This window comes from Chelon labrosus (genome assembly GCF_963514085.1).
Source record: "Chelon labrosus genome assembly, chromosome: 6".
Lineage (NCBI taxonomy): Eukaryota > Metazoa > Chordata > Actinopteri > Mugiliformes > Mugilidae > Chelon > Chelon labrosus.
In genome coordinates, this window is record NC_140342.1 from 6,707,852 (window position 1) to 6,768,616 (window position 60,765).

The 60,765-nt window shown below is 40.9% G+C and overlaps 4 protein-coding genes across 5 annotated transcripts; 2 read left to right on the forward strand and 2 right to left on the reverse strand.

The window, feature by feature from the left end:
- Positions 1–6,688: 6,688 nt before the first annotated feature.
- xirp1 (xin actin binding repeat containing 1) lies at positions 6,689–20,085 on the reverse strand (the record flags this gene model as incomplete). Its single annotated transcript, XM_084547040.1, has 7 exons — positions 6,689–14,132; positions 14,881–14,922; positions 15,142–15,293; positions 18,325–18,403; positions 19,154–19,459; positions 19,562–19,616; positions 19,961–20,085. 7 exons carry the CDS (start codon positions 20,083–20,085, stop codon positions 7,167–7,169), a joined length of 7,725 nt encoding a protein of 2,574 aa, XP_084403166.1. The 3' UTR covers positions 6,689–7,166.
- Positions 20,086–28,521: 8,436 nt separating this feature from the next.
- Positions 28,522–36,414, forward strand: LOC311489147 (cysteine/serine-rich nuclear protein 1-like). The gene is made up of 5 exons (XM_084546095.1): positions 28,522–29,078; positions 31,452–31,681; positions 33,707–33,969; positions 34,051–34,353; positions 35,103–36,414. Exons 2-5 carry the CDS (start codon positions 31,453–31,455, stop codon positions 36,084–36,086), a joined length of 1,779 nt encoding a protein of 592 aa, XP_084402221.1. The 5' UTR covers positions 28,522–29,078; position 31,452; the 3' UTR covers positions 36,087–36,414.
- Positions 36,415–36,957: 543 nt separating this feature from the next.
- Positions 36,958–41,783, forward strand: gorasp1a (golgi reassembly stacking protein 1a). Its single transcript, XM_084547401.1, has 9 exons — positions 36,958–37,191; positions 37,932–38,012; positions 38,174–38,377; positions 38,499–38,585; positions 38,755–38,885; positions 39,140–39,272; positions 39,587–39,695; positions 39,792–39,935; positions 40,051–41,783. Exons 1-9 carry the CDS (start codon positions 37,129–37,131, stop codon positions 40,512–40,514), a joined length of 1,416 nt encoding a protein of 471 aa, XP_084403527.1. The 5' UTR covers positions 36,958–37,128; the 3' UTR covers positions 40,515–41,783.
- Positions 41,784–41,914: 131 nt separating this feature from the next.
- On the reverse strand, positions 41,915–49,867 carry LOC311490059 (WD repeat-containing protein 48). Of its 2 annotated transcripts, none has more exons than XM_084547400.1 (18): positions 49,793–49,867; positions 48,960–49,100; positions 48,766–48,841; positions 48,441–48,653; positions 48,212–48,300; positions 47,658–47,759; positions 47,355–47,579; positions 46,867–46,941; positions 46,506–46,608; positions 46,320–46,417; positions 45,744–45,851; positions 45,527–45,623; positions 45,345–45,440; positions 45,003–45,108; positions 44,760–44,847; positions 44,003–44,079; positions 43,717–43,909; positions 41,915–43,608 (listed from the first exon to the last, which is right to left on the reverse strand). In XM_084547400.1, exons 1-18 carry the CDS (start codon positions 49,838–49,840, stop codon positions 43,513–43,515), a joined length of 2,031 nt encoding a protein of 676 aa, XP_084403526.1. In that variant the 5' UTR covers positions 49,841–49,867; the 3' UTR covers positions 41,915–43,512. The 2 variants fall into 2 exon arrangements, with proteins under 2 accessions (XP_084403526.1, XP_084403525.1); XM_084547399.1 differs by having other exon boundaries at positions 48,766–48,844.
- Between the last annotated feature and the right edge of the window lie 10,898 nt (positions 49,868–60,765).

Sequence of the window (60,765 nt, forward strand, 5' to 3'; positions counted from 1 at the left end):
CACACTGATTTTGCAGCTTGATATGTATGATAAAAGTTAACATTAGAATTAGAAATGGTGAACAATAAATGAGTGCATATAATTGTTTTAAAGTAAAATAGTTTAGTTATATATTAATATAGTATTTATTTTAAGATTCTGGGGAAATTTGGGAAGCATTTTGGGCTGAATGTTATAAAACAGTATTTGTTACAGTTTGTTATAAAGTTGATTGCAGAGAGAAATATATAACAGAAAAAATATCTTTAAACTTTAATGTTTTGAAGATTTTAAATACAACGTAATGAAAATGAAATGCTATGTTTTTATCCCATCTTTGCCTTTGAGTAAGCCTTTTCTTTTTTTTTTATAACAGTATAACGTTATTAAAATGCAACTCTGCTGTCACCCAAGCAAATCATCCATCCAGCTATTACTCTCTGTTTTTTGCTCTGTACTGATCTTTTCAGACACAAATACATTCACATCACTTGGCTCAGACACGGGCAGCAGTTGTGCTTCTGTTGCAAAGATGTCAGCAGCAAAAAGGTCTATCTGAGCCGAAGGAGCAGCACTAGAAAATGGATCGGAACCGAGTAAATCATTCGTTGAATGAGGAGTGACTGAACTGCTTGGTAACGCTGTAAACACATCTGCACTGCTTGAGACATCAGTCAATCCAAAGATGTCATCGGGGAAGGCTGAAGGCTGATCTATGGTAGCCCCAGCTACTCCTTGATCGGGCACATTAACAGTCAGACTCTGAACTAGCAGACTGTCATTTGAACTGAACATGTCAAAGTCCTGCTGACCTGACTGGTTGTCTGTACCAAAAGGATCTGAGCTTTGACTCTTGTCATGTTTTACAGGTTCTGAGTCCGAGATGATAAATTTCTGAAAATCATCAGGTAAGGCAGAAGGCTGATCTGTGGTAGCCAAAGCTGGTCCTTGATCGGTCACCTTAACAGTCAGACTCTGAGCTAACAGACTGTCATTTGAACTGAACATGTCAAAGTCCTGCTGACCTGTCTGGTTGTCTGTACCAAAAGGATCTGCGCTTTGATTCTTGTTGTGGTTTGCAGGTTCTGAGTCCGAGCCGATAAGTTTCTGAAAATCATCAGGTAAGGCTGAAGGCTGATCTGTGGTAGCCCCAGCTGCTCCTTGAAGGGGCACATTAACAGTCAGACTCTGAGCTAACAGACTGTCATTTGAACTGAACATGTCAAAGTCCTGTTGACCTGTCTGGTTGTCTGTACCAAAAGGATCTGAGCTTTGACTCCCGTCATGTTTTACAGGTTCTGAGTCCGAGATGATACATTTCTGAAAATCATCAGGTAAGGCAGAAGGCTGATCTGTGGTAGCCTCAGCTGGTCCTTCATTGGGCACATTAACAGTCAGACTCTGAGCTAACAGACTGTCATTTGAACTGAACATGTCAAAGTCCTGCTGACCTGTCTGGTTGTCTGTACCAAAAGGATCTGAGCTTTGACTCTTGTCGTGGTTTGCAGGTTCTGAGTCGGAGCTGATAAGTTTCTGAAAATCATCGGGTAAGGCCGAAGGCTGATCTGTGGTAGACCCAGCTGCTCCTTGATGGGGCACATTAACAGTCAGACTCTGAGCTAACAGACTGTCATTTGAACTGAACATGTCAAAGTCCTGTTGACCTGTCTGGTTGTCTGTACCAAAAGGATCTGAGCTTTGACTCTTGTCGTGTTTTGCAGGTTCTGAGTCCGAGACAATAAGTTTCTGAGAATCATCAGGTAAGGCTGAAGTCTGATCTGTGGTAGCCAAAGCTGGTCCTTGATCGGTCACATTAACAGTCAGACTCTGAGCTAACAGACTGTCATTTGAACTGAACATGTCAAAGTCCTGCTGACCTGTCTGGTTGTCTGTACCAAAAGGATCTGTGCTTTGACTCTTGTCGTGTTTTACAGGTTCTGAGTCCGAGATGATAAGTTTATGAGAATCATCAGGTAAGGCTGAAGGCTGATCTGTGGTAGCCTCAGCTGGTCCTTCATTGGGCACATTAACAGTCAGACTCTGAGCTAACAGACTGTCATTTGAACTGAACATGTCAAAGTCCTGTTGACCTGTCTGGTTGTCTGTACCAAAAGGATCTGAGCTTTGACTCTTGTCGTGTTTTACAGGTTCTGAGTCTGAGACAATAAGTTTCTGAGAATCATCAGGTAAGGCTGAAGGCTGATCTGTGGTAGCCCCAGTTGGTCCTTCATCGGTCACATTAACAGTCAGACTCTGAGCTAACAGACTGTCATGTGAACTGAACATGTCAAAGTCCTGTTGACCTGTCTGGTTGTCTGTATCAAAAGGATCTGCGCTTTGACTCTTGTCGTGTTTTACAGGTTCTGAGTCCGAGATAATACATTTCTGAGAATCATCAGGTAAGACTGAAGGCTGATCTGTGGTAGCCCCAGTTGGTCCTTGATCGGTCACATTAACAGTCAGACTCTGAGCTAACAGACTGTCATTTGAACTGAACATGTCAAAGTCCTGCTGACCTGTCTGGTTGTCTGTACCAAAAGGATCTGTGCTTTGACTCTTGTCGTGTTTTACAGGTTCTGAGTCCGAGATAATAAATTTCTGAGAATCATCAGGTAAGACTGAAGGCTGATCTGTGGTAGCCCCAGTTGGTCCTTGATCGGTCACATTAACAGTCAGACTCTGAGCTAACAGACTGTCATTTGGACTGAACATGTCAAAGTCCTGTTGACCTGTCTGGTTGTCTGTACCAAAAGGATCTGAGCTTTGACTCTTGTCGTGTTTTACAGGTTCTGAGTCTGAGACAATAAGTTTCTGAGAATCATCAGGTAAGGCTGAAGGCTGATCTGTGGTAACCCCAGTTGGTCCTTCATCGGTCACATTAACAGTCAGACTCTGAGCTAACAGACTGTCATTTGAACTGAACATGTCAAAGTCTTGTTGACCTGTCTGGTTGTCTGTATCAAAAGGATCTGAGCTTTGACTCTTGTCATGTTTTACAGGTTCTGAGTCCGAGATGAAAAGTTTATGAGAATCATCAGGTAAGGCTGAAGGCTGATCTGTGGTAGCCCCAGCTGGTCCTTGATCGGTCACATTAACAGTCAGACTCTGAGCTAACAGACTGTCATTTGAACTGAACATGTCAAAGTCCTGTTGACCTGTCTGGTTGTCTGTACCAAAAGGATCTGAGCTTTGACTCTTGTCAGGGTTTACAGGTTCTGAGTCCGAAACGATAAGTTGATTTGTGCTGCCAAGGATCACTTCATTTTCAGATAATGTTGGCTGAGAGTCAGTAAGGCTAAAACCTTCAGTAGAAGCAGCAGCAGGCAAAGCTGTGCTGCTCAGAGAAGATGAAGATGGGGTTTCAGACTGACCAAAAACACTGGGGGAATCTTCATGTTCGCGGTGGACATCTAAAAGCGCTCCATTGCTCAGGGTTTCTTGTCCTTTGTCTGGTTCATTGGGTAATTTGTGTGGCTTTTGGGCAGATTCATCTGTAATCACCTCAGTGTCACATTGGCCAACAAGTGTTGAACTTACAGTGTCTCCAAAAATCTCCTTATTAAACTGATCATTTAGAATCTCATCAGTACTTTTTTTGGGTATTAACTCACTGACTGATTCCTCATGCACTGTGCCGACTGATTGCAAAGCAGAGGGAAGATCTTTGGGCTCCTTTGTTATGGGATCACTGACTGACAGACCTGTAGTCCCACTGCTCTGTAAATTTGATTCTTGATCATCTGTTGGATTGTTATCAGTTTGTACTGGAGCTGTTAGATCATCACTTATATGCGATGTTTGAGGCAGAATGGATGGCTCCTCCAGAGATGGGACTTGAGACGTGTCTTCGTCTTCTTTCATCTCCTTCATGACTCCCTCTTTTTCCTTCTCTGCATTCTTGTTATTGGTAAGCATTTTGTCATTTTTTTCTGATTTCGTGATGTCCTCAATCTTCTCTGAGGACGACTGAAATAGTCTCCCCAAGAGTCCAGCACCAGGTTTGACGTCAGGTTTCTTGGCATCTTTTTGTGTGGCCCTGTTCGTTTTGTTATTTCCACTTGACGTAAAGAGCTTTGACATAGGACTCTTTCCTGTGGACCAGGATCCCAATTTGACTTTTGTCTTTTCAGCCTGTTTAGCAGTACCTATCAGAGAATTTGCTCTCACAACAGGCTTCTTCTGATTACCACTGTTTTCTTGGTCGTTGGTTGAATCTGTTTTTTCAGACTGGTTCTCAATCTTTTCAGGACTCACGTCCTTTACACTCACATGTCCTGTAGGAGTCTCTGGAGTTTTTGGATCTTCTAATTCATTGACCAAGTTTGTTGGAATGACACCCAGCTCTTGTTGTGTCATCTTGTCTTGAGTTGAACTGAAAGTGTTGGTGAGACTTTGAGTGTCAACTGACTCATCAGTCCTCTTTACCTCTTTATTCGGAGATGTGATATCAGTCTGTGGATTACCTTGACTGCTCTCCACTCTAACATCATTCTCTGCTTTAGACTTGCTGATCGTTTCTTTGTTGCATTTATATTCGGGAATTTCAAGGTCCACCTCACGTTCTTTGTGTTCCTTGCTGAACTCTGATGTCAGACGATCTGCGTTGGTGTTGTCTCTGATATTTGTTATATCGCTGGGATTATTTACTCGAGTCAGTTCAGACTGACCTGGGAGTATTTTATTTTTGGCCTCTGAGCTCATCTGAGAAGACTGGTCATACTGGGCCACATCAACATTTTTAGAAAACCGTACAGACTTTCTAACTGTATTTTGATAAGTGTTCGGCCTGATAGACGTTTGATTGTAGTTAGCTTTTGAGCTGGGTGCCACATTTGTCTGGCGTGTTTTCTGGCTCATAACAGAAACACCATTTTCTGAGCGGGGTAAAGAATGCGCTGTCTGGGAGGTTGTGACTTTGGTTGGATCACTCACTGGGTTTGCTTTTGCTGAAGGCAACTTCTCAACTGAGTTCAAACCTGTTGTCTTAGTTGTGTGGTTGACCTTGTCACCTTTCCAATGGTCTAAAAATCTTGTGGTAAGTGTAGCAGCTTTGACAATGTCAGATTTCTTATTTTTCAGAGGTGGTGAATGTGTTCCCTGTGTTTGATTAATACCTGTTTGATTAATCTTCTTCTCTGGTGGCCAGCTCAGTTTCAGTTTACCTTTACCATCAGCAACACTTTTACATCCTGGCTCTCTTGCAGATGACTTTGTAGCAGGTACTTCAACAGAAGACACTCTTTCTCTGGCACTATCAGGGGGTTTTATGTTGGTTTTTGTCATTTTTTTTGAGGACACTGCATCTGGCTCATCTGTCCCTTTATTTTTTTGAAGCCAGTGGTCTTTGTGTTGCTTGCGCCCAAATCCCTCATCGTAATTTCCTTTTCTTTTAAAAAGCTGTTGGTAGTGAGATATGCAGTAGAACTCTCCATAAAGTGCTGAATAGTTGTGAGTACTGCAATGAAATGAAGCAAAGTCAAAATGTACAATTATGTATTGTTTAATTTGTCACATGTGATTTGTTGTTTCAGTTGTCGAATTAAATCATTCCATAAATTGTTTTACTTACAAATTCTAAATTAAGATAATTCTATTTTGCTAAATATTGCTAGTTGCTAAAAAAAAAAAAAAAAAAGATCTCACCTGAGCTTCTTCTTACAGTGTTTGCAGCAGAAACAGCTGTAGTGCAGAATAAGTTTATTGAGCACCATTTTTTCCATTGGATAGACGGGCGTCAAACAGGCAGAACACATTTCCTTGGCAGGTGACAGGAACTATGATGATGAAGACATATTCAGTTTATAGTAACTTTAGAAGATCTTTCTTTTTATTCCTACTTATTTCTGATGATTTATTACAATTTCTGTTCTGTTGTTTTGCAGCTTACAGGGACAACATAAACTGTAAGAGCAGTTTTCATTTTCAAAATAAATTCTCAATTCTGTATTTGACCTGCCAATTTTTTATTCTCATTGGCAGGTAGATGTTTGGTACAGTAAGCCGATAACCAGACACTTTAAACATTATTAAACTGTAAGCGAACACAGCAACAGTGGGGCTATTGGAGCTATTGGAGCTAGTGTTGAAGAGATATGCAGTTGTAATTTCAAATGTGTTTGAGATTTGTACAAATCTAAACAATCAAAGCAGCATCAAGGAGTAGGATAGAGATATTTAAAATGATGTGAAAAGGACACTTATATTAGCAGAAATGGTAATATAGTATCTATAATTATATTTTCTGTATAATAATAATAATAATAATAATAATTTGTTGTGGTTTTGTAAACTTGTAATAAGCCCTTCACATCTACTGTGGGAGCACAGTACACCATTTTCTACTATAATATTCTACAGTAGTGTAAAGAAACTGGGTTCTTAAAGAAGTAAACAAAATGTCTATCTAAGTTACGCTAGCCTCACCACGTCCTAAAGAATAAGGGAATCAATGCGGATGACACTGAAGCCATAGTTACCTCATAAGCAGATCAGCACATGTCACAATATTTCATTAGACAACTTAAAGAAAGTGTGTAGGACTTAGCGACATCTAGCCATATGGTTAGAGAATTTAACCAACTGAATATCCCTTCCAAGCAGGAAACGCTGGGGTGACTGATAAAAACATCAAATACCCATATCAGTCAGATATCAAGTGCAGCATGGTAGACTCTAAGTCGCTGCTGGTCTGTTCTTGATTGGTCAATATGACTATGGTGTTGATCTTCTCATCTCCCCTTCCAGATTATAATTATTTCCCAGAATGTTAAACAGTAGGTTTAAGCATTATCACTTATTTATGTTGTTGGAACCATATATGGATACAGATGTCGCTCAATGTAAATTCTGTGAATTCGACTTGTGTTTGTTCGAACAATAATGAAAGGTAAGCACAGAGAATAAAAATCACTTTTTACAATCACATCTCTTAAACTGTCCTTTATTTGACAATTTACACAACAGAACATACAGTGTTAACTATATGCTTAGTCTTAATAAAATAATTTAAAAATGATTGTGGTTACAGTATAAAATCTATAAGACAAATGTTTTGCAAGTTAAAGTTAACATTTTCAGAATTTCATAAGATCAGTTATATGACCAACAAAACTGTTTAATTAAAACATAATGGGATAGATACACAAATAGAGTAACTGCTTTCCCAAACACACTGTTAAGAGGCTTGCCTAGTGGTTTTCCTTTGGTTGGCTAAATGTTACAAATACTGTCCCTTCCTCCTTGGCATTGTTCAGCACTTTATCTTCAAAAAGGCGACCAGATCTTCGCATTAATGGGGATGTCATGACTTCATATCTGGGTGGACTGCCAACTACCTCAAACAGAGGAGATGTCTTTTTGTCTGACTGTTTGGTGACGAAAGTTGAAGTCATGGAAGAAACAAACACATTGCCAAAGCCATCAGTCTCTTCGTATGTTTCGCTGACAGTCTTAGTGCCGATTATTCCTGCAGGTTTCTCTGGAACAGTCTTCACCTCAAGCACGCTGACCTTACGTTGTGGACTGTGACAATTTTTTGTGGACTCGGCGGCAGCAGATTGCAGGTTGCTGTTAGCATCATTGCAGCCATGAGAAATACTCTCTGTTCTTGGTTTAAATGTTGACATGGTTGACTTTGGTTGTTCGGTAGGTTTTCTGGCAGCTGAATGTATGGAGATAAATGACGGTGAGGACTGAGAGGAAGACTGTCTAATAAGTGGCTTATTGTGCCCTTGTCTGGGCTCTTCTTTTCTAGAAAGACTTGAGTCCAGATCTGTTTGAAGGTTCACATCAGTTGTCTCTTTGGTTTGGCCTGATTTCGCCTTGCTCGACACAATACTGATCTTCCTGATGTTGTTGGCAGGTTGAAGGTTTTGCTCACATTTCAAAGATTCATCAAACAATCCTGACAAGCCTGCGATATCAGCTTCAGATTTTAGACTGGAGACAGAATACAATGCCTTTTTAATGGTTTCTTCAATGTCAAGAAGTTTTGCTAAAGTCTCTTCCTTCAGAGTCATTATGTCCTTGCTTGCCTTTTCCAGATCTTCAAACGCAGTCTCAACTGAGGAGATGCTTTCAAGATCATCATCCCATGTTTCTACATCAACTTTCTTTTCCTCTATTTTGCTTTTCTTGCCATGTCTATTTGGTGTAACCACCCAAGCAGGGGCATTCTGGTATAATGTCTTCAAGGCGTTAGCATCTGCAGTGCTGGTCTCTCCCTCAATCTCTTGCACTTGAGACAGGATTCCTTTAAGTTCATCTCGTTTCCTTAAATTTTCAAAGATTTCCATGGCAGCCGTCACGTTTCCTTTCATAATCTCCTCTTTGTGGACAGACAGCCTTTGGCGTCTTTCATCTTCTGTCTCCCTTACTTTCTTCTCTCTTAAAACAACTTTATTTTCAACCTTTTCTTGATTTTGGTTGAGCTCCTTTTGCTGCATTTGGCATGCAGCAACTGAACTGTTTATCTCTGACGTTTGCGCTTCCATTTTGGGTTTTCGGGGAGATTTGGGATGTGTTTTTTGAGTTGTGTTTTGGGCAGTGTCTTTAGCATTTATGACTTTTGCCTTCTTGGACAGAAAAGCTCCTCTGTCCAAAGTCCCACTTTCCCTTCTTTCAAAATTTTGCAGAGCAGCCTGCAAACTCATGTTCATTTCATGTTTACCATCATCGTCATAGCTCTCCATACACATTTTTATCTCCTTGGCTGCATTTATTTTCTGTATCACATTTCTCTCTATTTCCACTTCACTCCCGTTTAACATTGTTAGCTGGCGTTCTGGTTTGCTACACGTAAGTGTGGCTCTTTTCTTTTTCCTAATTTCCTGAGCATTTGAGTCCATTGATAGAAGTCCATTTGTTTGATTTGTGTCCTGCTCTGTTTCACCACCGCATTTTTGGTGGTATGTTTCGTGTAAGGTCCCTTTACTGGCTTTGACATGTGTTGTAGTTTCTTGTAGTTTTTCTATAGGATGTGTACTAAACTGTTGGCATTGTTTTTGAGGAATTACTGGGCTTTTTATTTTGCTTTTCATAGAGCAAGCAACTTTGGGAGAAGAAAACTTGTTTGGTTCTTCTGCAACTACAGATTGTGTCCATTGTGGCTTCGGTGGCAACGCTGGCTTCTGCTCCTGCAGTTTCTCAGTCTTTAGAGGGAGTGGAGGTGTTGTTGCACTCTCAGACCTGGGTGCTTTAGAGTTTCCATTTGCTACAGTGTTGGGAGTTGAATTCTGTGCTGTAATGGCCGGTTGTCCTTCACAGGTTACTGAAATTGAAGGAGATAAGTTTGTGTCAGACGGAGGCACAGACACCACAACACACTGCTTGTGAACAGTCTTGCTCCTCTCTGAACAAGCCTTGCCTGAATTCCTGTATAGCATTGCGGCCTTATAGTCTCCTTTGGATACATTTACACTAGACTTCTCAAGAGATTCCAGAGCCAATTGCAAATTACCTTTTATAATATTTTCTTTGTCTAGAAACTTCTGCTCTGTCGCTGCACTCTGCAGAGACCTAATAGCTGCCTTGACATCTCCTCTGATAACTTCCTCTGTCTCATCTTCTGTTGTGTGGACGTTAAACTCGCAACTTACAAAAGGGGGCAGTGATTCTGGGGCACAACTACTGACTAGAACTGCACTTTGTTGACAAGCCTCAAAGGAAACATGGTTTTCCTGATTTTTCTCTGCATCACTGACCTTTGGACAAGTCCTGACTTGCTGGCATCTGGAGGAGGATGACCGTGTAGATTGTGCCACTGTTGAAGAGCTTTCCTCTTGTGATGACACATTCAGGTTGTATATTTTTCCAGGAACTGTGACTTCCCGCTCCGTTTGCATGCTTTGCTGCTTAGCCATTTCAAGAGACCTTTTAGCAGCTTTCACATCACCAGATATAATGACCTCCTTTTGCACTTGGTTTCCTTCTATTTCAGGACCTTGAGCTGACAGATCCATGTCATAGATAGTTCCAGGTTTAATGATCTCCCGCTCCACACACAAGCTCTGTTGCTTTGCACGCTCTAATGACTGCATCATTGCCCTGATGTCCCCAGCCACAATTTCCTCTTTTTCTACAGCAATAGGTTGCTTCACTGAGAGTTGTTGCTTTGCTGATGAGACATCTCCAGGGATGATTTCTTCCTTTGGAATACAGGTATCAGCACTGACAGAGGAATCCGATGAAAACACCTTTTTGGTGTTCTTTACGTCCCCTGGCAAAACATCAGAAATGGTTCGCTCTACCTGCTCTTTTTGCTGGCAAAGGCTCCTCTTTGCTTCCTTCACGCTTCCCTGAACTGTTTCAACCTGCTCCTTAGCCAGAAGGCCATGATCAACTTCATCATCGTATGTCTCAGCATGAAGACTCTTCAGGTAATGCAGGTCTCCTTTCTCAATGCAACTTTTGTACAAATTCACATTTCCCTTCTCATTTTCATCCACTCGACACGATGCTGCAGTTCTCTGACTATTGGCCGTCGCCAACAGATTTCCAATTGTAGACTTCACATCTCCCTTCTCTGTGATGTGACTGTCAGGTTTGAGTTCATGACTGCAGATGAGTGAATAAACAGACATCTCTGCTTGTCCCTCTGCAGTCTCTTGCATTATGATTCCCTTTTTCGAATTCTTATGTGGAACAAGAAACTCATCAATCAGCTGGGCAATATTTTGTATTCTTTGATCTCTCTCAAAGTTGGTAGTGGTGGTTGGCTGGAAGACTGGAAGCTCTACTACCGTTGTGTTAACTTCGGCTTTTTCCATTTCTCTCAGAAGAGTAACTTGTGGTTTGAGAGTTGGTTTGAGTAAGAGCTGTAACATGATGTTCCTGATGTTGCCCCCAACAACCTCCTCTTTTTGAACCTGCACACCTTCAGCACTTTCAAGCACATATTTTGCCATGTTCACATTTCTGCTCTCATTTGCTTCTATTATGATGCCACTTGAGTGAACAAATTTCAATTGGGACAAATATGAAAGGGTGTCAGCAACACTACTGGCAGTGATTTTGTCCAGTGGAGTTGTCTCAAAGAGCCAGGTAGTGCACTTCACATCAGCTTTTGGTATCTCCTCAACTCCTTGCACTGAGGTATCTTCTGACTCTTTGATCTTGTCCAGTGGCTGCGATTCAAACAGCCAGGTGCAGCGTTTCACGTCTCCCTTCTGGCTATCTTCCCTGTGAACTGTTTTCAGTGGACCCTGCTCCAGAGGTTCCCCTTTCAGACTGTCAATGGTTTGATTCTCAAAGAGCCATGTGGAGGTCCTGACATCACCTTGCTGGACATCAGTGACACTAACCATTCTCACAAACTTGTTATTCAGCTCGGATTCAAACAGCTGCTTATTGAGCTGCACATTACTGCTTCCAAAGTCTTCAGTAACCCTGATATAGGACTCATCTCGGGGGGCAAGGGAGTCCAGAGGTTGTGTCTCAAACTTCCATCTGGCTGATTTGACATCCCCTTTCTTGACATCTTCTTGGGTGACAGCTCGGATAACATAAACTTCGTTCTCTGCCTTGATGGCATCAAGTGGTTTTGTCTCAAACATCCACCTTGCTCCTCTTACGTCACCACTCATTACCTCTTCTTTTTTCACAGTTGTCACCTCGTGAAACTGGCCCTCTTTGTCTCTAATGGCATACAGAGGCTGGGACTCAAACATCATGGTGCTTGACTTCACGTCCACATTGCTCACAGGTGGTTCCACAGAAGAAGACTTCTGCTCGAGGGGTTCGTCGTGGATTTTGTCCAGTGAGGATGTTTCAAATATAAACTTTTTGTTCTGTACATCACCATGCTCAAGACCATCAACTTTCTGTACATTTTCAACATCATTGTCCTTACTGATCAGGTTGATTGGACAGTTCTCAAACATCCATGTACATTTATGTACAGAGCCTTTTTCAATCTGTTCCTCTCCTTTCTGCTCACCAGATCTTCTTACTATTTCTGAACCTATTTCATCAAGCGATTGGGATTCAAACAGTTCTTTGACTCGTGAGACCTCTCCTGACTGAAAGTTGACCTGGCTGATGCATCTTGAATCTTGCTCTGAATCCTTTCTCATTCTATCCAAGGTTTCTGTTTCAAAAAGATGCTTGACTGTTTGAACGCCAATTTCTGATTTGACAGAATCCTGTATGGTGCTGCATAGCTTCAAATTATACTCCTCACCATCTTTGATGCCATCTAGAGGCTGTGACTCAAAAAGCCATGTAATCGACTTGACATCAGTGTTGTCAATGGCTTCTGTGTCTTTCGGTTTTTCTGATTTGTCATATAAAATGTCCATTGGCTGTGTCTCAAATAACCATTTACAGGTCTTGACATCACCTTTACGACTCTCCTCTTCCAAAGACAAGTCTTGCTCTGTCTGATTGAACTTGGAATGGATCCCATCGATCGTCTGAGTTTCAAAAAGCCACTTTGCCATCTTGACATCTCCCACGGTGTCCAGCTGTCTCGTGATGCCTTTGATTACTTCAACATTTCCTTTTCCTTCTGCCAGCTGGTCTAAAGGCTTGGTCTCAAACATCCACTTATAGTTATTGACTTTCCCTTTGATGAATTCTTCTCTGCTGACTATTGTAACTGTATGCAGGTTTCCAGAGCTGTCTTTTATTGCATATAAAGGAGTTGTCTCAAACATTGCTTTGTTACCTTTTACATTCCCAGCTGTGACAGCAATTTCCTTCTCAGTGATCTCATCAGAACGAGAAATTTTGCTCAAAGGAATTGTTTCAAAAAGTTGTTTGAACCCCTTCACATCGCCCCTTTCAATCTCTTGTTCTTTTATGAAGGTGCTTTTTTGATTGCTGCAGCTCTCAAAGATTAGTTTTTTGCCTTTTACTTCTCCTTGTTCTTCAGCTGAAAGAGCGATTTTCTTCAGGCTTCCAACTTCATAGCTATCATTAAGAGCTTCAATGGGCTGAGTTTCAAACAGCCACAGAGAAGTCTTGACATCTCCGCCAATTACTTCTTCCTTTTCCAAAGGTTTTTCTGGAGAGTCTCCTTTTAGTGCAGCCAAGGGTTGCATCTCAAAGAGTTTCCTTTTGTTGACAACATCAGCCTCTCCTGTGTAGTCAGCCACCGCTCCTTCAAACTTTTCTACTCCTACGACCTCTTGTATTGCGTCAAACGGCTGAGTCTCAAACATCCACCTCTTTTGGTCAACACCTCCTCTGTGACCCTCCTCCAGAGATATTCCCCGAATAATTTTCACCCCATCAGTTCCCTTATTTATCAGGTCCAGAGGCTGGGTTTCAAAAAGCCAGCGGGCAGTGCTGATGTTGCTGCTGTTGATCTCCTCCCTGCAGATGGATTTAATCTCGTGAATATTGCCGCTATTGTCTCTGATGGCACAGCAAGGCTCTGTCTGGAAGAGTTTCACAGTCTTCTGGACATCTCCTTTCTGCTCTTGGAGCTCAGATCTCAATTTTAGGAAGCTATGGTCTTCAATGGAGTTGCAGCGCCCCAAGTCGCTCAATGGTTTAGACTCAAAAAGCAACCGAGTCCCTCTTACATCACCTGGTTGAATGGGTTCTTTCAGCACTGCCTCAACCAGTTCACCCTCTTCTCGTTTTGATTCGTTTAGGGAATCTAAGGGCTGGGTCTCAAACAGCCACTTTGATGTTCTCACATCTCCTCTGACAGAAGCCTGTCTTTTTGCAGGCATTTGTTTGGTGTTATCAGTGTGCTCAAACATTGAAGAGGTGCTTCTGACATCTCCACCTTTTAACTCCTCATCATCCAGCAGCTTCTTGGTTCCATGAGGATCTCCGATATTGTCCAGATTCCAGTTCTCGAAGATCCACCTCATGGACTGCACTTCACCCTGATAAGCTGCATCCGCTGCCTGGCTGTTTTCTGACTGCACGACTTTCATTATTTCATCATCCGCCACATCATCGAGACTTGCCCGAAGGTCTGGGTGGATGTGTTTAAAGAGCCTCTTCAGCTCACTCTTCTGCCGTTGCTGGTAGAACATGGAAAAGGTTTCTTTGGGTGGAGGCACAGGGAGGCTGCTTAATTCAAAAGGCCCTTCATAGTCAAGGGGTCTAGGTGGTATAGGTGGAGGTGGGGGGAGAGGCAGGTCATCTTCATCATGAGATGATTGTGAAACTGTGATGTTCCTGGCTGCATCAGCCATCTTGAAATAATAAAAGAAAAGATAGGATTAATACTGTAAGTATTCAGTCATCATAAACATTATTAGCTGAAAATGCATGCAGATATTAGAATAACATGCATAAGTAAGAGAAGCCATACTTTACCTTCTTCTGTGTTCCCTTGATGTTTGTCATTGCAAACCATCCTCTGTCACACCGGGGTTAGCAAAACACTTCACAGCTGTTAGTAAGCAGGCGTCACACGGGCTCCTAGTGTGAGTGCAGCTAGTTGCTCTTAAAATTAAATATCTGTAGCTTTTCTCGCAACAGGAAATACGGATCATACAGTGCAGTTTGTAAGTGCACCACAGGAGAATTTTTATTGGATTTTTTAGGTGTTTAAAGAGAAAGTGTTGACTTTAATTTTAAGCCTAGATGCATTAATTTCTGGTCTCTAAAGGGCAGTGGAAGCAAAAGCTGACACAACACTGACATATTTTTATGTTTACTGGTAAAGCCCACTGATTTACATTCTCAGGTTTTAAGAAAAATCTAATTCTAGTCTGCTCGAGGTGTTTTGATTGTGATTTGAGTGCAGAAATCCCAAACCTAAAATGTTGTTTTGTTCTGAGGTTCTTTTCTCTAAATGTAAATGTCTTTTTATGTTACTCCTTAAGATCATATAAGTTAATTGCGTCTTTGTTCAAGCAAGAAAAAATTAAATACACAGCACACAATAATAAGATACCACAATCTTTGGTTAAGAATGCTAAATGAAGTGTACAGTACCTTAATGGATTTAGGCTTTTTTCCTGGAGAACTAATGAATTCCTGTTGATGGAAAAAAACATGATTTCAATACATTTGGATCACAGGTAACGCTATTTACTGTAAATGTAATTTTAGCACTGAGCTGCACACATTTAAAATATGCAGGAGCTTTATTGTAAAATGTTGAGCTGCTATTGTGACAGAGCACAGTGGCTCTGGCCTATTGAGGCCCTTGACCTCAATGTGCGGAGAGGAATGAGAAGAATTTAAGGAACTCACTGCCTGTGTTGAGCCTCCTGTGGAGTCAGTAGCTTCTGCTTTGGACTGATAGAGAGCTGATCTGTCTCTCACTGAAGAGGAAGTAGATGTCCTGTCTCTGTGTTGTCTTGGTGGGGTGGCCCCTTTGGTCAGTGATGGACTATATTTGTCATCTGAAGTAGAAAAAATAAATCAATCCATTTTTTTTTTGTTAAGATTTGGTTACATGTGCACACACACTCATGCACACACATAACGGTACAGCACAGATATGATTGTATCCCAAAATAAGCAAAGCAGAGCGTGTCCAGTGTCAGTAACAAGTTTAGTGATAACACTGTCTGCGTATTTGTAGCTCTCTTCACAGTGTGTTTATTTATAGTGATGTTTCTTATCACTGTAGCTCCATGTTAACTCGTGTCACTTGCATCAACTCATGAAACTACATATGGCTTATTTTCCTTAAAGAGAAATGTTGTAACAAACAAACAGGTTTCCACAGGAGTTCCCGGTGGCCAACAAGACAAATAGCCCCACACGCCCTGCCGGCCTCACCAAAACAGCATGCCACTGTCTGACCGTGACGCCAAAGAAGAGGAAAAAAATAGCAACTGCTAGCTCAGCTGGAGTGACACAGATTGTTGGCACATTGTTTGCATGAGCTCTCCATCAAACCGTCAACACCTGAGCAGAGGAATGCAACTGCCTGACCTCATAAAAAATGGAAGTGATCTCAGCCTATTATTTTCACCAGAAGTTGTTTTATCCTGGAGTAATACAGTAGATTAAATAAAATGTCGCCAGTTTGTCTAATCAGATGAGAAGAATTTGTTAGACATGATAAATATCAACAGGATTTCAACAATAACGTCACCATGGACAATAGAGGTCAACAGCTCAGTGTGTTGCACCGACCATCCAGCTGTAACTAATAGCCAGATTTAAACACACCTCTTCTTTTCAGACACTAAGCCCTCAGAGGACAAAAGGTTGGAGCGGCGAGCTGGCACCTCTCACGAGTCCGGACTTAATGCATTTTCATAGATGGGTGAGCAGACAGAATGAAGCCACCGAGCGCCATGCGTGTCCCGTTGAAGTCCAACTTTATCACATGTCATCACTGTGTGATGTTCACACAAACTCCAATCAATAACTGGCCAAATGAGAGTTCATGTCAAACCAAATCAAATCAAGCGTCAGTGACTTTTTTTCCAACCCCTTTTCTGTGATTTCCGCACTTTCATTTCTGCTGACATCTCTTTGATCTGGGTAAATTCTTCAGGACCGAAGAGGAGCTATTAGCAGCACAGTAATGGGAGGGCATATTGGGCTGCTGGCAGCTGTACAAATGACGGTGAAATGCAGTTGCTATTTGTTCTTCACCACCACCACCACCTTTTCATCAGCTGTTGGTGGTTGTAGCCACATTCACAGACTGTAATGAAAACCAGCATGCCAAAGCACATCTCACACTGGAGTTCCTCGGACCCCCCAAACAGCTCACAATGCTGTGTGATACACCAAACTATACTGGCCACGTTTGATTCTCCTGTTTGATTTTATGATTGAATTCTTAAAGTATAGCATCGTGTTAATGATCAAAGAAAGAAACTGACCGAGCATTTGATTTTTTTGAGTTCTCTGACCTCCCGTTCCTTGCATTTCTAAGGATAAGGGACTGAAAACTGATAGCTGTTTCAGAGGCAGTGAAGGTCTGTGACCTTTTTATCTCATATTGCTCATGAAGAAACATTAGTGTTTGTAAAAGTCTGTCATAAAAAAATTGCTAAGTAACTGTTAATAGTGGAAAAGTCTACTTCACAGCAATTTCTCATCAGCACACAGGCATATATTTTGGATACTGTTTGGCTGAACTAAAAGCAAAAAGCATCTTCATTCGTTCTTCTTTTCTTCCAGGTTGAAATCACACCAGACACAATGAAGTACTATAATATATACTGTATATTTAAGCAACTTTCTCAGTCATTATTTCACAGTAATATTGTTATTCTACACCAGCTACATGTTCACATCATTTCCTCTCATTTAAAAGTCACCATATACTTACTAAAACACCATCCAGCGCTGTTGTCCCTGTCACTCCCCCTGAGTATCTCCGCTGTGTGGAATAACTGACTATCAAGGCCCCAGTGATGTGGGATACAAACTGTCTCCTCTCTCTCTGTGCTCACTGTGACTGAGCTCTTTCTAGTCCTGTGGCCTTGGTGACAGCTGATTTTTATCAGAGCCCACTGTCCCAGTGGAAGACTTTGACTATTTTGGGATGGTGGGCTGGCTGTGGCTGAGTCAATCACCTCTGTTAGTCACTGAGGGACTGGGGCACCCCCACCACCATTCCCATAGCTACATTGTCACCCACTATAACGGGCGCCGGGTGGGACCAGGAGTATGTGTGTCAGTGGGTGCTTACAGGGCAACGTAATTAAAAAAACAAAACACACAAGAGGTCCCATATTACCATGGTAGTACACTAATAAGGTGCCTATAGATATTATACTTCAGTATGTGACATATATTCTTCTAGTACAGAATAAGTTCACGATCTTGCTGAAAAGAAAATTATCTTTATTTTGGAATGTACACAAACCCTGAAAATGTCCACTCACATTCCTGTCTGTCTCCTACTCACAACCTAAGGTTAAAAAGTCAGAAGCTGAAGCAATATCAGTTCCGAGACTCAGCGAGTCTCAGCTCAGATGGCCAAGGTCTGTGTCACGGTCAGCGCCGTCAGCGACAGCCTCACTCCTATCTTAAGCATGTGTGCTGAACACATAGTTATGCATTCACACCACTACATCCTTGTCTTTATTTAGCTTTTTTCCCCTCTCACCACTAAACAGCGCATGGGTTACTGCTCACCAAACTCTGCCAGGGTTTACATTGTGACAGGACTTGATCCTGACACATTTGCTCATAGATTCATTTCATGTGCTGGATATGTGTGGAAGTTTAAGCGCTGTTGTTTGACACACTCTGATTGATGTGCGTCCATTTAGATGTCTAAGAGCTGGCAGGAACAGATACATTCATGTGTCATTGTGCAATTGTCTTAAAGAGACCAAGGTTGATTCTGAACAGTCACCAAAATATGACCTGACTCCGTGGCTATTAAAGAACCCAGTCAACAATCTGTCCTCTGAGTAGTCAGTGATGGTAAACATGAAATTAAAAGCAACTGCTCACCGTTTGAATGTCTGGACAATTTGTCGTGACGCACCTGGAGCCCATTCACAGCCTTTGCTCCTTCCGCCTGTGTAGTTCTCTGCGGATCAACAACATATTGTGTCATGAAGTGAATTACAACACAGTGTTTTGGGTGCTGCTAGTGTCACTGCACACAGTGGGTTAATGGAACATTTTGCACTTATTTGGTGTCTACTCAAGCCTTGGATGAGAACACAGATATCATTTTCATAACCAGATAGACAACATCTCAGAAGTGAAGTGGTTCTGTACGGAGAAATGGGCTAAAATTCCTCCAAGCTGCTGTAGACAACAGATCAGCAGCTGTCTGAAACATTTAGTTGCTGTTATTATAACAAGTAAAATAATCTACTTTATGATTTTTGAATAATTTTTAAACAGAAATGTAGTTAAATTCTGAAGGGTGCAAAAGGTCAGTTAAAAATAAAATTTACGACCTCCTTACTCTAGGTGTAAAGCACGGATATGAGTTCATCTCTTCCAATAAAAAGAAAAAAAAAAAGTTTGGTGGACGTGCCGTCATTTACTAAATGTTATCAGATGAACTGTTGACTTAATTATTTGGCACCTTTGCTGCGAGGTGTTGTGTGTCAGCACCAGCACCAGGTCAAACCTATTTAGTGCCAACTGGCGAAACATAGCTTTGGCAATGAAACATAACGCTGGTGGATGCATTCAAGCATCTAGATGACCACTGTTATGCAGCGGTACATTACACGTAACCAATTTGTGTATCAAATTTGAAAAGTTGTTCACATATTGTGAATTCTCATTTGTTAAATAATGCACGTACAAGTAACTCACACACCTGCACAGGGGAGTCCTTCACTAGGGTGTTATGACTTCTCCAGTCCTGCAGAGGGTAGTCTCTCCCTGTTTTACTCGAATCAGCGGGAGGCGAATTCAGCCGAGGGCTGCTGCTGAAGCTTTGCTGCAGGGTGGCCTTGGACTCAAACAGTGCACAAAGAGCTCTGGTGCCTGAAATCTCCTTCTGATTGAGGAAGTCCACTGAGCGACTCCGGGACAGACTAGAGGTTCTTCCAGCTTCCAAGAGGTCCACATCCCTCCTGCTGTCCGGCTTTCTCCATCGGCCGTCTACACAGTCCTCTGACACCTGAGAGCAGAAGTTATTTTAATGTGTTTTTTTTTTTGTTTTTTTAAATTTTATTTTAATAGCTGCCACGTTTAATTAGTAAGACAGACATGGTTGCACTACCTCAAGGTTTTGCTCTGCTTTTTCATGACTCCTCAGGTCAGCACAGCTCTGGTAACTGTTAGAACAAGTGTAGTGACAGTTATTATCAACAATTACTGACAAATCCATTAGCAATAGAGATCAGCTGGGTTATGAAAAGTGAAAAGCTCTCAGTGCAAATGTGTGCAAATGCATGAGTTCGCAGCAGGACGTGGCAGGAGAAGGCCGAGCAATAACCTCTGCTCATATGCATGAATAATGTATGCTGTATATGTGCACGCTATATATATATATATATATATATATATATATATATATATATATATATATATAGATATAGATATAGATATATAGATAGATATATAGATACATAGATATAGATATAGATATAGATATATGTGTGTATTGTGTAGAACTTACTGTTGCACCAGCTGAGAGACAGACTTTCTTTCCCAGCGGGTGGATACTGGAGTGACCCATGACCCTTCCTGATTCCCAGAAAGATTCTTCAGGGACTGGGTCCTCCTCATGCTCAGTACCTCCATATCAGTCCTTTCCAGCAGCTGTAGTCAGTTAAGAAATACATGATTTGTGTTGCTAAAATTGCACGATTGCAAAAACTTCTCACTAAACATAGTGCATCAAATAGCATGCACTGTAATTTAGAGCAGACCAGGTCAAATCCATCTACTTCTTTAATTCATCATTGAAATCTAAATCTGAAATGGTCCAAAATTCAAACATACAGCTGAAGTTTAACATCTTTTGAGTTGTTATACAACAGCTGTGCCACTGACAGTCATATGACTCTGTTAATGTTTATGAACTCCTGCAGTCAGACAGCAAACACAAATGTATGTCTTAGAATGGCCGTGTAGTATTATTGTTATCAGTATAGGATTGAATTGTTAGTAAAAGTAATGCACAAGTAATGTACTACTTTCAAAATAAGAAAAGGTTACTCTTAACTTTGAACAGAGACATTTGTACTCAAATTAATATTCTATACTACTTGTGTTTAAGACGAGCATGTTCTACAAAGTACCATAATCACAACCATTGCAAATAACTGTTGATCTTTCTGCCAAATCATATGAATATTCAGTTCTGTACCTGATGAGAAGAAGAAGAAGTCGCGCTTACATCCCTGCCTTTCTGCCTTACTTCTGGTTTAATAACATCTCTCACAAGACACAGCAATTTGTGGCGGCCAAAGTCCCTAAACACCTTGTGATTCAGAGCTTCCGGATATGAGATTTGCCACCTTAACATCACCTGATAAATCAGTCTGATAGATTGCAGTATCTAAAGGTAACTGGCAAGTGCACAACTTAATAGCTACATTTTTCCAAATTTTTGTCCTTATTACACAAAGGATATTTAGGTATTTATCATAAAATAAATGTGCAAAAACGTCTCTTTGGTATTTAAATACCAATGACAGCGCTGACAGTGTGAGGCATTAAAAAGCCCAGAGACATCTGAGCAGACCTGTGTGTACTGTGACAGCTGGTCCAGTCAGATGTCGCGTTAAAATGCTTGGCATAGCTGCTCTGTTACTGTATCTCATGCCAAAACTCAGAGCAGCAGCATTTTATCTGCACCTCGCACGCATTCCCTATAGTCAGTTTATTACTGGAGCGGGGGTCCCATTCATTCATCACATGTGGCGTTATCCCCCAGTGTGCTTAAAGAGATGATAATGTGTTAAGTTGCTCCTGCTGTTCTGCTGATCAGAACGAAACCAAAGCATCAGGATAGCTGACAGTGCATGGAAATTGTCTAGCGCTTATTCCTGTTGATGATTAGTCCGTTGGTGCTCAAAGGGTGGAGTGACAATTCTACCAAATGGTTGGCACATCCTTTTTATACCCTGCTAAACTGTAAGAGAAAGGTATATTTTACAGGCGACATGTCATAAAAATATATATATATAAACTATAGCAGGATGTTACAAGACCTGTACTGAACTGTTTTTTGCTATGTTTGCAGGTGACAAATGTGACAAGTTGCATAAGGCCTCTTACTTTTGTAGTTACTTATTTTAAAATACACTGGCTAATTTAAGCCAACTTTCATAGTTAGTGTAGCCTGACAAAGTCAAACCTAATTCTTATCAGAATGGGAGTCATTATGGGGTGTGTGTTGCAGTTGAGACAGAGAAAAAAAATACCTCTGCATGGAATTGGGTAGTCCTGCACCCAGTCAGAGCAAGTTTGTTGTAAACAAATTCATCTCCATGGAGCTGAGATGACGTGTCAATCACCATAGAAAGGTTGACCAAACCCACTGATTGGCCTGGCAGAGCTTTGCCAGAGCATAATGATAGCAATAAAATCATAGCTGCTGTAATCTGTTTTGTGATCAAAAGACTCCAACAAAACCAATGCAAATCAATCTCCATACAGCACTATGTTGAAACATCCAACTTTACAGAAAAAAAATGGTGTTGATGGTGTCCCTGTTCATTACAATTGTTTCCCACCTGTCATTACATCAAATAAGGGTTTGTAAGTCACTAGCTGTCTGCCTACGCCTGCCTCATCCGCCTGCCTCAGCTCCACTCGCGCATCACCTCTTTGACCATTTTTAATTTAACTGGGAGTCAGGCAGTGACAGGCAGTGACGAGATAGAGACAGCCACCTACATTGAGCTTAAACCCCCAGATAGAGGGTTTATCCAACTTTAAAGTCAATGGTGAAAACAATACACAGAGCAAGCATTAAACAGCTAAATATAGCTGGATATTTCTCTCTGGAGTTAGTGCAAAGCAAATATTGTACTTAATTTCACACTTTTGACCAAAAAGCAGTGGATCAGAGAAAAATAGAAATATAAAGACATTCTGTATGTACAGCGTGGTGGTGGAAACTTTACAAAAAAATAATTGTTGAAACTATGAAACTATAATATGGTGAGGCAGTGGGTCGTGCAACATAAGGCAGTGCAAAAAGCAGATTTCTTAGTGCAAAAAATTACTGTAAAAACCAAAAATGAGGCCTAGTCTAACTATTGACACAGGCTGGTGTTGTACAGCCTGATGGCAGCTGGAATGAAGGACCTGCGGTAGCGTTTCTTCTGCTGCTGAAGGAGCTGCTTAGGTCCCTTACAGTCTGATGCAGTGCGTGAGAGGGGTCGTCCATGATTGATGTCAGCTTGGCTAACGTCCTCCTCTCACCCACCTCCTCTATGGAGTCCAGAGAGCAGTCCAGGACAGAGCCGGGCCGTCTGACCAGCTTGTTGAGTCTCTTCCTGTCTCTCTGAGCTCCCACAAAGACGACTTTGGCCCTTCTTGTACAGGGCGTGTGTCCAGTCCAGTTTATTGCTGAGGTGAACAACCAGATGTTTGTATTCCTCCACGACCACGACCTACTATTAGACAGCAGTTAGTGTAGTCTGTATCTTTAATCAGTTTCATTTTATGCTTTCTGAAAGTCTCTAAAACTACAATAAAATAAATTAGCAAGAATTAAAGTGTAACAAAACAACTAAACAGATGTAACTCTGATTCAAATGTTGCTAAATTCTGATCAGTATTGAGGTTTTTCCAAGTGAGACCTGCTCTGCACACAGCAGTCAGATGCTTAAAGAGAAAATGTGTATATATCTAAGATTACAGTAAAAGCACTTGCACAATAGCAAATGATGTCTGAATGCAGTCCAGTCACAGCAGGATGGCATTATAAAGCCTGCAGCCTCCAGTGGAGAAAGTAGCTCATTCATTGACAAAAAGTCTCCTACTATCATGTAGACACCAGGAGATGGCGCCACAGCAACGTGCCTCGTCTCATTCACAGCGAAATGGTTAAAGGGCATCTCAGCTGGTTCCTTGTTGACAGATCATTGTTGAACATTATCTGGAACATTATCTCCTTTACAGTTTGCCAAGTGCACGTGTATACATTGCTCTAAAGGATTACTGGACAGCATGTGTTCACCGACACACATCGAATACACCTTCTCCAGTACATCTTCACACGTTGTACAAAAACATCACTATGTAACAAGAAATAGTGTGGTGAGAAATCATTGAGAGAAATAAAAAGCCCACCCTGTGTCTAACAGTTGTGTTGTCAGCTTTGAATGCATGTGTTTTGCCAGCTGCAGTGGAAGAAGAGGGATTGAGCACACAGAGGAGGGAGGGGGGGAGGGAGTCAGACAGTCTCACCCACACAGTTCCACAGAACAGTTAGTACTGGCCTGAACAGCTGAGAACAGAGCAGGTCTCCTTCCTCCTTCTGCTGCTCGCTGCTGCTAAAGCCTCACATGGGGCCACATGTGACAGCCAACAGCAACAGCAGAGTACACTGTGCTGGAGCTCAGAGTGCACAGGAGCTCCCACTGCAGGGCTGACGGCCAGGCGCAATCAGCCGTGGCAACATGAGAGCAGGAACACACTCACACAACTTTCAGAGTCTTTAATTGTGCATGCACAATAAAACCGCCACAACAGGAACATGAAGAAATACATCTCTGCTTACTGATGCATTTTACTACAGCCCCCCGATGGAAAACGCCTCGTGGGTTCACGTTGCATCACACGGGAGAGTTTGTAAGAAAGGTCGCACACAGCTCTACTGTTGACAAGAGGCTCATTGTTGAAGGGGGAATGTCAAACCCAATCATACAGCTGCGTTGCTGTTACAGCTTGAGCTGCTCACATGCACCTACAGATAAGATCACTTCTGTTGAACACTGTACTTGTGTAACCTACTTTGCACTCCGGGCTGCAGCTTGACTTGCTTTGGCAACAACACTGTAATATTACAGCTGCTATGCTAATATAATGTGCGTGAAAACTGTTGAATTATACATTTGCAGCTAATCACAAACAAAGCACCAATCTCTCTCACATCAGCTTCCCAGCCTAGATGTGGCACCCAACATTTTGTCACCCCATTTGCTCTGCTACACAAATAAAGTATCACCCTTGGCCCAGCCTCAAGTTTAGGCTGTCACACTCTTGGCTTAAGGCCAAAAGCTGCTATTAGAGAGCCACAGGAAGCTCTCTGGTGTCACCCCCTGAACTGAAACCACTACGCAGACAAAAGGATGGCAGTTGACATATCACTTAAGGAGTCACAATGGTGAAATTGTACCCAAAGTCTTTATCTGATGGCATTTCCACAGTGGAGAAAGTGAGAGTTTCCTATACGTTTGCCACATCGTTTGAGGGTTTGGGTGCCTGATTTCTTTATAAACTTTTTACCAGGAACAGTCTGAAAACATTCAAGCAGGTCTCTGCCTGTGCCTGTTTGCTGCTTTGTTTAAACCAATAGTTACATAAGTGGGGTTTTACGAGGTACTTGTCTGTTGTCTGTTGTCTTATCTATTATCTAACTTTCTATCTATCTATTACTGTTGTGTACATGATCTGGTGATTTTGCTGGTGGAAAACATGCAAAAACGCAGCAAACTCTCGGTCAGTTTAATTGCACACTATATATATATATATACGTATATATATATATATATATATACTCACCTTACCATCAGACAGGTACCTGAACCATTATATTGATTATGACCAAAGCCAATCAACTCCACTTACTTTCAGATTGCTGTTGTCAGTCTACCGCTGCCTCCAACGGTTAGTTTATTTGTGCTATTGTGTCATTTTTGTGCGTAAACTAGTTCCGATCTGAATTAATCTGTTAAAATTCCAAAGTCACACAACGGCGGACCGGCTCCTGTGACCTGCAATTTCAATGGAGTGGTGGCTTTGAAATGAGCATAAATCAATATAAAGCCTACACGTTTGGAGGTCTACGCCTTTAAAAGTATTTGTAAATGGCTCCAATGGCAGATTACCGAAACCATGCACTGATCCATGTACCATTACACGTGCCCACAATGTTACACAATGTTACTAAAAATACCAAAATCAACAAAGAAGGAACTGTGGTAGACACATAGTGGGTCAGGAGCCTTACAGGCCATGGTTTCCATTGTTTGTGTGACATTCTCTGGAGCATATCTGAGTATTTGTCAATAACAAAAAAGAAGAAATTATTGATTTATAATTAGTCACACCTCAATGTATCACATTGTTACGCTTATCTATACTGATTTTATATCAGCAATCACCATCAACAAAAAAACACACACAAAAAAAACTCAAACCACAACCGCAAAGAGTTTTAAACTCTCAATACGAATAAATAAAAATGATTTTCCAAACATTAGCATGGTGCACATTTAGTTGCAAAATCACAACTTGATGTTATTGGGAATTCCTTAAAGTTTGACATTTAAGTATGTAAATGCGAGAGTTGTGATGCAGATGCTTCACGCACAAATAGCTACATTTGCAAAGATGAGCAAACCTGAAGTCAGAACCACGTAGAACATCGCTGACGTAAAAAAACAATTACAATAATAACTGCGAAGATGATGACAATGTAGACGAAGATGACGACGCGCGGCCACGCAGCTGCTGATGAAGGCGAGGATAATGATTCACCGCCTTTCCTCTGAAATAGAAACGGCTGCGCTATATTTGCCCTTGTGACCATGGTGACGATTGTCAAAATATGACATCAGTGGCTTTGTGAAAAGGAGCCACCTCATGAGTACATGTGACATTCTGTCTATCTATCTATCTATCTATCTATCTATCTATCTATCTATCTATCTATCTATCTATCTATCTATCTATCTATCTATCTATCTATTAAGGTTGACATTTCCAGGAAGACAAAACAATCTCCAGGGAGCATGTAGCCTGCACTTTACATGACTACACACAGTCTGTTACTACCTGATACTTCCTGTTGTGCCCAGGAAAGCTTAGTGTGGCCTCTAAAAGAGGGTAAATCCTTGCTATAGTAACCACACCAAGACAGGCAGAACTGGGGCAGAGTTTCACATGCCTGGAGCTTTGTCAAACTTTGTCAGTATATTTGCTGTATGTGGGCCATCGCTGGCACAGCTTGACTGAGAAAACGGGGCCACAAGAGCCAGTGGCAGCAACCTGAGAGGCTGCCATAATGTAGGTTAACTCGAAGTTATGTAACATGGACTGTGGACTGAAAGTGGAGTAATGGTTTACCCTCACTGTTGTCTCTGTTAGACGCAGAATATGACTACAGGGCAGTGTTAATGAAAGCAGCTCTGAAATAATGAGTCACCTGGGCACAATTTGTCAGCGCTTCATTGTGATTTACATGACATGTGAATGGCAATGAATCTGAAAATAAAAGGAAGGCAGTCAGGTCAGGAGTCTGGGTCGGTTTACACTTCCATGGCTGCACTGATAACGTGAATTATATAAAAAAGAAAAATGTGACAGAATAGGTTTGTGTTTACTATAGAAACTGATCCAAAAACAACCAGTTCAGTGCCGTTAGAGTGCAATATTAATTTTGCTCCATGACTCAACTCTTTCCATGTTTGGTGCTGCACTAGTTGGACTGAAAAGGATCCTGACGCATTAAAAAGCAACAAAGTCACAGTGTGCGTGGTAACAGCCTGCATGAGGAAACAGGAAACTCCAACTGTATTGCACAGATGTATTTTTGTCCAGCCAGTGTGATTGTACTATTAATAGCCTCGAAGCCTCACGTAGCACTTTGATCATGTGTTATGAATAAGCCACACCAGGAACTGAGAGAGGACACACAGATACCTTATATCAAACATCCGGCCCTAGATCAATACAGCTAGAAGTCCAGTTAGGGACAATAATAAATCTTGGTTATTTCATGTGCTGTTTCACTGTACTAATCCCCATTTTATTCTGCAGCACTGCCTCCCTGGTGTTTAGTCCCCATGCAAGTCAGTGGGGCACACACATGCTATGCTCCATAGTGATCCCAGCCAAAGTGGGTCACAGACTTATAACACACTTCCGCTGAGTGCTGAGGTCAAGACAATCCGTCTGTCCTCTGGCCAGCAGTATTTGGACCATCAGATATTTAGGCATTAGTGCTGTTTTTGTTGAAACAAATACACTGATGTGTATCAATGTGTGTGTGTGTGTGTGTGTGTGGGGGGGGGGGGGGGTCAAAGCTCAATCTCAGGAGTGTTTTGGGCCCGTCCCTCTTTCTGCTCATCTGTCTGTCCATCTGTTAACCTAACGCTCTGTTTGTCTGTCTCCCTCAGCACTGAGCTTCATTTGCCTCCCAGTTGGGCACGCAGAGTAGCCTGTGATTATCTTTAAAAGCAGAGACGCTGGAATGTTAATCCAGCCGCTTTTACTTTTTCTCGCTCACAGTCGTCTTTATGTAAAAACTCTCAATTTGGATAGTGTGTGTGTTTATGTGTACATAGATAAATTTATAATCACTGACCACATCTGTTGTTGAGGAGTGTAGCTTGACAGCAGGGAAGAGGTTTTTTTTTTTCTTGAGTAGAAGAGGCGGAGGTTTTACACCTAAATCCATAATCCCGTCCATCTACAGCATCTCTACGATGCAGCAGTGGGAGTGCCCGAATACAAAATTACAGGATTCATATTACAGTAAAATAGCATGAATGGCAAGGCGTGTGTGTCACCTATGGAGAGACTTATTAAAGGTAAGTCTCTGATCACCATTTTTACAACTTTACACAGGTTTACACAGACACACACAAAAAAAACAGACGGTCTGGAAGCAAAGGCCATGAAAGAAATAATTTAGGCACTGTCATGAAATTTGAATACTACTTCATTTTAATTTAATTTTACTTCCCATTATTTTTCCATGTCTCCAAATGTAACTGGTTGTCTGTTAAAAATAATAAACAAAAACTGACTAAAGTGCACACTACAGCTGTAAACATACGCAACTCCAAGACACATGTCCTGTCTCGTGCATAATGCTGGCTGATTGCCTTCTGACAATAATCATCAGATGAAGGTTTAAAGGTTATTTATTTTCCACCACATCTCTAGTGGTAACAGAACAGTGTGAACACAACAGACAGGAATCTGTGGGCAGTGGAGAGTCATGAGCGTGTCCCGCCTCTGCGTGTGTCACTGTCTGCGTCAAGACAGACAGGGGAGCTGCAGAGACCAGTTGTGAGAAGCAAGAGGATACAAACTCAATGACTTCCGGTTTTGTTGGTCATAGCGTTGAGATCATAGGGCCAAAATCGATATTAAGCTAAGAGCGATGCTGAATGTTTAGGTAAACGTATGGAGATATCCCAGCAGAGGATAAATATTAAAAATGTATTAATTGTTACACATGATTGGGATAAACTGATCAAAAAACGCCGTTATAACAGTTTATTTCGAGGCCAAACATCGTGATATGTATTTAAATCAGTGAAATTAAAACGCTCATGATGTTTCATGAAGCGGACTAACTGATTAGCTAGCTATGCAGACAGTTATGCGCAGGTGCGAAGTTTCTTGTAGCGCGTGTGGGGTGAACTATCTTGTCGCTACGCTTTGTGTCTTTGGGAGCTCCCAGCCAGTCCTCTCACGTTCACACTGGTACTCCTGTGTAGCTTCACATAAACACAATGCTCAGCTGGCTGGAGCACGGACAAGACCCATAACTCCGTGTCAAATTCAGCACTCTCTTTTATTATGCTGCCTTTTACTTCTTGGTGAGTAATTTAACGAATAATACGTATAATATTTACAAAGGCTTCTGTCATTAAGTTTTAGTTGTTTAACTTATACTTAATTAGAGCTTTGTGGTATTTTATGTCAACGTTTATATACTGAATATTTTAGTGAAATATAGCTATAAGTAGGGCTGTTGCTGCTAATTTTGTTGTCACTGCGTTTTAAATGTACATGTTAACACGGAGAGCTTAGAAATTGCTCAAATGTTTACACAAACTTCCCAACACAACGACTCTGACTTAGTGTGTGTATGTGAGTGTGTGAGAGAGAGTGTGTGTTTGTGTGTGCCGTGGTGCTCCGGAGCGGCGGTGGAAGTTTGCTCCGGATTAAATGAGACTGCAGCCTCAAGTGTTTCTGCCGTGCAGCGGCTAATAGTGTTGTCATTGTGGCTGACATGTTCGCCGTGTGCGCGTCTCCCTCCGCGAGAGGTGAAGAGGTCAGCTGCCTAATGACTGCCATTTCACCCGACAGGAAGCTACTCCTGCGCTCGTCCAATGAAAACCCCGTGTCACATCCGCGCAGCATTCCTGCGGCGATTTAACGGGTGTCCCAACACAACTGTGACCTTGCTGTGCGACACGGTAGTTCGTTTTTCAAGTTGTGTCTGGAAAAAAAAATTAAAAAATAAAAAATATATATATATATATATATATATATATATATATTTTTTTTTTTTTTAACTACTTCAGTATATTAATACAGTATATCCACCTTCCTCTTTCACGTGAACGCGCACGTGTATTTTGCGCAGCTGCTGCTTTGATCCTTTAAATTATTGATGTGGTCTCAGAGGGTACCTACATGTACAGTGGAGCCTTTCCATCCTGACAGATATGAGGCAAGAGTGATTATTTAATCAGTCATTTTATCTCTAGGAACATTTAACAGCCATGCAGATAAATTATTTCATGTAGCACCTCCAATGTGTAAACAGTGTAATAGCACCAGAGGATCCGCTGTCTCTTGTTTCGCCTCATACTTGCTGATGGATCCAGGAAGTTGCTCAGTCTGAGTGCACACACGCACACACACATGCACACACACGCACACACAGACACACATCCTCACTGGTTCAAGGTGTTTGCTTACTGCAGGCAATCAGAAGCCTCGCGTATTGTGGACCCTGTTCCACTGTGTATAAATGGGGGACGGGATAAGGCATGTCAGCGCGGTCGACAGTCAGAAATGTCATTGTTTTGCCTGGTGTATGCAAATGCTGAACTCCTTTCAGTGACTTGCCTTTTCCCCAATGTTCTCTCTGGGAACTTTAGGGAAATTTGGCCTAAATTCTGGTTAGATGTTGTGCTACTGTTACTTACTGGATCATGATGGTGTTTACGACAAGGTTGTGACTGTTGGGAAAGTCTACACCCTGAATCTAAATGGAAACAAATGTCAAAACTTTTCCAAATGTCAATATTTGGTTTGCTCATTTACACTATTTAAGAGTTTTCAATTGTTGCTTTTTGAATTATGCAAAATTCTACTGTGTATTTTCTTTGTTTAATGACATATTATGGTTCAAGCCGATGAATAAATCAGCTAGCATTGACTGATGACTGAAAATGTTTGGTTTTTTTTGCAGTTTTTGCAGCCACAAATTAAGCTGAAGTCAGAAGTCACTACTGATTTAAATAGCTTGATGCTTTAAATCAAGCTATGCATAAAAGATTAGATTTTTTGACATAGCTCTGTTTTTCAGCACTATTCTCCTCTGTAGTTTTATAAACCCTATCCAAGTTTTGTTACCCTCCAATAACTCGTGCTTGGATTTACTCTCTGTGGTCATATCCAAAAATAGCAGCCACTTGCACCACTTACACCCCCGGCCCTTAGAGTGTAACCATTGGCCGGTCCGTTTCCATGTATTCTTCAGAAAAAACTTGAGGAATCGCTGGAATGTTAATTACTCTGTACGGAAAAGAAGAAGAACTGCTGATTTTTTTTTTACTCCCTAAAGTGCACAGCTGGTTGTAAGTGAAAGCAGGGTTTCCGTTCGTATTTGCTCACTCCTGAAACATCACTTTGTGTGATTGTCACTATCAAGATGTAATTAGCCTAAACAAACTTGTAGCCTGAAACCGGCTCAACCAGCAGAGGTGCAGCTTTCGACAGGAAACACTTCTTATTCCTCCAGCTGGCATTTTCAAAAGGTGCTGCTGTGTAAATTTGGTGTCTTAAATAAACTCAGAGCACACGTCGCTGTGTTCCTGAATTGTTAGTGCGTTATTAATTCAATGATTTACATAATGTCCATACATGGTCTTTCTTAGATTGTTGGTGTGAGCATTTATTTCCACAGTGCGTTAATTATTTAAACCAATGTCCCTCTTTCCTTTGTGTTCATGCAGAATGTATATGAACTGCCACAGCCAAACAATGAGAGGCATCGTCAAGAGAAAGTTTGCAGAGGTAGATGAAGATCCCTGCTACTCCCCATCCTCCTCCTCCTCCTCCTCTTCTCCTCCATCCTCTCTCTCCTCCCCTGCCTCCTCAGAGTGGGAGTCCGAAGGGGAGAGCAGCTCATGTGAAAACCGAGATTTCACACCTCACAGTCCTTCTTCACCCAACCGTTTGCCTAGTAAGTCTCCAAAACCAAGGACCTTTTTTTTCCCCTGCCTTTCAAATAATGCAAACCTCTTCCTTATCTGTCCGTTTTCCCATCAGAGTTTTATAGGAGTGTCTCTTATCACCCAGCAGCAGCTCAGTTATGACTGACTGATATGAAAACGCTAATCTTAGGGCCGTTCCAGATAGTACATACAGAATGATTCGCTCTGGACTGTCCGCCCGGTTGTGTAGAAGATCATTTGCCTAAACAATAGCAAGTTGTGGAATGTATTTGAATAGCAGGGTCTCTTTAAACAACTAATATCAAATGACTTTATTCAGATGTCACACAGCTGCACATCTTAGCTCTCACCGTGACTGGATGCACAGCCTACATGGTGCAGTTTTAAACCATTCTCACAACCATTCTAATTATAACAGCAAAAAAAATAAAAATTCCCCGGAATAACCTTTAATGGATAAAAAAAAAGGAAGAGCAACAGAGGAGGGATATCCCATCCAGAATCACTAGACATGCAATGGTGCTCATTTGAGTTTGAACACAATTATGCACAGACTGTAAATACACGACACGTAGATCCAGGATATTTAGCTACTCCTAACTGCAAACAGATAAAATCTGAGCCACATAACCGTGTCTGTCCTATAAAGATCAGGAAAGAGAAACAAACTACACCAGCATACAAAAGGCAGGAGAAGGAAACAAACAGATTGACAACAACAACAACATGCACATGGGAGAAAGTGATAAAAGAGCAGAAACAGGATGTCCAAGAGGACAATAATAAAGAGTATCTTGAATGAGGCACTTACAGCCAGAGGCAGTCCTCCAGGCTATGGTCCAACACAGAGAAAACAAGAGGACAGGGAGGAGGAAGTAGGCAGAGCCAGAGGAGAGAAAGAGCTGCACACAATGCGGACACTTACGTGCAAACAAACAGAGGATTAGAGAGATTTCACAAAGTTTATAGTATGCTTTTGAACAGGACAATCATGCCCTGTATTGTAAGTACAAGGTTTAATAGAGTATTCAGCCGGGGCTGAGTGGGTCACAGTTGTTTACTGACTTTTGCAGCTAGAGTTCAGCCTCAGTTATGTGTGAAGGTCAGACAATTAGTTGGAGCCAAACTGTTACACTAAACAGTAACCTGATGGATACTGGAGAGCTAACTGTCAATAAGAGAGTAATAACATTGTGGTAAACCTTTACATAACAGCAGTCAGGCACTTAGTTTTTTCTCACTGTGTAATGCTGTTACTGTCCATTGTTGCAACACACTTCTTGCTTGGTATTTCCTTTCCACATGTACAGTATGTTCAACTATTGACCTCAGTCAATGTACTGAAGCACCTGTAGTGTGTCCCCTAGTGGCCACTCACAAATCTGCAGTGTCTTAGAGTCCAGGCTTCATATTATTCAAGAAGCTTAGAATTGTTTCAAAGAAGTTAAATTAGGACTAAATACCCTCCTGCTGTGGATTAAAGTAGTACTTGGTATGTATCAATGAAGTCTAACAGTTAGAAAATAAAACTGTAGGATTTATGTGTATACCTGTGTGACTAATGTAAGCTTTAAGAAATAAACTTTCTTTAAGACATCTCTTGAAGTCCTGTATAATTTGAAAAAATGAAGTACTGTAATATACTGTTAGACATTACACACATCCCTTGTTTCTGTTAAGGGCGTCAACGCCAATATTTTGGTCCAAATCATCTTTTCTTCTATAGGTTGCTTCTGCCTGTAAACCATCTCTTGGTGGTCCCTACCAGGTTAGGACCGCTTGTAGGCAGAAATACTTTAGTATGCATAGTGTCGTCCTTCAAATAAGACCAAAATCCCATCATGTGATACAGAGTGATTTTCTACTCTTTATAAATAAATGCTTAGAGTTGGACTGCTCTGACAGATGTGTGTTTTCACAATATATTGTTATGGTTGTTTAATGTTTAGATTTAAAGCACTAGATTATGAGTGCACCAGACAGATCTTCAGTTCATTTGATATTTTTGTTCTCTGTTTTCCTAACACTAACAGTTCGGTCCATCCTGAAGAGGCCAAAGTTTGAGAAGGGTCAGAGCAATGTGCACTTTGACCAGGTGACAGTGTTCAGTTTCCTGCGATGCCAGGGCTTCATCAGTGTGCCCAGCCGAGGAGGTGCCACCCTAGGCATGGTACGGAGGCACAGTGCTCTCCAAAGGTACACTGTGGCAGAGTATGCACTAGAACAACGACACAGGCGCAAAGAGAGGCTCAGAAAAAGGCTGAGAGCAGAGAGGCTCGAGGCATTGAAACATAAAGTAAGTTCTCTTGGTTTCTTATAATTTGTACCTCACATTCTTGTAGCAGTTTTCTTATTTTATATGTTATGTTGATTCCAGCTGATCACTAGTGGGGCCATCGACCAGCGGGAAGCAGATAGGCTCATTGTGGATCAAGTCCCAGATGAAAACGCTGACATCCACATTAGTGACGCTGAACTGGAGGATGGAGGTTTTGTTCAGCCATTCTCTTCCAAACAGCGGCAAGCCCTCCTCCAGGCAGCTGGAGTGAAGTCCATTGACAGGGAGGAGAAGAGGCAGCTTCATGCCCTACGGCTCTCCAGAGAGGCGTGTGGATGTGACTGCCAGGGCTTCTGTGAGCCAGAGACATGTGCATGCAGTCTGGCAGGCATCAAGTGCCAGGTACAACACTTCATCATTACATACACGTATATACGTCAAACTGGGACACACTGCACAATGTAGAGGAAGTGAAAAGTCACTGTATGTGTAGCCGCACTGGTCCAAGATGCATCACAGAGGTGTTTTGAAGCTTTATGTTCAAACTACAAGAAGATAAAGAACATAGAAATATAAAATGTTCAGTCATCGTAGAAGTCTTTTCAGCGAGTGTACTGATGAAATGGCATTAAATATGTTGTAAAATGTAAGCAAAATCTACATTACAATTTTTTTGGACCACATGTAGATTAAGCTTAATTTGTCTTTCCACTGAATACGTATTGGTTCTGACCCACAATGCCAATGTCATGATCTTAACTCCAGCCATGTGACCTATAACACTCATTAAACACAATTTTACATAAAGTGCACTAAACCTTAAATCAAACACTTAAAAATTGTATGTTTTAGACAATATGTTTAATGCTTTTAACATCTTATTTATAACATTTTCAATCCTGTTTTAATTGTATAAACTCCAAAAGTCATGGATGTATGACAGGAGCGTAAAGCACACAAGTCTCCTTGACATTCATTATATACTAGCACATCATTCTGTGGGGTTAATGCTTCTTTTTTCAGTATCTGAAATTTGGGTGGGAAGTTTATTAGTCAGATTTTTGGGGCAGACATTTGTTCTCAGTGATTGTTAAATCCTGTTGTTTTTGAGTAATTTCTCATTTTCTCTCCCTACCATCTTTGACACACAGGTGGACCGCTTCAACTTCCCATGTGGCTGCACTAAAGACAACTGTGGAAACACTCAGGGACGCTTCGAATTCGACTCCAGACGTGTGCAGACCCATTATATCCACACTGTTATGAGACTTGGACTGGAGAGGAGACTCCAAGATGAAACACTAACACCAGAGGACCAAACAGAACTTCCAGAGGAGCTTCAGGAGTTTGAGGACCGAGGTGAGGTCCAGCCGGAGCAGAGTGGACAGGACAAGAGCTGTCCATTCGGGTTTACCTTGGAGGAAGATGACCTTCCTCTCAGCATGCCTCCAACTCCTTCATTCCAATACATCCCAGAGCGGTTGGTAGTGGAAGACAACAGCTGCAGCAGTGACACCACGGAGTCCTCTTGTTCTTCCTCTGACTGCGATGCAGGAGGATGTCTCAGCGAAAGTCAGAATTGTCCTGTAGTTGATGGAGGGTTGACTTGTGCCCTTAGTCTCAGTGACTCTGAAAATAATAACTACTCTTTGTGCAGCCAACTGAGGCACATAGGAGAACCAGTGAGGCAGCACAGTGACAGCTCTGCCCCTCACAGCACAACTACTGACACTATGGGACCATGTCCAACTAATGCATTCAAAGATAATAAAAGCAGGACAGATTATCTGGATGAGAATGCAAATCAAGCCAGGGGCTTCTTTGACGACAACTCTCTTGGGGGCTTCCCCAACACCCCCTCCCCTACTGTAGACTATTCCTTAGGCAGATACATGGACCTGAGTCCCTCCTCTGACTCCGACCTGGAGTTCTTTGACAGCGACTACCCCTCTGGACCACTGCACAGCTCTTTCAAAGGACACAGACACCCAGACAGCTTTCGCCACCTCCAGCTGTTTAGCTCTGTTCATTTTCCACAGTACGAGTCGAGCACCCACCTTCTTGAGTCTCTGATCGGCCTGACGGAAACAAGCACAGAGCAGATTTATTCAGTCACTGATTCCCAGCTTTTATAGCTGATTTGAAGAATTCTTGTGCTAGAACAAGAAGGTGAGAGAGAGGGAAATGTAAAGAGCACCGCTTTAATGTATTTGCAAGAATATTTCAGTGTAAAAAAAAATTATTGTTAAAATATTTTTTTCTGCTGGTTATTTTTTTCGATTGCCTATAAATGATTTGCCTTTAAGATAAATTACACTTAAGTAATTAATATATGTCTTTTTTTAATGTCTGAAACTTTTATAACAATCTGACATGTTATTTAATTTCTTGTTCTTCTTTTTTTACTATGTTTGCCAAAAATATTTGATAATGATAATGTTCAGGTTGTGAATGATTTTTAATAAATGCACTGTGCATTGTCCTTGTTCAGAACATCTCTGTACTGGATTGAAAAAATAAAATATTTTTTATTTATTTAACAACTGATTTGACAAGTCATTGCTTCTTAGGAACTGTAAAGAGAAAAGGGGCTTGGCGGAGATCAAGAACTTTCATCAATGATAAAAGTTAATGTGCTTCACTGTATTATAAAATGTTATGATGACAGTAAAAACTAAAGCATTCCAGTAAACGATACCAAGACCCAGGAAGTGGCTCACATCAAGTGAATACTATAGCAAATCCATTTATTAATGTTGTGAACTACATCTTCTTTCTTTGGCAGGATATTTAAAAATGTCTGCTCCGGTTGTTTTCTTTCGCTGTCCTTACTGAAGACACTTTGCATCTACACATTTACATTCTCTAAAATAGAATCAGAGTGTTTTTATTAGCACAGTTTTATTACATGTTATCAGTTGAACATGATGCAGTTGTGGCGCTATTTAAAATGACAGTATCCAAAATACAAAACTATTAGGCTTACAAACATGTTACACTGTTATTATGTGTATGTCTGTGTTGTGTTTCTTTGTGTTGGTTTGTGTGTACCTGCGCTCGACAGCAGCGATGATCGATTGTTTTGGGCTGCAGACAAGATGGCCGCGACGTGTCAACCGTGATAATTCTCAGTCGTTATTTTCTGATTAGAATAATATTTAATAGTCCCCGACAAGAATGGGTTTATCTCAGAGTTCAGAAGTACCCGAAGGAGGGACGTACGGATACCATGTGCACGGCGTAAGACCCAGAGTTGATGTTGAAAATGGAGCGGCGTGTACAGGAGCTTATTATGACATCTTACTGTATGCTAACAGATAGCTAGCTTAGTAGTGGCGGCATAACCTGATGAGGTGGCATTGTTAATCTGTCATTCTGTTGGAGCAATTATGCTACAGAAATGTATTGTTAAGGCTTGAATCGCAGCGTGAGCCTTGTCTCAAATAAAATATTAAACAGCTCCAGGCCCACTTCGCTCTTACAGTTTCCAGCATTGAATGAATGTCAGAATTCCTGTAGATAATATTGATGTGTCGGGAAATTAAATGTGTTTTTAGCGCAATAACAAAGTAAAATGGAACATTATACCGGCTGTCTATAAATTCCTTTACTTCAACTTCAGTTTTCATGCTGCAGTGAAAAACAACGAGTGCTCGCTAAGACTTAATACCGTGGTGCTGAATTGATTAGTCGATTAACCGAGAAATCGATCTACAAGCATTTATATTCCAAGTATTTAGTGTTTTTCGAGCTTTTTGAATTCTTGAAAAGTGGCTGCTTTTTGTAGATTGTTTTTTTTTTTTTTTTTTTTTTTTTTTGGAGTGAACTGTTGTTTGTATTAAGTTATTTTAATAAATCCTTTGAATGTAATAACAAGTCAGCCAGCTGTTTATTTACCTTTTGTCAGGAATGTTCTAATCACCTTGTTTTATGCTGAGATGACTCAGGTTACTTCAAGTTTTGTGTGTTGGTTTTGACAGGTGCAGCCAAATTCCCCAGCTGAACATGCTGGACTACAACCTTTCTTTGACTTCATTCTGTCTCTGGACAACAAAAGACTTGTAAGTTTACTGACAGTAGGATTGTAATAATTCAAGTAAAAAGCTACTGGTCATAGATTGTTCTGATGGAAACTAGAGGAATATAAATAAAGGAAACACATGCTTTGTTGCTATAATAACAACTGCTATAAAAATGTCAAACTCTTATTTCTGTATACCAGAGTGAGGAAAATGACCTGCTAAAGGAGCTCCTGAAAACCAACATGGAGAGAGCAGTAAAGATGGAGGTGTACAGCACCAAAACCACAAGGGTTCGTGAGCTGGAGGTGGTGCCCAGTACCATGTGGGGAGGGCAGGGTCTGCTGGGTGCAAGTGTTCGCTTCTGCAGCTACCAAGGAGCCAATGAGAACGTTTGGCACGTCCTGGTGAGTTCCATCAGAGAACCATGAAAAGCTTTTGACCTCACTGTCAAATCAGCCCCAATAACCATAAATACACCAAGGCTTCATCTTTGGTTTGTTTTGCTCTGAAACCTCTTTCTCCAAGGATGTGGAAGCCAGTTCACCTGCTGCACTGGCTGGACTTCAGCCCCACAGTGACTACATTGTTGGAGCAGATCAGGTGTTGCAAGATGTAAGACATATTCTAAAATCCTGCATCCCTGTTTAGTTGATTACATATTGTCCTAAGGTTTGACTGTATTTGATGTATTATTATTAATATTATATGGTGCATATAAGTTGCACCATGAGTGTATTTTTACAAGACAATCTGAAGTTAATTCCGAGTTTCTGATTTGCAGTCCGAAGACTTCTTCTCATTGATTGAGGTTCATGAAGGGAAGCCCCTGAAGCTACTGGTGTACAGCACACTCACAGATGTCTGCAGAGAGGTGGTGGTCACACCGAACGGAGCGTGGGGTGGAGAGGGCAGGTATGGGACCATACACGGAAATCACCGCAACACAGAAATGAGAGCATGTATCTGTGGCGTAGATCCAATGCAGGAGCATAAATCTAGCTTTACTGGAGAATACCAATGCGTGTCACCTTGAGTCATACTTATGCATTGGTGCTGTTCTGTTTTGTACTTTGCTTTTTAAAAGATAACAAAAAAACAGTTTTCCCACAGTTATTAAATGTGCAGTTTGTTCATCTGTGTCATTGTAAATGGTCTTTTGGTCTCAGTTTGGGTTGTGGCATCGGTTATGGCTACCTCCACCGAATCCCTGCAAATCCTGATGTAGCGCCAGTCAAGCCTCCTACCCCTGTCCCTGAGGAGACACCCTCTCCAGAGCTGCCGACACATGGATACACAGAGGTAAATGTTACTGTTAGCGTTACAGCTAATAACCTTTATTATGCCTCAGAGCCGGCGTTACTGCACATACTGTATATATATTTATATAAGAGTCCGGGCTCACATGGAAGTAAACTGCTACTTGACTGATTAGTTGAGGAATACAACCGTGAGGCCATAATTCAAGTTATTTAATAATGTATTTATTATTTAATACATGTAGTAATTATTTTAAAAAGCCAGAAGGGTTCCAGAGCACACAATGGCCTCTGGGGAATCCTCACATTTGAGTAGCCATCTAAAGTTCAGCATTTCTCCTACCTCTTTGTTTCCAGGCACCTCTGATCGCACCTTCGAGCCAAGGTGAAGATTTGTTAGATCTGGAGCAGGTCGCCCTCCAGGAAACTCATCTACCTCCACCTGTTCAGAGAGTGATGGACCCTGGTCAGTTCAGATACTCTGTGCAAGTCACTTAGTAGGATGATGACACACAACCATTAATAAGTCATTAACAAGTGTCTCGCGCTGTTTTCCCCTCAGGCTTTACTGATTCTGAGGTGGCAGCGATGAACCCTGACCCTGCAGATTTGATGGACAGGCTAGATCTGTCCGTGTCGTCCATCGACATGACCAACACCTCGCTGGCTATGCACGAGGAGAAGGACAATGATATATCTGGCATTGGTGAGTTAACCACATTAGTTTGATAGAAAAAAATGTATAATGGAGTTGGAAAATAAATGTTTTGTGGTATTCAACCACTGTTACTGTTAACTGTATTTGATTTCCTGTTGTGCAGAGGAGCTGGAGGACAGCGTCCTGCTCTCAGCATCAACAGAGAGCAACCAGAGTGAGCCGCCAGAGCTTAGCTCCCAGGCAGCCATGGACCTTACTGCTGCTCTCACTTCCACTGAGAACTGGTCTGATTCGGGCATCCCGCCAGCTGAACCATTTCCTTCCTCAGACCTACAAAGCTTTCTCATTGAGTCTAGAGATAGCCAAAGTCCACCTTCATCTCTTCCCGTAGAGTCCCTTGACCCTCCCGCTGAGCCCTCTCTCCCAGCTGCAGACCTTCCCTGCCCACCTCCCGTCGACCTCATCCCACCCCCGGCTGCAGATGAGTCGGCCGCAGACGACTCTCCGCCACAGGCCGCGGAGGATGCGCCAGGGTCAGTGGAGGAGACTGCAGAGGCTCTAGATGCTGCTCACCAATGTGGCCATGAGCACGGTGAGGAGGAACCAGAGGAGTCGCATTTCGAGTAAGCTCGCATCAGGCCGCGCAGAAAGTACAGCAATGCAAACATGAAGTTGACAATCAACCGGGGCTTCTCAGAGAAAGATTAAACAGAAAACACAGAATAGGCTGTCTTAAGCCTGTTAAACCAGCTGCATCATCATTTACACTACAACCAGCTACAGCATTAACATAGTAGAAGAAACACTGCAGGCGCTGTAGTAATATCCTGTCTGTTTTATAAATGTTTAGTTACTACTAATTTTTAAGCCAAAAGGGTCAGAATGTTATCAGCATTTTACCTTGTTTTGTGCAAAATTAGATTATACGGGTAATGACTTTGCTCCTGCTACACAAACGTGACAAACTTGAATACTTCCAAAGACAAACACGTACGTACACTACTGCAAGGCACAGCTGCACCTTCGTATCTCTAACACTATGGAAGATATCAGAAGCAACTAGGCTGCTAGCAATTTAAATGAGCTGTCAAGAGTTTTTTTTCCAGCGGTGCAGCGTTACATCTGTTAACAGGTAATATTATTTCCCAGCTTTTAATTCTAAAACGCAGGGCTCTTTTATATTATATCCTCTGTTTATTGGATCTCAAAGGGCTTTTGCTGGGGATGAGGGAAATGTTTGTACTGAATTTTAACTGGTCAGAATGTGTTTTTACATCAGATTTGGAAGGTCAATGTTTTAAACACAGTCTTTTATTAGATTTTTTTTTATGTGTCGTGTGAAACACATTTTTACTGCTGTGTAGCTAGATTTACACCCATCAGCCACAGCATTAAAACCACCTGCCTGATATTGTTTGGTTCTCCCTTGCGCCTCTCACCAAGTTCAGGTGCATCGGGAAATGGACGCAGGGCTTCTGAGGGTGTCCTGTGGTGTCTGGCACCAGGACGTTGGTAGGGGAGTCCGTGGGACCTCTGTGGATCAGGGTTGTTCCAGAGCATCCCACAGATACTTGATCAGTTTGGGGAGTTTTTTTCATGGGTTTTTTTTTTAGCTGCTTTGAGCAGTTTTTGTGGTGTGGAAGGGGTGGGGGTGCTTGGTCTGCAACAATATTTAGGTGGGCGGTATGTGTTTGAATAACTACATGAATAGCATGACCAGCTTTCTCCGCAGAACACTGTATTAGAACAAGATTATTAATGTAATCCCCCTCACCGGTCATTGGTTTTAATGTTGTGGCTGATCGGTGTATTCCCTCATGTCTATTCAACTGTATTCTCACCTTTATTTTCTGTGATCTATGCAAACTAAATAAGCTTGTGAGGTGACAGGCAAGCGTTTGATAAATGTCTAGTAACGTAGTAGTCCTCTGGATGAGTAATTGTGTCTTTGTAACGGGCTTGTTAATATTTTTAATTGTGAAAGTACGTGCTAGTGTGTAAGACAAGGAAAAGTATTTTTGCAGATATTTTATCAATGAATTGTATGTTTTATTAGGAACGAGTGCAGAGTCTTTTGATGAATGTGAAATGGGTGAATCTGTGATGGTTAAACAATCATATCACTTGAGAAAACGTCCCTTGTTTTTTTTTTTCTTATTTCACACTCAACGCCTGAACACATTCCAGCTCATGAAACGTCCATGTATAATCCCCATAAATCTGTCTTTGTTAAACCATTCCAATTTATTTCTTTAAATGCCTAAAATATACATATTTCACAAATTATTACAACAAGGGATATTGCAGTGTTATGGCCCAAAAATGGTACACATCCTGTTTTTGGCCAATTAGAGCTCACTCAATGCATCCCCCCGCAAGTATGGCGTTACACACACTCATCATGGCAAAATTAACTCGAGAAAATGTACAATAAAAAGATCTGTTTTTTTTTCTGCTTGGTGACACACCAAGAGGGTAATAGGTTTTAGAGTTTATTTCACTTTGGTGAATTTCCCACAGTGGTTGAATGTTCATATATTCTCTCAGATGAGACTCCTGTTCAAGTTATAGTTGAACTCTTATTAATTCTAAATGAAATATACATTAGGAACAGCCCTCACTGTCACCGGAGTCACTGCTCATGAGCCGAACACAGAGCATGTAAGCATGAGTTACCGTTAAAGATACATACCTTATATATAGCTCCCCAATTGCTAAGATGACTTGGGCAACTACTAACTTTTTTTTTTTTACCTGCAATGTCCGGGTCGCAGTGAATACAACAAATGCAATTCTTAACATCCAAGTCAAATTACGTTCATGACCACAAATGTGCTCTAGAGATTTGAAAAAAATAATCCTAAGTGTTGGGATTTTAAGTAAACTGTACAAGAACGAAATAAAACTGCTGCAAAAGAAAGTCATTTAAATCAAAGATGTTGTACACATATTTACAAAAAAAAAAAACATTCATTCCATTGAGAACAGCACAGCTAAAAATTAAAGACAAAGACAAGTGCTTCTGTCATTGATGTTCAAGCTCTGCAATAATTAGATGTCTAAGTCGGGGGTTAAGTTCAAGTTAAGAAGTCAACAACAGAACAGGTGAGGATCTTTTTCTTTGAAGGACTATGATGCTACCCAGAGACCAGGCGTACTCTCGAACTGGTGATTCTGTTGAGACAGGTGTGGAGTGTTTGGAGAACAAGGACAGTGTCTGGAATGTACTAGCACAAACAGTCTATTACATCCATGTGCGCACACACACAAACACACACTCGAACACAAAACATACTGCAACTTCAGTCGCTTCAAAATAAAATGCCAATCGGGAGGAGGAAACAAAACAAAACAAAAAAAAGACCTAAACATAAATAGTCCAACTGTTAAAAAAGAACCAATATGGACCACTTATCTCCCAGGTGTGTGTTGGCTGCGCCGGCCTGTTCTGCTGTTCTGGTCAGTTCCCTATGATACACCATGAATCACGTCCTCACAAATTTTTTACTGGATTCTCATTGATTCTGTGACTCCTGACCACACAATGGGGTTTAGGGTACTACATGTCAGAGGAGGGTGGTGATTGGCAAATGACGAAGAGTTCTGGTTTTAAAAATGATTACTTTCACGTGGACTTCTGCCTATAGTGAAGCGTCAAGTCCCCGCCGCTCTTCCAGATAAAATGTTTAACTGTTCGCAGGTCCATGTTGGGATCTAGAACCTGGTTGAAAGATGAAAAAATATATATATATAAATTAATAAAACGAAGGACAGATATGGGCAAAATGCAGTGGAAAAATTGAGACATTTTTAGGAAAGAGATGCCCACCTGGTCTTGACACATTAGCTCAATTTTCTCTTCAGCTAGCATGGCCATGTCCTCCTCCTTCTCCTGCTCCCCGGGTTTATCGTTGGCTGAGGAGCTGGTGGTCTGCGACTCGTTGTCCAGGTTGATGATCTTCTCGTAAACGTGCTCCATCACCTTCCTCACCTGGAGCATGTCGCTGGCCGAGAGGCGGTCCCTGCAACACACAGAGGACGTACAAAATCAGCTCTACGCGGGAGGGCTGCAGAATTCGCGGCAGGAATGTAAATACAAGAAACTGGAAACTTACTTTTTTAGAGTTTTTGCACCAGAGGAAGAATGGGGCTGGAGGTAGAATGGGATTTTATTGAACTTGGGCATATTTTTCTGGAATAGAAGACGAAGCACATAAATAAATTAAATGCAACAAATCTTGATACAAAGTCTATGCACAGGTTAATTACAAATTCTGAAAGTTCATTATGTAGGTGTGTCTGTGCTTTATAGCTTTTATGTTCAATCACTAAATAATGCTGACACAGAATATGAACATTATCATTGAAACAATAAGCAAACTGTGAAGTTTAGCTCTTTATAGAAAAGAGAACCTTCTTTTTGAAATAAGTCCAATTAGCACTTTGTAAACCACCAACAGACACTTTTCTCTAAAGACAGTCTGACATGTCACAGTGAATAATGGCAGAATTTCGTCTCGCCGCTTCAGCGACACAGTCATTATTTTCTTTCATTACTAATATTAGGAGCAATTCTACCCAGAACCATCGCCTGTGGCTGACACATGTTATGCAAAGTCAGTTACTTTAGTCACTGCATCCCAAAACCAAATAAATTACTTATTTTTGTTGAGGTTTTATCACATTCCAAGATTATCTAACTGGAGTATATTTATTAGCACTTCTTAACAGCAAAAGAAGTCATGATTATCTTCCTACAAGCTCTGAAAACAGTGCTTTAGTTTTGGTTTGTTTTCTTCCTGATTCAAGATAGATTATCTGTTTTTTTGCATGTCTCTATGTTTAAGGTAAATAAACAGCAGTAATACTCACATCTACAGTTATATCAATGACCCACTGTGGAACTGTCTCATTCAGCAGCATGGATTCAGTCTCTCCACCTGAATCTCTACATAGCAACCTGTAAAATAAAGTACCAGGCATCAGAAGCAACGTAGAGGTGCAGTTAATGAGTCAGACATTAACATTTCAAGAGGAGGTCAGCGCACACAGCAGCTTTCTAAATATTCATTTTACTTTCACTGATGTATTGAAAGTTTGTCAGAGAGATAGTACCTAAATAGAGTTCTGCCTCCTGCTTCCCCAAAAATGACTGGCGTGTGTGGTGGCACCTGGAAATATCCATTCCCTTTCTGAACCCGGTTCTCCTGCTCTCCATTCACTGTGGGCACAACAACATAAGCTTTATAATATGAACAGAATGACATCTTGGACTGATAACACTCACTAACAGCTGCAAGGCATGCAGCCAACTCATGGCTAAGTGGAAAAAAGAAAAGTGGAACTATAAAAAAAAAGCCATGTCTCAATGGCATTCCTTGTGCATCACTGCAGATGTTTGGTTGATTTAATTTATAGAAGAATTATTCAGTGAAGCAAAGGCACAAGTCTGCTTACCGTGGTTCACCTCGTTCTCCTCCTCGTCCATGGGGTTGATGCGAGTTCTGGGCCAGAACTCCAGCAGAGCCTGGAGCAACAGTCCCCCCAGGTTTACTGCAAAGAAGAGTGGTCAGAATCAGATGTAATGTTAAAGCTAGAACTATTTAACATGTACTTGCACATAAAACGTGATATCTTACACTTTGGGTCAGATCCATCAGAACTTGAAAACCCTGCATCCTTTGCAGAAACCCAAGCAGCGAAACAGTCACTCTCATCCAAAGTGATAGTGAGCATCTATTGAAAAAAAGCAGAGCAGAGCGCACAACTGTGAGATGAATAAATAAGGCTGTGGAAGAGGAAAAGTCAGAACTTCCAAAGCGAGTAAGCTCCTTTATTACCAGGTTTGCCACTCACCCCAGTCTTCAAGTCAACAGAGAACCAATTTGGCACATAGACCATCTTGAAGCGCTTTTTGATCTCTTCATCAAATTCTACTTTCCCCAAGTCTTCACCCTTGCAAGCCTGAAAAAAATGCGGTCAGTTGTCTTTAACTCTGCAGTGATTGAACAGTTTATTAGGGCAATGAGCACCAAATAACCAGAGCTGCATTTCACCAAAAGTCTAACGTTTGGGACTTTCTAAAGAATTAAACATTCCTTACAGTCCTTATGTTTTCAGCATTTCCACTTCAGATTAAAGATGAAGCTAACATTAAAAAAGTATATGACAAGTCTAACAAATGTATTGCAGTCCATCTCATTTCAAGTCAGCATTTCAAATTCCCACTTCACAACTGTCTTGTAACCAGTTTTATTTATTTATTTTTAAGTGGCACATGTAAAATGCTGGACATAACCAATGAGCAACATTCAGCACTGCAAGCCCCACCCTAAATGACCCCGACTAAACAGGGATTATCTGGTTGAAAAACATCTCTTGAAGTCCAAAATAAAAGCTGATACGCAAACAGAACTACAGTGTATGGTTTACCTTTAGGACGTCCCAAAAAGCCACATTGTTGTTGGTGTCTTTGGTGAGTATGTGTCTCTTGTCATTAAGAATGTGGCACTGTATAATACTGGCACCTCCTGCAATAAACAACACAGAGGATCACTTTATAAAATGCAAAGGAAAATGATTCAGAGAATACAAATGAGATCAAAAGCACAAGTTTACCCTTGATGACTTGTTCTGGCTGAGTACACAGTGGTGTCAGCGGGGTGGTGCAGTCATTGTCATACTCCCCTGATGATCTAAAGTTGTGCATTCCCTTTAGAGACTACACAAATAAAGCACAAAGAAAATAGGTATTAAAGACACTGGATTTTAATAATCACTCCCTCTCAGCTGATTAATGTAATGCAATTATCTTTTGTGTATCACCCACACAATCGCAAAAGCAGGTTTAAAATTTGACACAAGCTGCAGGGGGATTACAGCTGAATAGCATTAGGCGTGGCTACAGGAACAAGCTTCTATCTACACTTCATTACATTGTCAGTCGACCAGTGATCTCAGAGGTGTCACGCATGCTTACCCATTTATTAACGGATGACTTGGTGGTGGAGACCCAGATTGCAGGAGGTGGATCAGCAGATCTGTCCAGTTCCATCTGAGCAGAAGAGAAAGGCAGCAAAAAGGTTGAGTGACTCCAAATGGTTAGCTAAGAGCACAGGAATGACTGAGGTGAATATGGAGTTATGTTTTTGAATTTTAATTTTCCCTTTCTATAATACGATACAACTTCTTAAAACAAGTGCTGTTCCTGCTGGTAAAGCACAGAAAAGACAATCCTCCAAATTAAACAAAAAACAAACCACATGTATCATAGTCAAAGTAAAAATCAGCTGAAATCAATGGGTAGACTTGAACTGCTCAATAACAAACTGAAAAGCTACTAAAAATATCTGAAAAATAATATGTCAAACTTGTTAAGTAAATACTGAAAGGATGGATAATAGATGGATGTAGTGTGTATCAGAATTACTCTCTTATACTCAAGTATAAAATGCTCTAGCTTCTCACTTTGAGCACAGGAGCCTTCTCCTCGCAGATGAGCACACGGATGTCGGGGTTACGCAGGTCAGTGCAGTAGATCTTTTTGTCTCTGCCGCCAGAATACACGTGCGTGAAGGCCTCATTGACCTGCAGGGCCCACACCCCTTCATCGTGCACCCGGTATGTGGCGATACACCTCTGTTGGCCGAGTGACCAAAGGCGGATGGTTCCGTCTGAACTGCCGGAAAGGCACTTTAAGAAAGGACAGCAGATTTTAATTTTAAAACGCTTCTGATTAACAGCTGCCACATTTCAGATACTGTAACTCACCTGAGTGCCATCTCGATTCAGCAACAACGACTTCACGTTGTCTGTGTGTCCTTTAAGTTTCATCAGCTTTGCACATGTTCGAGGGTCCCACACTCTCAGAACCTGGAGAGAATTGTGAATAGAATAAAGTAAGATAATAGTCCAATCATAGCATTCAGAAGTATTTAAAGAAGTTGCAATCCACATTCACATTTTTTAGGTATGTAATCTAAGTAATGTTCTACAGGAAATGTCTCAACAGAAAAGAAAGGTCAACGTAACAATTTATGTTATTTTCTACAGAGTGATGACGAAAGAGAAACTTCATATATTTTCCTCAATCAGCAATCTTTCTGATGAGCATGTGGAATCCAAACAAATGAAAAAAATCAAAGGTAAGCCCTCCACAACAATTCATAAGATTTTAATTATACAGTCAATATATTGTTGTCTCAGTGTAAATTTCAGTATCATAGATAATATGTTAAAACCATAGGTGAAAAAACAAGAGCATGGTTTTAATCTAGTTGATCTTTTATATGTTATATGTGTGTCATCCTAACAGAAACCCATACCTTTTCTGTGGATCCAGACACAATGACTGTGCCCATCTGGTTCATAGCCAGGCTGTAGATCGAGTCCTTGTTGCCACTGAGTGACGAGGCTGTCGGAGGCAAATTACAAGAATGCCAATTGTACAAAGGACCGTCTACCTATATTCAGTACAAACTATGCCATAATTAAAATTTCACCGTGCGCAGCTCTAAACTGGGCACTACTGTCAACGAAAAAATGATTACTTACTGGTGACCGTGTTGTTGGAAGCAGTGAGTGCCGTTAGTGTGTTCACATCCCAAAGAAAGATCTGCCGGTCCAGACCTGCGGATGCTACAAGCTCCTTGTCCTTAGCGTAAGCCAAAGCTTTCACGTAGTCCTTGTGTGTTCGTAACGTGGACATACAAAAGCCTTTATGCGCATTCCACACTTTGACTGTCGTATCAGATGAGGCCGATATCACTAAAGACAAGAGATAGCGGTCAGAATAAAACAGGAGAATGTAAAATGTGGAGGCTAAACTGCGCAGCACCTATATCCTAAATAAAGCAGATAATAGTCATTGAAAACTCACATGTTTTTCCATTACAACAGAGGACTATATCATTAACCCAGTCTGTATGATGCTCCATAGATGCAATGTATGGGTCCTGCTACAACAGCAGGGAGAGAAACAATTAGGATCTATGGTTGAGAGTAAGAAAAACTATGCAATTATACAATAATAAGTTAATATTTTTCATAAGGTTAAAGGGTAAGAAGCTCTACCTTGTGCTGGTAAACACTCCATATCCGGATGATAGAGTCCCTCCCAGCAGTGAAGAGTCGGTTCAACGCCGGGTCAAGCTGGAGAGCATTCACCCCATTTCGATTGTACTTCTCCACCTCATCCCTAATGACATAGGACACCTGGAACAAAAAGAGGAAAGAGTGGATCGAGAGCACACTCCTTTACCACCACCTCCGGTTTAACGCACCAGACTCACACCCACTTTGAAGCCTCAACAAGCCAATGACTGCGTTTTACACACTACTATTAATTAGGAAACATGAAACAAAGCTAAACCACATAATAACTTATATATGCAGAGAAAAAAATAAGGCAGTTCAATTGTAGTCACAGACAACTCCAGGAGTAATAAGGTTCGTCCATGAGGTAGCAGTTTGTACTGGCAGGGTGCACGCCAAAACCACCGAGACGCGTACGTTTTCCCAGCAATTAGACGGAGCCCAAATGCAGTGCAGCTAAGCTACCGTCAACACCATTACGGCATAAAACTGCTGCTAAGACAGCACATTAATCATTTGCGCTAAACAGCGGGTTAGGTAATTGTTTTATAACGTTTTCATTTGTTCTCATGTGTGAACTGTTTCCAAAACTAGATAGTCATTTAGACATAACCGTTAGCATAAGACGCTAACACCTCACGCAAGCTAAGCTAACTGGTTAGCTGGCTTGAGTCATGACACATAACAGCAGCGCTGCCTTTTTCATTTGGTTTTTGCTGTCAGTCAAGTATTCGTGACACATTTCGTTAAGCCGATACCCCAATGTTTCCGCTGCCACATACTTTATCAATGATGCAACTCTATGAATTTACCTGTACTTTCCTCCGCCCAGCAGCATTTTGCCTGTGATGCGTGGCCATCTTGCATGTTGACAGTCAATTCATGTGATGCTACATCCGGAAAAAAAAGAAAACATATGCACCTGGGCTTTATGGGTAATGTTGTTTTACACTGTTCTTCATTTCTCTGCGTAGGGTAGGAACGTTTCCCCCGAGGATTAGTTCATTTTCCAGCTGCCAGTTTTGAAGGCTTAGAAATAATCTTACCATAAACACTCAATTGGGCGCTGGGGTGTTTTTTACCGTCATGCACTCGACTGGGGCACCCTGTTAAGAGCCCCCCTGGTGATAAACTTATGATGCTGAAAATCAGTCATAATTTCTGGTAAAGTGAATAACATTTATTTTCTTGTTAGGGATATATGTGGGATATATTCAGCAGCAAGTTTAACATTTTGTTGGAAAAAGAAGCAGGAAAAATTGGCAAGTAGAGGAATCAGAGCAACTTTGACAAGGGCCAAAATGTGACGGACGAGACGATGGAAAAAATAACTCACTCATGTGAAAGTGAAAACAGATTTCTACAAAGTGATTCATTAAAAATACATGACTGCCCACCTCAACCAAGAGATCTTCCCTTCTTATATAGTGAACTGCTGAGTGCGTCTGTACATATGAGCAGATTAATCATACACAATATGTAGACATACTGTTTGTTGTGCTTAAATATTTGGTTCCATTGTGTAATGTTTAGCAGCGTGGATATGGCCATTTAAGTACATATAAAAATCAACAATGTGAAAATCATCATATATTTATTTCACATTGTTTTGCTAATTTGATGTCCTTTTTATGTAAAGTGTCTTTGAGTATCTTGAAAAGCGCTTTTAAATAAAATGTATTATTATTATTATTATATGATAGAATACCGTGCACATAGCATTGTGACAGTACCAGAAACACTTTGAAAAGTTACCTTTGGCTAGCTGGTATTGCACCATTATGACTTGGGATTAGAGCACACACACAAATGTACACTATACAGTATAGCTGCTATCTTCACAAAGAAAAGTAGCAATCACAGTCATTTAGTCATAAATCAGGGTTATTTATTTCAATGTTTGCTCTACGAAAATTCCAAAATGACCAAGGCAAAACTTCTCACAATACACAAACTGAATTTCTCTTTGAATCTCCGAATTTCTCTTAAAACATGGTATCATCATGCCCACTGATAATATAGTCAATACAGTTTCTTACAGTGACAGGTGATATTGTTTAAAGCATAGCTCTGCTTCTGTTGATCACTGATTTCAGATCATTCATTTTTCTACCCTGAAATGCAAATGGTTTTTCAGAGGGGACTGTGCAGCATCATAACCTACATCACAGAAACATAAACTACAGATGATCACAGGCCAAAGCAGCATGATGTAGCTAACTAACTTTGCAGTTACAGACAGGATGAATATGGAAGAGTATTTTGAATTAGGTAAATTTCAAGTAAACCTACAAAAAGGGAGTGTGTGTTCAGGAGTGTAGACTCACTAATTTGCTACTATTTTTTTTTTCAGTTGGTTATCTATTATGTTGTATTTTTCCATGTCATATTACACATTGCCTAAAAGGCCAATAGGCACGGAAGCTCTAACTGAAAATAAAAAATATTTTATATTTCTTTTCATAATGGAAAGATCCATCCATCCTCTGCAAGTGTACCACTCTTTCGTACTTCACATTTCAGGTCTGTCTCCCTGTGTTATGTGTTAGATAGATAGATAGATAGGTTTTATTTGTCACATGCACAGTTATACATAGTACAATGCACAGTGAAATGTACTGTTGTACCTGCAGCCAGTAGTAAGAAAATATATAAGTACTACAGTAAACAGTAGTTACTACAGTAAACAGTAGTTGCACACAAGGTAAGCGATATAAGTGTAATGTACACCGATAGAGAAATAGAATATAAAAAAAAATTAAAAAAAATTTAAAAAATGAGAATAAAAATAAAAATATCGACTGAATAAAAATATAGACTGGTAAACTTGGGAGGTGGGGGGGTAGTTGTATATGTACATAATTTACAGTATTAAATATTAAATATTAAGCAGCTACATGAATAAAGTGCAGTGGTATTTAAGTCCAGTTAAGGCTCAGAGTTGAGCAGGCGGATGGCATGGGGATAAAAACTCTTCTTCAGCCTCTCAGTCTTTGTCCTCAGGCAACGGAAACGCCGGCCTGATGGCAGTAGAGAGAAGAGAGAGTGTCCGGGGTGACTGGGCTGTTTCAGGATCTTTGTGGCCCTTAACCTGCAACGTTTGGTGTAAATGTCCTGCAGGTTGGGGAGGGGGGTTCTGATGGTCCGCTCCGCTGAACGGACCACCCTCTTGAGGGCCAGGAAGTCCTGCCTGGTACAATTTCCCATCCAGGTGGTGATGCTCCCACACAAGATGCTCTCGATGGTGCATGTTTTTAGATGGTATTTGTTAAATAACAAGCTGAATAGCATTTATAATTTGTATTTAGATAGATAGATAGATAGATAGATAGATAGATAGATAGATAGATAGATAGATAGATAGACAACTTTATTGATCCCTTTGGGACACACACACACACAGTGTGAAATGGTTTTCATATTTGTTGATAAGTAATGAATTGTACTAAAACTGATTTATGCGTCTGTTTCCTTGTGGTTGTTCAGTATCTATTGTTAAAACCAAGGCTAAAAGCATTTTTGGACATATAATGTTATACCCCAATCAGGCATAACATTATGACCATCTTCTTAATATTGTGTAGTTCTCTCTGTCCTGTGGTGTCTATCAACAGAATGTTGTTAGTGGGGGCCTTTGGGTCCTATGGGTTGAGGGGAGGGGCCTCTGTGGATCATCCCACAGATACTTGATCAGTTTGGGATCTAGTGAATTTGGAGGCCAGGTCAACACCTTGTGCTGTTCTTCATGTTTGTTTTTTTTTGTTTTGTTTTTTATTGAGTTGTTTCTAACCCTTTTTTGTGTGTGTGTCTGTGTCAGGCTGCATCCTGCTGGGGATGGTAGCTGCCATCAAGGAGTGTCATTGCTATGGGGTGGGGGTGTCTGGTCTGGTCTAGGTGGGTGGTACATGTCTAAGTAACATCCACATGGATGTCAGGTCCCAAAGTTTTCCAGCAGAACACTGAATTGTCACAAGATGGTCAATGTTATTTACTTCTCCTGTCAGTGGTCATAATGTTGTGGCTGATCGGTGTACATTACTGGATAGTTATTTCTGATGTAACATTTGACTGTTGGAGCTATTTAAAATGTAAATGTTGTTTTCATTTATACTAATGTCTGCAACATCACTATGGCCAAATGAAAAAACACAATGGTGACTGAGCCTGTGATACACTGGCTGTGTTTCCACTGCACGAGCTAGCAACGTTGGAGGCACTCAGAGTGTTTCCACTGAAGGGACCTGAGTTAAAATTAAATTCTGGGGAAATTATTTTACTCTGCTCAGGATACAGTGCTTTTCAAAAGTACAGGGAAACAATTACATTTTGTGATTGGTAAGTACTCATAGCTTTGTATCTGATATTATATCACTGCAATAGCTTTTAAAAGATTACTTTAAGTCATGCATTTAGGATGTTTGGAATCTGCTTTGCTACTCCTGCTGATCGATGTACCGGCATTGACTCAATACCCACTTGCAAAGCAGTAAATAACTATCAACTGAACATTTAGCCTTGTTGCAGAGTGGCACTGATGCCTGTCTGTCACTTCATATGGTGTTATCGATGTTGTATAGTCTTCCACATTGCCGCCACATACTGGAATGGAGTCTTTGCATGTATCTGGACTGCTGTGGAAACACATTACCACTGCCACAAGTACAGCTCAGTGATGACAAGTAAGTGTGTAACTGGTTATGGTGGCTAACTGAATATTTTTTCACCGTGAAAGCAGCGCATATTTGCAAAAAAAAAAAAAAGTAGGGCATTGTTTACTTCAAAAAATAGACATTAATGTCCTAAAAAGCAGGACCGTGAAATCACTGTGACATCCAGTGTCTTAAAATTTCCATTTTCATTGAAAGCTTTTTTTTATTGCAAATAACAATTTTACTATTTTTAGCTGATATTATCAATTTTATTCACAATTTCCTAATTAAGAAATGTAAAAAAATAACTAGTTTCAACAAAGTTTCTAGGCAAAAAATTATACAGTTCTCTCTGAGGCATCTACACTTGCAAATTAAAAATATATTGCATACATACAAAATGAAATATCACAAATTTGGATTTTACCTCTAATGAATCCTATTTTCTTTTATATCACGTGGATGGTCAGGTGTGAGGGAAAGTATGGCACCAGGATGCACGGACATCTAATACCGGGACCTAGGTTTCACTGAATGACATCACATCATAATGAGACCATGTCATTCACTTCACTGGTTGGTGGCTTTAATGTTGTGGCTGACTGGTATATAGGCAACTCTTAGTCGGCTTTAAAAAATGCCACCGAACACTCATCATCAGTCTGCACCTGCATGGGGTCAAAGAAAGGTCAGCCATGAACAAATGCAGGGACCTGGCGAAATAACACTGGATCTACTAGTCAAACGTACTAAGAGGATGACCTCAGGGTTCTCAGTCCTAACTCTTTCTGTGCAGATTGGATTATGGCAGCTCTGTCATACTGCCCCACACAGACAGAAAGCCTCCTTTTTGCCACTAGAGGGTGTTGCACTCTGTAGTGTGAGCTCCAGATAATCCAAAACCACTGCCCTCTGCAGTCTTCTGGAAACAGACAATAACATCTAATTTGACAACTAGTGTGTGAAGTACTTTGGTTTGTGTTCATTCAGGCGCCGCAGGTTTTGATTCCAAATCAAAGTCAGGGCAGAAGATTTGACTGATTAGCTCCTATGGCAGTGACATCAGCTTTAGTCTTCCCCCGTGTCTGTGTATGATCTAGATGTAGACATCAAGTAGGTTAATAGCTTATTTTGTGTTCAAAACACCATTCAAATGTCTATATATAAGTGAATCAAAGGGTCAATGTGACATTGAATAACTCGTTTACATGGATGTAAACAACACATAATGACTAGTTTACATTAAAGCAGCCTGAAGCAGTAGCACTTGAAGGTTGAATCCTCCACCGCACAGAACTTCTAGTAAGTCAAGTTTCTTCACAGTGCCCATACAGTTCGAAGTTTGCCACTTGGTGATGTGATAAAGCTGCCCACTCTCTCTCAGTAGCTGCGTCTTTCTGCCATGTTTGGGTGTGTCATGGGGTCCTATAGGGGCGGTAATCCTCAGTGGTCCAGTAGCATCCTCCCCTCCCTCATGCTCTCTTGCTCAAGGGCAAATCGAGGCGCTCCTCTGCCGCCGCTTCGCAGCTGCTGAAGACAGCGCAGCATCCTCTCCTCGCTGCGCGGATCGGGACCCTTTCTCCCCCCCTCTGTGGGATGAATACGGAAGAGCCTCACGGATGGACGGGAAGAAGTTATGCATCGCACCTGTGGCTGGTTTCAAACTGTCCAACATAGGGCGATAAAGCCACTTCCGTGCGTCTAGAGGTCCCTTTTGACCGCTAAACTTTGGATTCTGGAGACACTTTCCTGCCCTGTTGGAGTTTGGGTCCACGATGAGGCGAAGTATGCCTTGAGAAGGAGAGATGGATTTTGCACGGGGGGTTAGGCTGTTTCTTCTTCCGAAACCCGAAGATCTCAATTCTGGAAATTATGCTCTAAATCTCAGGGTTTCATATGTAAGTATTTTTTCTTTCCCCTCTTTTTCCCCCCAATAATATTTGGCATGCAGTACGCGCCTGGCTACAGAAACAGCTCGAACAGAAAGCGGAAGAACGTCCCAGGCAGTAAATTCCTTATCAGGATTTGCTTGTTTTCTGCTTTTATTTATTTTTTTCTTCTCCTCATCACAACGGAAAGTAAATTCATTAACTTCTACATCCAACATTAAAATATATTATTGTTTTAAAAGGTCTGGTTTTGGGCTTAACCTAAAACTCAGGACCATACATGCTCTTTGGCAAAATAATTTTTCTAAGGAAAGATGTTGTGTTGCATCTCTGTCATAACCTATACTGCATGAGAGGGATGACACATTACATAATGATATGTGGTAGTGATCACAATCCATGACATGTCAAACAAGGATGTTTTACCTACAATCTTGACAGTCTTTTCGTATATTGTAATGCAACCTATTTTTTTCTCATTGGAAACATTTAGGCATTTACAGAGATGCTTAAAACAACAGACTATAGGACATCATTTTCATCAGTTAATCATCATGTCACTGGGATCATTTCACCACTGTGTCATTTTGTAGGTCTATACCTTCCGTAACGTATTTAAGCTATCTACTGCAATTACATTGAAAGGTTTTAGCCAAAGAAGTAGGTCAGCAGTTCGGCCTGTGCACCTAGGATCACAGTGTGAAGCTGCGGCAGACATGTAACATGGCCCAGTAACATGCTCACTTAGACTCTAGCAAATTGTCCGAGTTTGTTTCCAGATTTATCAGTATTGCTTGTAGTTGTAGTTTATTTAATCACATGCAATTCCTGTTAAAATTCTGCTACAGTATTTGGCAATTCCACAGTCTTGAAAAAGGGAAACAGAAAAAACTCTTAATATGAGCATTTGAGCACTCAGATGATATGTAGTATTTAAAAATGACTGAAACACTTGATTATGTTCCCAGGATCCCTCCTCTGAATAACCAAAGTGGTAACTTGGTTTCCTTCTAAAATACTCTTGGTATAAGTCAAAAGAAGAAGTGTTGTCATGTTACTTCAAATAGTGCTTTGTACACAAAAACAGCATTACATAGACGCACAGAGCTGATTATAAGCTAGTATCAATCAAGTTATTTCAGAGCTATTATAAACAGCGAAAGTATTTTCTAGAAAATGAAATGGCCAGCTCTTACAGATGGTAAATCGTCTTGAAATCTCTTTAAAGGGGAACGCCACCAATTTGACCACATACAGTACAGCACATGAAAATGTTGTATAAGGCCTGTTGTGGCTCCAGATGGAGCTGTGTGACGTATGACACTGCAAATGTGATGTCACTTGAGGCAATGCCAGTCAGGGCCCTGCCTCAAGTGACATCTGGTAAACACACTTCTTCCTTAGGTAAGGAAGAAGTGTGTTTACCAGACATCTGTAATCTCCTTGTCTCTGGCGGGGATGGAAGTAACCTTTGGTTGCACTCTGGTTAATGTAGGTGCTTGTTCTGACAGAGTTTGGTTCCATGTAAGAAGTGACGTGACGTGGCGTGACGTGACGTGGCGTGACGTGACGCGACATTCCACTCCACTCCACTTCACTCCACTTCACTCAATCCGACTTCTTACAGGAAATACATATAATTGTGATCTACAACCTAAAATTACAAATTCTTATGCATTTCAACAACTTTCTAACTATGATTTTTCGGGTGAGGCGTATACTGTTCATCATTAACTAGACAAATTGTAGTTAGAATTTAAATTTCCTCTTTTCTGTGAGAAGATTCATAACGACACTAGCTCTACACTACCACAAAAGTGCAAGGCTTTTCGGTTGAGATGCAGAAAATTATGTTTTTCTTTGACAACAACGCGCTCTCTAGCGCCTTTAAGTTTAGTTTGTTTGTTGCACTTTTTATATCATGAAAATAACACAGTTTTGATTATTCGGTTTGAGGAGGTTTAATTCTGGTGAGATTCATGAGATCACACAGCAATCCATCTTGCCAGGCTTCAAGCTTTGTGCTTTTGCTTCTGGACCATTCAGTCTCATTAAACTACTGAGAGCGAATCTACTGGTAGCTACAGGCATGTTTTAGGTGTGACTGTCATTTGTAAGAGTGCCTTTTATGTACATATATATATATAGCCCACAAAGACAGTAGGAATCATCTGTTGACATGCTGACTACATAGGTACACTACTACTAGTCTGCTTGCTCCTCAGACTCTGGCTCGTTGTGTTCTGGTTTTCTCCACTAATAGAGAGATAGTTCATCCAGCCACCTGTACAGTTTCCAGGTTTTATTTATCAGAAGGTCAGGTTAGCATTCAGCTTTTAGTAAAGATCAACTATTCCCTTAGTTACCCACTCCCACTTATATTATTCATGACTACAATTCCGAACCAGTGATACACCGCATGATATATATATATATAGATAGATAGATAGATAGATAGATAGATAGATAGATAGATAGATAGATAGATATAGATATATAGTATCAAACATCATAAGGATTGTGATTTAGCATTTTTAAGCTTCTAGTGCTGTAAAGCTTCTTGTAAATGCAGAGGCAGAAGTATTGCACATTACGGCATGTTATCTAAGTATTTTAAAAAAAAAAAAAAGACTTAAAATGACGACTGAGAGCTTTAGAATTATGTCCTCTATATAAGCACTAGAGTCAGGTACTTGTAAAGCCGACATGTACTCTAACCATGCTTTTAAAGAATCAAGTTGTACGTTCAACAAATAATTTAGATAGAGTTTGCATGCACATGTCTTGTCATCACTAAATAGATTATCAACCATCCCTAATAATGTTAACCAAAACTGCATCAGTAGGAGGTTCAGTAACTTGCTCCAGGACACACTGGTGGTAACTGATGAGAGAAATGGGCGATACAATTTCAAACAGTTGTCTGCAGAGCCCGTGTCACAGAGTGTGTGCTTGTGCGTGCATTTGACTGTCAAAACTGCCAGTTCATGGCTGTGCTCCACTTCTACTCTAATTATCTTAATTATTTGAAGCGATGATGATCATATCACATCTGGCTGTTATAGGAATTAAATTTCATTCAACCAAAATACCTTTTTTCTCTCTCGCTGTTGAGTGTACAACAACCACATCACGCAAGTAAGCTGTCATGCAAAACAAAACGATGCACAGAGGCAGATGTTCTCTCTGTGCATTTAAATGAACATCAGTAATATTCGTACAGTCTTGCATACCACAGAGATGTACATAGCTCTGTATAATTTCTTATCTGCTGTAGAAGAATATTTGGACCATGTTTCTCTGAATGATCTATCACCTCCCGTCAGGTCAACAGAAATATCATTGCTTTGAACCTGTTTATCTGCTTTATGACACTGCAAATGGACCATAACCTCTTTATTTTGATATCCAATGCGAAAGCACTGGATTCAGTGTGTGAGACGAGCTGATCTGAGATCAACCTGGGTCAAATAAGCAGATCAAGTGAAGGCAGATAACTAGCGTCTGGCTGGATGTGTGAAGCTATCAATGCATTTCAGGACAGGAGGAGATGGCAAATTCACAGAGCTTTGTCAATATGAGAAGGATATGATGGTATTTCTTTGTCTAAAGAGGAGCGTAGAAATGTGATCCTCTCGTTGGAAGGCTTTTTTTGTTTTGGTTACTACCAGACTCGTCACTGGATAATGCTTAGTCCATGAGGACAATGTTGTAGATGAGAATAAACCAGTAGGGCGCATTTTTGAATTTAGACACAAGTAGTATTTCAGCACGTTCTGATTTATATTTAGTAATTTCTCTAATGCAAAATGGTTTTAAATGTGGAAGCTTTACTGAAAATATAGCGACAGTAAATAATGAGTTGATCAGAACCTATATTCCACAGTGTCTAGCCAGCCATGTGGCTTCCCTAAGCTCTATGCATTTTAGCACCTTTCACCTTGTTGTTTTGGTTTTCTTGCCTTCAACTTTGCGATTACCAACTTTAGCCCATACTCCATGAGCAGCAACAAACACGATATGAAGAAGCACATGTAGAGTTGGCTGAGACCCCAAACAGAGGTAAAAGGAGACTGAATATTGATCTGGCATGCTATGACTCAGAGTCTGCTGGATGACAATACGTTCACTAATGTTCATTTTACAAAGTTGCATGCAGTCAAATAACAAGTTGAAACAATGTGTGAGATCATAGTTTCTGCATATTGTATCAGTGACAGTATAACGTCAATATGTGACAAAGAGAATTTAAACAGCCTGCACTTAAAAATGCACTCAATGATTGTGTTATAGTAGCCACTAGCGAATTCAGATATATGTGATATATTTTGTCACACCTCATTGTTAATGTAGTGGAACTCAAGTGTTTCATTGTGACAATAAAAAAACAACATATTAATACGACTCTTTACTGGCAGGCTGATGTCCACTCTGCAGTTTCCCTTGTTTTACCTGATGCAAACAGCAAGTGATTGAGATCCTGAATCAGTGCTGCTGACCCCTGCTCAGAGCAACAGCCTGTGGACTTAATCCCTCTGACTCAGAGCTATGGGAGTGAACTTAGAGCGACTGAGACACTATGTTAACAGAAAGCTGGTGGTCAGTGGCGAACACTGAGAATTTAGATTAGTGTCTCTGAACGTCCCTCAGCACAGTCCAATCCAGCATTTGACAGTATAGCACAATTACGCAATGTTTAAATAGAGAACACGGTTGCTCTTCAGTGATGGGGATGTGTACTTACCCTTGATCAATACTGCATTTTTCTGAATTGTTGCAGCTTGTAGGGCAGTCAAATCATTTGGATGGGCTTTATGTAGTGATGGACAGAAGAGCAGCAGTGATGTAGTCATACACTTCATCTGAGTACGACTGAGCTGAATTTGTTTACAACAACATGGCTTAGATTGGTTTTAGGACCGTCCCATTGTGTGCAGAGGTATTATTTCTCTATATGGGTTGAGGCACACCGCATAATAAAAAACAGACTCATATTCTAATAGGAATTGAGTCTCACTACACCAGGCTAGTATTGTTGGTTATCTTGCAACTATTTCCCGTTGCTGGGTTCATGAATTATAATTGTTTCTATGTTTTGTTATTGATCATCTTCTTTATTCAGGGATTTACACAACCTCTTTCATGTTAGAAGTACTGGCTGAAGTCTTTATGTGTACCATTGAATCATTCAGATGCATTTATTTTCTTTTGTCGCAAAATGAGACAATTTCAGATATGGAGTTGGTT

What these genes read in the sequence shown, in the direction of transcription:
- LOC311490059 (XM_084547399.1), bottom strand. Translation starts at nt 49,840, where the DNA reads ATGGCCACGCATCACAGGCAAAATGCTGCTGGGCGGAGGAAAGTACAG. An exon ending in CTTTTTGGGACGTCCTAAAG is followed by an intron (nt 45,852 to 46,319) that starts GTAAACCATACA and finishes CATTTTTTTCAG; the next exon opens with GCTTGCAAGGGTGAAGACTT. An exon ending in GGTGCAAAAACTCTAAAAAA is followed by an intron (nt 43,910 to 44,002) that starts GTAAGTTTCCAG and finishes TGTGTGTTGCAG; the next exon opens with GGACCGCCTCTCGGCCAGCG.
- LOC311489147 (XM_084546095.1), top strand. Translation starts at nt 31,453, where the DNA reads ATGTATATGAACTGCCACAGCCAAACAATGAGAGGCATCGTCAAGAGA. An exon ending in TTCACCCAACCGTTTGCCTA is followed by an intron (nt 31,682 to 33,706) that starts GTAAGTCTCCAA and finishes TAACACTAACAG; the next exon opens with TTCGGTCCATCCTGAAGAGG. An exon ending in TGGCAGGCATCAAGTGCCAG is followed by an intron (nt 34,354 to 35,102) that starts GTACAACACTTC and finishes TTTGACACACAG; the next exon opens with GTGGACCGCTTCAACTTCCC.
- gorasp1a (XM_084547401.1), top strand. Translation starts at nt 37,129, where the DNA reads ATGGGTTTATCTCAGAGTTCAGAAGTACCCGAAGGAGGGACGTACGGA. An exon ending in AGAACGTTTGGCACGTCCTG is followed by an intron (nt 38,378 to 38,498) that starts GTGAGTTCCATC and finishes TCTTTCTCCAAG; the next exon opens with GATGTGGAAGCCAGTTCACC. An exon ending in GCGTGGGGTGGAGAGGGCAG is followed by an intron (nt 38,886 to 39,139) that starts GTATGGGACCAT and finishes TTTTGGTCTCAG; the next exon opens with TTTGGGTTGTGGCATCGGTT.